The 69481-nt window shown below is 55.0% G+C and overlaps 5 protein-coding genes and 1 pseudogene across 5 annotated transcripts; 3 read left to right on the forward strand and 3 right to left on the reverse strand.

Annotated features, from left to right (window-relative positions):
- Window positions 1-14050: 14050 nt before the first annotated feature.
- On the forward strand, window positions 14051-14422 carry LOC145419133 (histone H2A). Its single transcript, XM_080287373.1, has one exon. The coding sequence runs from the start codon at window positions 14051-14053 to the stop codon at window positions 14420-14422; it is 372 nt and encodes a 123-aa protein (XP_080143499.1).
- A 1877-nt stretch (window positions 14423-16299) lies between these two features.
- LOC145419112 (histone H4) lies at window positions 16300-16611 on the reverse strand. The gene has a single exon (XM_080287355.1). It carries the CDS (start codon window positions 16609-16611, stop codon window positions 16300-16302), a length of 312 nt encoding a protein of 103 aa, XP_080143481.1.
- A 310-nt stretch (window positions 16612-16921) lies between these two features.
- LOC145419195 (uncharacterized) lies at window positions 16922-18361 on the reverse strand. The gene is made up of 2 exons (XM_080287430.1): window positions 17622-18361; window positions 16922-17492 (listed from the first exon to the last, which is right to left on the reverse strand). The coding sequence occupies exons 1-2, from the start codon at window positions 18359-18361 to the stop codon at window positions 16922-16924; spliced, it is 1311 nt and encodes a 436-aa protein (XP_080143556.1).
- A 13008-nt stretch (window positions 18362-31369) lies between these two features.
- On the forward strand, window positions 31370-31782 carry LOC145419196 (histone H3-like; annotated as a pseudogene).
- A 2874-nt stretch (window positions 31783-34656) lies between these two features.
- LOC145389484 (histone H2B) lies at window positions 34657-35028 on the reverse strand. The gene has a single exon (XM_080264776.1). It carries the CDS (start codon window positions 35026-35028, stop codon window positions 34657-34659), a length of 372 nt encoding a protein of 123 aa, XP_080120902.1.
- A 7420-nt stretch (window positions 35029-42448) lies between these two features.
- On the forward strand, window positions 42449-44688 carry LOC145419197 (uncharacterized). The gene is made up of 2 exons (XM_080287431.1): window positions 42449-43954; window positions 44455-44688. The coding sequence occupies exons 1-2, from the start codon at window positions 42449-42451 to the stop codon at window positions 44686-44688; spliced, it is 1740 nt and encodes a 579-aa protein (XP_080143557.1).
- Window positions 44689-69481: the final 24793 nt, after the last annotated feature.

Here is a 69481-nt window from a genome sequence, read left to right on the forward strand (position 1 = left end):
GCAGCCGCACCAGCCGAGGGAGGGGCCTGTCCTTCCATCATGAGGAGTGCCCTGGTCGGTCCATCAGGAGATCGAGGCTCCTCCGCCCATTTATACCCGGCCGACGACCCTCTCTCCGTTACCACCAAGACCGGGGTTGTGCCTCGTTGACCACCAGGACCGGGCCTACCCTCCACGCTTCCACCTGCTGCTGTGGAGAGCTGGAGCGAGTCCGATGGGGGTTGAGGGCAGAGTTCGGGACTTCGACCTGAGCTTCGGCGCCCTACCATCGGCGCCGGTTTGTCTATCAAGCTCTCGTCCCTCTCTGCCCTCTGTTAACATCGAAGCAGCCGGCCGCGAAACACCACCGAGTCGTATGGGGTCATCCACCTGAGCATGCTGGCGCCCTCTCTATCGGCGCCGCCCTGTCTACCGCTCACGCCCCGTTGTCTCCTCCATCATCGGGCTGTTTTTCACCATCGCCTCGTTCTCTTCCTCTGCCGCCCTTGCCCTGTCTGCACGTCGTCGTCCCTGCTATGCTCCATTTTTGGAGCTTTTTTTTTTCGCCTCTTCTGCGACGGGCTCTCTTGTTTGCCCGTTCCCCACCACGTCGTGGGGAGAATATCTACAACAAGGCGGGTGACCACTCCTAGCTCAGACTCTGTCGGGTGAGGAGGTCTGGCCGATTTCTCTCGAGCTCTGAACTCTGGTTCGTTTACTCGTGACGATTTTCGCCTGTTTTCCTCGTTTTTTGCCTGTTTAGGACTTAGTCCCTGGCATAGAGGAAGAATTTTTGCTACTTTCCAGGTTTTTTCTCGGACTTAGTCTCCGATTGCCTGGGTGTGAGTGGGAGTGTGCGTGTGTTTGTGACTGTGTGTGTGGGTGTTTTTTTTTTTTTGCCTGCCGTTAGTGTCCCTCACCGTAGTACGACGCCGAACCCTGAAGGGGTGCCGTTAGGGCACTTCCATGAAGGGGCGCCTTTAGGGCCTGGTTATAGGAGGCGGTGAGGGCGGCTGTTAGATTAGGGAAGACCCGAAAGGGGCAGTGGCGGGGCCTCCCATCGCCCTTTAGAGGGCGGGGAGCATAGGTTGCCCGTCACTGTAGGGACCTGGCCACTTTTGCTGTTTTTTGTTTGTTTGTGCTGTTTGAGTGGTTGTGTGTGTGAGGTGTGTGTGTGTGTGTGTTTTGATTTTTTTTTGGCTGCTGCTGTGAGCAGATGAAGGGATCCAGCATCCCTAGGCCCCAGGGGCATTCCCGCCTCCCGCTTCCTCAGTCGAGGCCCTCCATCCCGTGTCCTGCCACAGGCACGAAGCGGGAACGTCACAGCTCTGACTCGAGTTCCCACTCGTCAGCTCACGAGGTTTCCTGTGCCAACCCCTCTCTACCCAAGTCTGCGGGAGTGGTACCTCGCTCGCGTGGTGCCTTTACCCGTTCTGCTAAGGCAGCCTGCAGACATGAGGCTATGGAGGAGGTTGCACCTGCTCCTCCCTCTCTCTCTTCCACCAAGGGCACTTCAGCTTCCCTACGTGCAGTTGCCAGCCCTAATCCACGGCAAGGCACCCCCGTGAACCGAGCCCTCGGTCCGCAGCCTCGCGCTTCCACCTGCGCACCCTCTCACGAGCCTAGGCCGGCTAGGTCTCCTCGTATTCTCGAGCGGCTGGAGGTCCCGTCGGAGGCTCCTGTTGCGAATCAGATCTCCCCCTCTGCTGAACCTGCTCTGCATGATGATGAGGGTTTCACCCCCGTGGTACGCAAGGGATCGAGGCGTGCTCGCCAGGGAAATGGCCCTTCTCCGGCAGTATGCACTGGGCCTCCCATCAGGGGTCCCTCTGCTGCTCGTCCCTCCGTGACAGCAGCTGTGCGTCCGCCGCCCCGCTCTGCATTCCCAGCTTTCCGTGTGCCGGTACAGGACGGGCATGCGACGAGTTACGACGCCGTCGCTGCACTAGAGCGTCACCTGCCAGGGCTACGCTGCGCCAACCTGATAGGTCGGGATGGAAGCTCGGTGTTGGTGCCAAAGGACGAGGGAGCCTACGACCTCTTAAGAACAGCTCTGCAGGACGAGGCCTGCCCTGTGAAGCTAGTCGAGCTGACGCCCGGCCAACAGTCTACGAAGGCAGTTGTAATGGGTTATCCCTTGCGAATGCCTATGGAGATACTGCTCCAGCATCCTCAGGTCGAAGAGGCAACCCGCTGCCAGAAAGCGCGGACCAGGGAGGAGACTCGACAGGTCATCGTCACCCTGCGGGGTCCTCTGATCCCTGTTATCGACCTGGGGAACTGGGGAGAGTACCACCTCCGCCCCTTCACCCCTGAGCCACTCCGCTGCTACAGATGCCAGCGATACGGGCACCACAGAGCCAATTGCAACCGGCCTGTGATCTGTGGGATGTGCAGTGCCCCACACGACACGGAGAGATGCCTTGCAAAATTCAAGGCCAAGGAGCCAGTCTCCACCCGCTGCCCCAACTGCTCGGGGAAACACCATGTGTGGCACCGCAGCTGTCCAACCAGAATTGCTCTGGTCGATCGTGGCCGAGAATTCCAAGCTGCCTGGGTGAGGGAGAAGCAGGCGAGCAGCAGCAATCCGGCACCTCCGGGCACTTTCATTTGGGGGCAGCAACGTCGTCCAGCAGCGACTGCACCCCCAGTACTAGACGAGAGAGCGTTTCCGCCACTTCAACCTGCTCTCACTCGTCACACGACGACCGCGGAAGTCCATCACCCTCCTCCACCCAAAGTCCAGAAGATAGTCGAGGAGTCTCCTCCACCAATGCCTCACAACACGGACTCTCCTCTCATAGTGTTTACCAGAGAGGAACTGCGAATGCTGGGCGCAGAAATTGCCAGAAGCCTGGCTCAGATGCTGGGGTCGATCCTCGGCAGGCCTCTGGAAACGGCGCCACTTGTACAGGCCGTCAACGTCATGGTCGACCGAGTGGTGGAGGCAAAGGAACACCCTTGCCCTTCTGCCCTGGCACCTCCAGCATCATCTCCCACACAGACAACCATGGAGGAACCGCTACCCAACCAGCCTCATCTGCCTCGCCCTTGCATGTCAGACATGACTCTGGGGCTCACACCAGCCACAGCAGCCATAGAGGAAGAGCGAAGGGCTCTTGGCCTCCAGACAGATCCTCCCCAATGCCAGACACAACTGTCAACCCCAACCCAGACGATGGAGGAGGTTCGTCTATGTCTCTCTCCGGACGGCAGGACGACACCTCCCTCAGAATCCTCCAGTGGAACTGCCTAGGAGCACGGAGCAAGCTCCCGCTCTTGCAGGAGGCGGCTGTGAGGGACCGCCCCCATATCATATTACTGCAGGAGACCCTGCTCCCAGACAGTTCCACATTTCGTCTCACGGGTTACACCACCCATCTCCTCCCGTACGTTCGTGGCGTCACACGGGGATGTGCCGTTCTGGTTCAGGACCGCATTGCGTGCACGGATTGTGAGCCCCCTCCTTTCTGTGGACCTGATGTGGAGGTCCAGGGCGTGGTTCTCCACCTGGCTGAGTCGCCTCTGACGGTATATAACATATACCGGAGCCAGAGGGGCACTCTAGAGTTGGGAGATTTGTTCTCCCAAGCTGCTGGGGGAGCCGTGTATATAGGGGGCGACTTCAATGCCCACCACGCCCTTTTATCTTCGCCTCTTCAGTCCAATGAAGCAGGACGGCACATCTCTTTGGTTCTGGAGGAGATGGGTGGTGTCTCCCTACTCAATGATGTGACAGAACCCACCCATATTGGGGGAGGTCGCCTCGATCTCTCCCTTGTCTCAACACCACTTGCGGGTCTGGCGTCGTGGTCACTCCACCCCCACCTTGCGAGTGATCACTTCGCTCTCAGGGTTAACCTGCCTCTCGCTCCCCTCCCACCACCCCCACCTCCACCACCACGGTGGGACCTACGCAGGGCGAACTGGACTGCCTTCGCTCGTGCTCTCACAACGGCCTTCGAGACATCACCTCATGCCTCGGATCTCGATAGTCAGGCAGATCAGGTAGCACGCATTTTTGCGCAAGCTGCCTCTCTTGCCATCCCCGTGCAGCGACGCTCGGCGAGGTGCTACCGAGACGGCTGGATCTACTGCGACAGGGTCAAGGAATTGAACAGGAGACTCAATGCAGCTCGCAGGCAGTACCGGCGGCGCCGTACATCTCTGCACCATCGGTACTTGGTTACAGTGACACGCCATATGGCTTCAGAGAAACGCCGCCTTAAGGAGGAGACGTGGATCGGATGGTGTCGGACGTTGGATTCTCACTCCACTCTCCGTGAGATGTGGAGAAGAATCAAGTCCATCTCCGATCCACGTCCCCCCCGTCCTCCATCTCATCCTGACCCTGCCGCTGAGGCCAGCCGTCTTGCTCAGCACTTCGCCGACTGCTCTGCCTCGTCTAATCTCCCGCAGTCTGTCAGAGCCCTACAGGAACAGCTGTCCGCCTCTCGCACTGCAGCAATTCAGGCAGCATGTGATAGGCCTGACCCTGCTGACTGTCTCATCACCAGTGGGGAGCTCCATAAAGCGCTGCAGCGCAGAGAGGACACTGCGCCGGGGCTTGACGGCCTCACATACTCTGTCCTAGCAAATGCCGGAGATTATGATAGAGCACGTCTACTTGACCTGCTCAACCTATCGTGGTCTGAGGGGCGTCTTCCGAGGTCGTGGAAGACGGCTGTTATCCACCCGATTCCGAAACCTCGTGATCCTGCCGCCATGCGCCCCATCTCCCTCCTCAGCTGTGTTGCCAAGACGGCTGAGAGGGTTGTGCGGGCTCGCCTTGCTTGGCGGCTGGGACCACTGCACCCAAGGATTTATGCTTTTCACCCTGGCAGGAGTACCACCCACTGCCTCGCATCATTCCTTGGGGAGCTGAGGGGAGGAAAGGGAATGGCCGTCTTCCTCGACCTTGAGAGGGCGTTTGAACTAGCGAACCCAACGGTTATCTTGGCGGCTCTTGCAGCCAGGGGTGTGGGAGGCAGGTTACTATCCTGGATCAAGGATTTTTTCACTGCTCGATCAGCGGGGGTCCGATTTCAGGGGCATCTCTCCCCTTTTTCTCACCATGACAATGGCACCCCTCAGGGAAGTGTCTTAAGCCCGCTCTTATTTAACATCTTGATGGAGGGGCTTTTAACCATTGACTATGGGCCTGGCATAACAATACTGTGCTATGCAGACGACCTAGCCCTCATTTTTACCCGCAGGGACTGTTTTTCGCAGGCATATTCTGCCCTCTCCTGCCTGCATGAAAAATGCAATGAGCTAGGGCTCAAAATAAATCTCACAAAAACCAAATGTCTGCCCTTTGGCCTCCGTCCCCCTGACTTCCCGGTGCTGCTCGGAGGCCACCAGCTCACCGTGGTCACTTCGCACCAGTATCTGGGGGTCTGGTTTGACGGGGGCCTCACCTTTGGCAGCCACGTCCGATATCTGAGGCAGCATGCCTTAACTCGCATGGCTGCCCTCCGATACCTTTCAAGACGGAGTCTGGGGGCATCATATGCAGTCCTCCGCACTTTTTACATCCACGCGATCCGCTCTCTTGTGGACTACGGAGCAATCTGCTTGTCTGGCCTCACACCGCCAATCTCCAGATCGCTGGAAGTCATCCAGAATGATGCTCTACGAATCATGCTGGGTGCTCCAATTTGGACCCGGATCACTAACTTACGGATGGAGAGTGGTTTGCCGTCGCTGGCGCACCGAATAGCACTACGAGTGACGCTTATCACTCACCAGTTAGTGCAGCGCTGACCAGAACTGCCAGTCTCTGCCCTGCTCCTACGACTACTACGACGACCACCTGAGCCGCTCCCCCAACGTGACTGGGCCCGAACCACAGCGGCTCTTATCCACAACCTGTAAGTCGCGCCTTGTCTCTGCCAAGGCCCTGATTCCCCATTTCCTGGGTTTCAACACCCACCGCCATGGAGGCCACCTCCATTCCACATTCTCACTCCAACGGAGGCAAAACCTCGCTCCTCTATCCCTGCCATCCTGCGACAAGAGGGTCTCAGTCAGGTGGCTGCTCTGCACTCCCCGGGCTCGGCCACTTACTTTACAGATGGGTCGGTCCACCCTGATGGCTCTGCTGGGTCCGCTTTCGTCCTTGGAAGGACAGTTGAATCATGGCGCCTCTCCCCTGGTGTATCTGCATTTCAGGCAGAGCTCGCGGCAATTCTGGGTGCGTTGAGACATGCTCACCATCATCATTACCAATGCATCGTTGTTCATACAGACTCCCTTTCTTCTCTGCAGAGGTTGCGCTCATTCTCACTGCAAGACAATATCTTTCTCATAACGGCCATCCATACATTTGCAACCCTCCTTGTCCAGAGAGGAGCCACTATCACTCTTCATTGGCTCCCAGGACATGTGGGGATCACTGGGAATGAAACAGCTGATGTCGCTGCACGCTCCGCCTGCTCTCTGCCAGAGATCACATTCCCACTTCTCCCCGGCCCATCACATGTCCGTGGCACTTTGACTGCAAAAATAGGTAGGCTGTCTCGGGTGGAGCACCAGCTTTGCGTCGCTGAAGGTTAAACATCTGCGACTTGGTATGCCACAGCCACATCATACTCTCCTTTGGTGCCTCCCCCAGGCCTGCCAAACTATCTTTTAGTGCGACTTAGAAGATTACGAATGGGATTCCCATGCTATAAGCAGATTAAAAATGCGGCAACAGATCCGTGTGCTCATTGCTTAGAGAGGTCGGATACGCCTCTCATCCATTACATACTTTACTGCCCTGCCACAGCTCATCTCAGATCTCGTCCCGCAGCTGGCTTTGCCCAGTCGGGCAACGATTATACTGACGCTGCTGGCATTGTGGCCAGAACACCTTTTAAAATTTTACTACAAACAGTTAGGGACTACCCCCCTCCTCGTTAAATACAGCTTGTGCACTACATGTGCACCACTGACGGGCTCACTGTTTGCCCGTGTCTCAGCACTGCTGAGACGAATATCCAAACAACAACAATGGCGGGTGACCACTCGCGCTGCTGCAGTCGTGCTGTGAAGACGTCTCTACCAGCTCTCCAGCTCTTGCCTGCTTCCGTCTCCACGTGGTCCTGTCTTTGGTGTTGTGTTGGAGGCTTGCTTCCTTCTCACCACTGCCCGACACTGGAGCTGTGATCGGCCTTGCCGGTGCTGCTAGAGCGGTGTGCTTGCTCTCTACTGCACAGCGTCTCTCCCTGCCTTTTTTAAGAGCCCTGCTCTTGCTCTAGGGAGTTTTTTTTTTTTTCGGCCTGCCGTTAGTGTCCCTCACCGTAGTACGACGCCGAACCCTGAAGGAGTGCCGCAGGGCATTTCCATGAAGGGGGGCCTTTAGGGCCTGGTTATAGGAGGCGGTGAGGGCGGCATTCTCTGTTAGGGCTAGGGCTAGGAAAGTCCCTCACGGGGCAGTGACGGGTCTTCCCTCGACGTCCTTTAGAGGACGGGGAACCCCCCCCCCCCGTTACTGTAGGGTTTTTTCTAGGCCGTTTTTTTTTTTTTTTTTTTTTCGCCTTATATTTAGTTTACTTCAACTTGCTGTGGCTTTCTGAGGAATCAATTTGCATTGCAAGTTAGTTCTGTGGCTGCCCCAGCATAGTTCTACTAAACTAAATATCACTTTAATATTGTGCTCTTGGCTTCACTTTGCCAAGTCTTATATTTAGTTTACTCTAACTCGTTAGGTTTGTCTGAGGAATTAGTTTGTATGGCAAATTAGTTCCGTGACTCACCTAACCCAGTTTTTCTAAACTAAATAGCATCACAGTCGTGTTCTTATTTAATTTACTTTCTCCTGCGTAGGTCTGTCCAGGTGTTCTGATTTACTTAAATCAGTTCACACTGATAGATTTGCTCAGGTTGAGATTAAATTAAATTCCTATATAACTAATTGCTCCAATTCTGCTCATCTGTTTACTGTTGTGTTTACTTGTTCAGACAACCCAACAGACGAATTGAGTGCATATTGTTATAAATTGATTATCACTTTTGTGTGTGTGTGTGTGTGTGTGTGTGTGTGTGTGTGTGTCTTGAGTTGCCTTGTGTGTGTGTGTGTGTGTGTGTGTGTGTGTGTGTGTCTTGAGTTGCCTTTACGTTTCCTGCACTGCCCGGTGCATATGCCATGAAGGTGGCATGCACCTCCAGGCCCAAGGGGCCAGCCCCCCCCCCCCCGCCCTCGAGGCCACCCCCTACCAAGCCCACTACCGGTGAGAAGCGAGAGCGCAAACTCTCCTCCAGCAGCTCTTCCTCATCCTCCTCCGGGGCCCCCCCCACTGCTCCCCCCGCTCCAAGGCCTAACGGACCTGCAGCACACCCACGGTATGCTGCTCCCACCACGTCCTCGTCCGCACGAGCCAAGATCGCGCGGATTCACGAAACCATGGATGGAATCACGACTGCACCAGCTCCCACCTCTTCAGGCTCCCAGGCTTCTCCCCAAGTAACTCACAGCCCCTCCAGCACTCACAAGCGACCACCTTGCCCCCCCTCTGCAAGGGCACCACAGTCTACTGCCAAGGCCCTGCCGAGTGTTCGAGCACGCGACAGCGCCACAAAGGCCACCACTGCTGCCAGGGAAACTGACCCCACAGGCACCCCGCCTGTCCCTGCTGCCACCACTGCTGTTAACGCTCCTGATGAAGAGGGCTGGACCCTCGTGTCGCGCAAAAAATCACGAGCGACACAGGGAAACGACCAAATCCTGGCCAGCCGCATGACTGCTCCCCAGCAGCCACCACCTGCACCAAGCACCTCAGCTCCTCAGAGGCCCCCTTCGGCGCCACGCCCCTCTGTCTCAGTCCGGCCTCCTCCACCACCCCCTTCCAACTTCCCAGCCTTTCGTGTCCCAGCCCAACCGGGATTCACGACCAGCTACGGCGCGGTCCAAGCCCTGGAAAACCACCTACAGGGACTAGCCGTCACAAACCGCTATGGGCGGGACGACAGCTGCATCCTCATCCCCCGGGACGAGGAGACCTACCTGCGACTGAGGGCATTGGCGGAGGACGAGGCCCCACCCCTGAAGATTGTAGAGATGCAAAGGGGCGAACAGCTCACCAAGGCCACTGTCATGGGCTACCCCAGGCGTATGCCGGTAGGAATCCTCCTACAGCACCCCCTAGTGGAGGAGGCCAAGCGCTGCCAAAATCAGCGCACGCGGGAAGAGACCCTGCAGGTCACAGTCACCCTGAGGGGCCCGCTAATACCTTCCCTCGATCTAGGGAACTGGGGCGAATTCCACCTGCGCCCCTTCACGCCAGAGCCGCTCCGTTGTTACAGGTGCCAAAGATATGGACACCACAGGGCCAACTGCCACCGCCCCCCAGTATGCGGCATTTGCAGCGCCAGCCACGACACCGAGCAGTGCCTGGCAAGGCTGAAAACAAAACAGCCTGTAACTTCACGATGCCCCAACTGCTCAGGATCGCACCATGCCTGGCACCCCAGCTGCCCAGCCAGAACGAGGAGAGTAATGAAAGGCCACGAGCAGCAAGTGGCATGGGTACAAGAGCAGCAGGCCATCAGCCTGACTCCAGCCCCTCCAGGTACCTTCGTTTGGGGCCAACAGCGCCGCCCCACGGAAAAAGTCCCAGCCACCAGCGAGGCAGAATTCCCTCCGCTGCCTACCACGCCGAGCCCACCGCTACGCACCACGACAGCAGTCCCCCCACCATCTGCTCTCACCCAGGTCATCACGACGGCAGAGGTACACTCTCCAGCCTCGCCACCGCAGCACCCAGCAGCCAGGGCCACTCTCAGTCCCTCCCAGGCCCCCATTCAGCAGGAGCCTGTATTCACCCTCGCGGAGCTCAACGGCATTGGGAAACAGATTGTCAAGGCCTTAATCCTAGGGATCAAACAATTGATTGGAATAACGTGCCCCACACACCATATCTCAGCCGCAATAGACGGAATCATCAAGGAGGCCACCGACAAGAAGCGAAGCGGCACACCTCAGCCTGCACCCCCTCCAGAGACCACCAACCCCCCACTGCGCAGGGCGGCACGCCCGAGACGGAGGGGACGGCCTCGACACACCGCTACTGCATCCCAGAGGGCTCAGAACCCTCGTCTCCCACCCCCCCCATCAGAAGATGCGCCGGCACCGGTGGCAGTCGACACGGTGGTCGTGGTCGAGGCCCCGGCTTCCCTCTCGGGCGACAGCCCCCTGCCCCCCATGACCTGCAAGCAAACCCTGCAGACATCCGAATAATACAGTGGAACTGTTTGGGGATCAGACACAAGCTCCCCCTCCTGCAGGAGGCAGTCGCCAGGGGTCAGCCCCACGTCTTCCTCCTGCAGGAGACCTTACTCCCAGACAGTTCCCCCTTTCGGCTACCTGGATACACCTCCCATCTCCTCCCCTATGAACGTGGAGTCACACGAGGATGTGCCATTCTCGTCCGAGATCACGTCCCCCACACTGTTTGTGGCCCCCTGCCCTTTTGTGGACCAGGTGTAGAGGTGCAAGGTGTTGTGCTACACCTCGCATCCTCCTCACTAACTGTGTACAATGTCTACAGAAGCCAGGGGGGCGCTCTTGATGTTGGGGAGGTGTTCTCCCACGCTTCCTCCCGTTCTGTCTTTATCGGGGGCGACTTTAATGCCCATCACGACATTCTTGCATCGCCCCTTCCATCCAATGAGGCAGGACGGCACATCTCTCTCGTTCTCGAGGAGATGGAAGGTGGCTCCTTAATAAACAACATCCAAGAACCCACCCACATTCGGGGAGGACGCCTGGATCTGTCATTCACCTCCTCCCCACTTGCTGGCCCGGCGCAATGGTCGCTCCACCCGCGCCTAGCCAGTGATCACTTTGCCATACAGATCAGGCTACCACTCACACCCCTCCCCCCGCCCCCACCTCCCCCAACGAGATGGGACCTCAGCAAAGCTGACTGGGCTGCCTTTGCCAGGGCCTTATCCACCTTTTTTGAGGCCGCCCCTCCTGTCCTGGACCTCGAGGGTAGAGCGGATCAAGTTGCCAGTGCTTTTGCACAGGCTGCCTCCATATCCATCCCGCAGCAGCCGCGTTCCGAGAGGCGTTACCGAGACGGCTGGATCTACTGCGACAGGGTCAGGGAACTCAACCACAGACTCAACGCAGCGCGAAAGCAATACCGGCGGCGCCGCACATCTCCGCACCGCCGACACCTTGCTGCTGTCACACAACACGTCGTGACAGAAAAACGCCGGCTGAAGGAGGAGGCGTGGATCAGATGGTGTAGGACCTTAGACTCTCACTCCACTCTCAGGGAGATGTGGAGGAGAATCCGGTCGATCTCTGACCCACGTCCCCCCCGTCCTCCCTCTCACCCTGACCCGGCCGCTGAGGCCAGCCGTCTCGCTCAACACTTCGCGGATCGCTCTGCTTCCCACAATCTTCCACAGTCCGTCAGAGACAAGCAGGAGCAGTTGTCTACCTCTCGTCTTGCAGCAATTCAAACTGCCTGCGAAAAGCCCGACCCTGCCGATGTTCCCTTCACCAGGGGGGAACTGCATAAAGCGCTGCAGCACAGAGGAGACACTGCTCCGGGACTCGACGGGCTAACCTACTCTCTGTTATCACATGCTGGAGATTGTGGGAAAGATCGGCTTCTTGATCTGCTCAACCTCTCGTGGTCTGAGGGGCGTCTACCGAGGTCGTGGAAGATGGCTGTCATCCACCCGATTCCGAAGCCTCGCGATCCCACTGCCATGCGCCCCATCTCCCTGCTCAGTTGCATCGCTAAGACAGCTGAGAGGGTTGTGCGGGCTCGTCTTGCTTGGCGGCTGGGACCGCTGCACCCAAGGATTTATGCCTATCATCCAGGCAGGAGTGCCACCCACTGCCTTGCATCATTCCTTGGGGAGCTGAGGGGCGGACGGGGGATGGCCATCTTCCTCGACCTCGAGAAGGCCTTCGAACTGGCAAACCCCACTGTTATCCTGGCAGCTCTCGCGGCCAGGGGAGTAGGGGGCAGACTTATATCCTGGGTCCGGGACTTTTTTAGCGAACGCACTGCATGGGTTCACTTTCAGGGACACCTCTCCCCTTTTCATCCTCATCCCAACGGCACCCCCCAGGGAAGTGTTTTGAGCCCTCTCCTCTTTAACATCTTAATGGAGGGGCTCTTAACTGTTGATTATGGGCCAGGCATCTCTCTCCTCTGCTATGCAGATGATTTGGCCCTGGTCTTCACACGCCGAGATTGCTTCTCCCAGGCGCACTATGCCATGTCTCGACTCCATGCCAAATGCAACGAGCTTGGATTAAAAATCAATCTGGAAAAAACAAAGTGTTTGCCATTCGGCCTCCGCCCTCCAGACTTTCCATTGCTTCTCGGGGGTCACCAGCTCACTGTTGCCACTTCACACCAGTATCTGGGGGTCTGGTTTGACCAGGGCCTAACCTTTGCAAGCCACGTAAGATACTTACGGGAACGTGCTTCCACCCGCCTTGCTGCTCTCCGGTACCTCTCAAAAAAGAGCTTGGGGGCATCGTTTTCTGTCCTCCGCACGTTCTACATTCACTCCATACGATCCCTGGTGGACTACGGAGCAATCTGTATGACTGGTCTCTCCCCACCCATCTCCAAGTCCTTGGAAGTTCTACAGAACAATGCTCTACGTATCATGCTTGGAGCTCCACCTTGGACCCGTCTAGTGAATTTGCGTTTGGAGAGTGGACTGCCATCACTGACGCACCGCATTGCGCTACGCGCAGCAACAATAACACTCCAGCTGGTGCAGCGCCGGCCTGATCTACCCGTCGCAACCCTGCTCAAACGACTTTTGGGCCATCCACCTGAGGCGCTCCCTCAACGTGACTGGGCCCGAACCACAGCTGCCACCATTCACAATTTGGGAGCTGCTCCAAGCTTGTGCCAAGACCCTGATTCTTCTTTCCCTGTCTTTTAAGATCCACCACCTTGGACTCCACTCCCTTTCCATATCATCAGTCCATCAGAGGCCAAACCTCGCTCTTCTATTCCCGCCATGATTCGTCAGGATGGTCTTAGTCGGGTGGCTGCATTAGACTCCCCGGGTTCGGCCACCTACTTTACTGACGGCTCTGTTTCTCCTGACGGCTCTGCTGGATCTGCTTTTGTCGTGGGGAATTTGGTTGAATCATGGCGCCTCTCCCCAGGAGTGTCTGCCTTCCAAACAGAGCTTGCAGCCATTTTGGGTGCATTGCGTCACGCTCATCACCACCATTATAGACGTGTCATTATCCATACGGACTGTCTTTCATCCCTTCAATGACTACGCTCTTTCTCCCTCCATGACAATGTGTTCCTCCTAACAGCAATTTACACGGTTGCAACTCTTCTTGTCCAAAGGGGAGCCACTATCATACTTCACTGGCTCCCAGGTCATGTCGGGATTACTGGCAATGAAAGAGCTGATGACGCGGCACGCGCTGCCTGCACTCATCCAGAGATAACATTCCCCCTCCGCCCCAGCCCCTCATACATTCTTGGAGCACTAAAGGCAACCATAGGCAGACTGTCCCGGGAGGAACACCAACTCTGCATCTCGGGGGGATCTAGCTCTGCAGACTGGTATGCCACTGCTACAGCATACTCTCCCCTCCTTCCTCCTAAGGCCCTGCCTAATTTCTTAGTGGTGAGAATACGGAGATTGCGCCTTGGGTTCCCCTGCTTCAAACATATCTCTGGTATGGAGCCTGATCCATGCCCTCATTGCTTGGCCAGGTCCGATGCGCCTCTCATACATTACCTCCTTCATTGCCCCGCTACATCTCTGCTAAGGTCTTGCACCGATGGTGCCCATGCCCGATCAGGTGATGAATTTAGGGATGCTGCTGGCATCGTTGCCAGGGCACCTTTTAATGTGTTACTAAACATGGTTAAGGATTACCCTCCACCACGTTAATCTCTGAATGAGCACTATATGTGCAACTGTGACGGGCTCTCTGTTTGCCCGTGTCCCAGTTCAACTGGGACGAATATCTCCAAAAAAAAAAAAGGCGGGTGACGCATTAGTCTTCTCCTGAAGGTCTTCCTACTCCTCCAGCGACGACGAAGAAGACGATACTACTGCTACTACTACCACCATGTCCGGACGTGGCAAGGGAGGCAAGGTGAAGGGAAAGTCCAAGTCCCGATCTAGCAGGGCTGGGCTCCAGTTCCCCGTCGGCAGGATCCACCGTCTCCTTCGTAAAGGCAATTACGCCGAGCGTGTGGGTGCTGGTGCCCCCGTCTACTTGGCTGCAGTCATGGAGTACCTAGCAGCTGAAGTGCTTGAGCTGGCTGGCAACGCAGCCCGTGACAACAAGAAGACTCGTATCATTCCCCGTCACCTGCAGTTGGCTATCCGCAATGACGAGGAGCTCAACAAGCTCCTCTCTGGCGTCACCATCGCCCAGGGAGGTGTCCTGCCTAACATCCAGGCTGTGTTGCTCCCCAAGAAGACGGAGAAGAAGTAAACACTTCCAAGAAATCCTTCTTCTTCTTCACCTCCATCGGCTCCTTTAGGAGCCACATTCGTTTCTTGAGAGAGAATAGACTTTGCCCAACATCATCATCATCATCATCATCATCATCTTTGTGTATGGATGAATGTGTTGGTATACTGTAATGTATGTGTCTGTCTGTCTGTATGTATGTGCGTAGAATGTGGTATGTGTTGAATGCTGGCATGTGTCTGTGGCTATATTTACGTTCGGTTGCATGTAAGAAGCTACTGACATCAGTGAAGGTCGATTAATAATAATAATAATAATAATAATAATATTCCCACTACTACATAGCGTCTTGTCCCGTTCCCAACTGCACCTACATAATACTGTACTGTATAATTATGCCTCCTAAATAACTGCCTGGCCTGGTGGATGAATGAAGACATAGGTGATGATGATGGCTGTTCTCCCACCATCGAAGGAATGGACAAAGTCGTTCAGTGACAGAGGATATGGTGATGTATTCCACAGTATATATATATATATATATATATATATATATATATATATATATATATATATATATATGGTGGATTTAACACCCCCAAATAAGAGGAATAATTAAGAAAATACTATTCATTCATTTCTCTCGTCATTAGGAGTAGTATTACAACAACTAGTTCCTATAAAAAAAAGAAAAAAAAAAAAAGCCATCATCATCTATCTATTCATCCATCCATTCATTCATCATCATCATCATCATCAAGATTAATAATAATAATAATCATCATCATCATCATCATCAGCAGCAGCAGCAGCCATCGAACTGCGAGCTCCGGTGTAGGCCTGCTTAGTGAAGCTGTTGGGAGGCGAGTGTCAGCCACCTTGTCGACCACCTCTTCTATATAATGCACTAGCGGTCGTGCAAGTACCAACCGGATCCATTTAAATTTGATTTCAGGCCTCAGCGGTTGTATGGCGGTTGATGCAATGCTTGTACGATGGGTGATTGGTGGGTTTTGGCACTTAGAGAAAACGGCCGTGACAGCGACAAATTCAAGGGATAACTTGTTCATATGCAGACATTCTGTCTGTCTAACACTTAGGCATTCATATCATGCACTGTGTGGGTGGTGCCTCACTGACGTGACTGACTGTGTCTTCTATTCTCTAGGTGCATCCTTCAAGTTTGCTGCTCGTGCATATGAAGGCAGAAATACCTTGGAATAGTGGGATTTGCCTTCACGATTTATGGAGGCGACTCCCGGAGCACGGCAGAGGAGATGCTCTCGCAACAGGATGGAAATTGCCCTGATAGGTATGGAGAAAGCTTTCTGAGGTGGGGGGGGGGGTTTAGATGAGAGGGACAGAGAAAGCAATGGCCCAGCACGATAAGTGATAATGTATGTGTATGCAGACGTCCATAAAAATTAGAAGATGTAGAAGCCAAATTGACAGTTGCCTAACCCCCCCACTTTTTTTTTTTTTTTTTTATAACTGCCAGAGAGAGAGAGAGAGAGAGAGAGAGAGAGAGAGAGAGAGGGAGGGAGGTTTGGTATGGTTCAGGTACGTTAGGGTTGGTTATGTTAGGTGTGGTAAAGAGTTGGTTGGATTGCATTACATGTCTTCATATCCGTTACATCATATATATATATATATATAGATATATATATATATATATATATATATATATATATATATATATATATATATATATATATATATAAATGGGTGCTAGCTAATCTGCTCAACGTCTGCATTTACTTAGACTACTATGCCTTCATTCATTCTCTTTCACAGAAATTAGGTGTGGACCTCTAAAAGAGGTCCGGGGGTTGTTGTTGTTGTTGTGTGCTTTGCCGTGGCCAGGTGGAATAGTGCCATGCAGTTAGGCACGCACCCTCTTAACCGCCGAAGCCGTAAAGGGTGCGCCCTTGTCGCTTCAGGGCGTACACCACGTCCATCGCGGTCACGGTCTTGCGCTTGGCGTGCTCAGTGTAGGTGACAGCATCGCGAATCACGTTCTCGAGGAACACCTTGAGAACACCGCGGGTCTCCTCGTAGATCAGGCCCGAGATACGCTTCACGCCACCACGACGAGCCAGACGACGGATGGCAGGCTTGGTGATGCCCTGGATGTTGTCACGAAGCACCTTGCGGTGTCGCTTGGCGCCTCCCTTGCCCAGACCCTTGCCGCCTTTGCCTCGACCAGTCATGGTGTCTACAGCTGCTGCTCAGACCCAGTAGTAGTAGTAGTAGTAGTAGTGGTGAGTGTCCGCTCCGCTCCCAGCACCAACAGTGATGACGACCCCGCTGGTGGTGGTGGTGGAATATTCGCCTCAGTGCAATACTGAGGCACGGGCAAACGTGTGAGCCCGTTCAGTGACGTGCGGCTGCACTGTCAAGTAAATGAATGAGGAGAACTCTGCAAGTGGGGATGATTAGTTTAAGTGAATTGAGGAGGTGCTGTGGAGGTGCAATACCTGGTCATAAAAAGGTTAGGTGTAGTGCGTAATGCACTGTCCTTTAACGAGGGGGGGGATATTTCTCTACTGTGGTAAGTAAGGTTTGAAGTGGCGTGTTGGCTATAATAGAAGGGGCATCAATTTCATCAATGTGGGTCCAGGTGAAGCCTCTGTTTAGATTTGCTCTGAGAGGGTGTGTGACTGGACACCTTAGGATGTAATGGTGTAGTGGCGAGGGTTCTTGGTCCTGGCAGTGATGACAAGGGCTAGGATTGGTGTTGGCAAGTTGATCATAACAGTGGAATCCAAGCCGCAAGCGACGTAGGCGGACTAGGACGTAATTGGGTGTGTGCGGGAGCAGTGGAAGAGGCACACAACCCGTGGCCCTGCCGTACCATGTGGCAGAGCGGGAGGCTTCCGTAGTGAGGAGTAGGTGTTCTTCTCTAGTCCACTGCCATGTCGCTTTGACGATTGGTGCCAGGATTGTGCGAGGGGAGTCGGGAAGATGAAAGGTGATGTTGGGTAGGCTGCATGCATCTTTAGCAGCCTGATCTGCCCGCTCGTTTCCCTGTAGGCCTACGTGGCCCGGCACCCAGTGTATGAAAATGGTGCCTCCATTATCTTTAATTTTCCTGGCGTACAGGAAAATGGAGGATAGAAGGAAGGGGTTGTTTCCTAGGGTGTGAGAATGGATTGCGCGGATCGCTGAAAGTGAGTCAGAATGCACAGTGATGTTACAGTGTGCATGATGATATGCATGCCTTAATGCTCCCAGAATAGCTGTAAGCTCCGTTTGAAGCACTGATGCGCCCGGTGTGAGTCGCCACGATACCACTTCGTTGCCACAGACGAAGGCAGCACCCGCCGCTTCGTTTGCAGTGACAGAGCCGTCAGTGTAGTAGTCTGTAGACGACCAGCGTTGCAGAGCTTCTACACGGGCTAAGGCTCGCTGCCGAAGGAGAGCAGGGACGCAGTTGCGCACCCTCCCCTCTCCCGGAAAGACGAACCTGAAGGGTGGTGGTGTCCATGGAGGTGGGTCGTGGTACCCTGCGCAAGGCGCATCAGGCTCCCTGCAAATGCTTGCTGCAGTGTTGAGCCTGTGCAGCGCAGCAACAAGTCCGCGGGCCCAGTCATTGCTTGGTGCGAGGTCAGGTGGTCTTGACAGCAGACGCTTTAGCAAGACTGAGACAGCGAGCTCTGGCCTGCGCTGCACAAGCTGTAACACTACAGCAGTTGCACGGAGAGTGACACGTCCGTGTAGTGATGGAAGCTCGCCTTCCAAACGGAGGTTAACTAAGCGTGTCCACATAGGAGCGTGCAGAATGATGCGGAGTGCATTGTTCTGAATCACTTCCAGCGAAGCGCGCACAGGTGGGGCCAAGTTTGGCAGACAAATAGCACTGTAGTCGATAAGCGACCGAATGGCGTGCACATAGAAGGTGCGGAGGACCTTGTAGGAGGCCCCCAGCCCCTTCCTAGAAAGAAATCTGAGTGCTGCCATTCACGAAGCAGCTTTCTCCCGCAGGTATTTGACATGCCTGTTGAACTTTAGTCCCACATCCATCCACACACCCAAATATTTATAGGTGGTTACGCAAGCTAATGAGTGTCGTCCGAGCAGCAAAGGGTGAGGCGAAGGGTTGAGGCCAAAGGGCATATAGCGAGTCTTCGCCATATTAACCTTCAACCCCAGCTCCGACTTACCGTGCAGTCTAAAGAGGGCCTCATTAGCTTGCGCATAGCAATCTCTTCTCGAAAAAACTAGCACTAGGTCGTCCGCATATGACAGGAGCGTGACTCCCTGACCGTAAGTGACACGGAGCAGCCCCTCCATCAGGATGTTAAAAAGAACGGGGCTGATGACACTGCCCTGTGGCGTGCCATTCTCGTGCTTATGCGGCTGGGAGACACTCCCCTGAAAGCGGACGCTAGCAGTTCTTTCAAGGAAGAAATCCTGTATCCATCGCAGGAGCTTACCCCCCACTCCCTTATCAGCGAGAGCACTGAGGATAGCTGAATGGCTGGCCAGCTCAAAGGCTTTCTCTAAATCAATGAAAATCGCCATACCCACTCCGCCCCGAAGTTCTCCGAGAAACGACGCTAAACAGTGGGCAGTACTGCGGCCATGGTGGTAGGCAAATATTCTCGGATGGAGAGGACCCAGGCGCCAGGTGAGTCGCGCCCGCACCACCCTCTCAGCTGTTTTCCCAATACAGCTGAGTAGTGAGATGGGGCGCATGGCGCCTGGGTCGCTCGGCTTCGGGATGGGGTGGATAATGGCGGTTTTCCATGATTTAGGTAACTTACCCTCAGACCATGATAAGTTGAGCAGCTTCAGCAGCCATTGTCTCCCGCAATCTCCTGAGTGTGATAGCATAGAATATGTGAGGCCGTCTAGCCCTGGTGCAGTGTCAGCCCTGCGCCGCAAAGCATCCATCAGCTCAACGTCCGTGATGGGGCAGTCAGCTTCATCATGGCGCTTACAAGCTGCCTGGATTGCCGCAGCGTGAGAGTCTGATAGTTGCACCTGTCGGGCTATGACGTCTCTGGGGAGATTGCGAGAGGCAGCACGGTCCGCGAAATGCTCGGCAAGACGACTGGCCTCTGAGGCAGGGTCAGGGTGAGAGGGCGGGTGGGAGGGGCGGGGGTTGGTGAAGGACCGCAACTTTCTCCACATCTCTCGGAGAGTGGAGTGAGGTCCTAAAGTCCTGCACCATCTCACCAACTCCTCCTCGCGAAGGCGGCGCTTTTCTGCTAAGACATGTTGTGACACAGCCTCTAAGCGTATGCGTTGAGGTGAGCCTCGATGACGCCTGTACTCGCGTCGCGCCGCATTCAGCCGCCGATTCAATTCCCTGACACGGTCGCAGTAAATCCAGCCGTCCCTGTAGCTTTTCGTGGACCGTCGCTTTTGTGGAATGGACTCTGTGGCTGCCTCTTGAAAGGTGGATGTAATAAAGTTGCTCAAGTCATCAAGGTCAGAGGGGGGGTGAGATGAGAAGGTGCGAACTAGGGCCTTACCAAAGGCAGCCCAGTTCGCTTTCTCGACATCCCACCTCAAGGGTGGCGTGGGGGGGGGAGGGGGGTAAGCTCTAGGTCAACAGTGATTGCATAATGGTCACTCATGAGGGTGGGGTGTATGGACCAACGTGCCGCATCCTTTAAAGGATCCGACACGAAAGTGAGGTCAAGACGCCCCCCCCTAACATGAGTGGACCTTGAGGTGTCCGTCAGGAGAGTCACCCCGTCCATTTCCTCCATAACCAGAGATAGGTGTCGTCCTGCTTCATTGGTGGCTTGAGGTGAGTTAAGCAGTGGGTGATGTGCATTCAGGTCACCCCCGATGATGACAGGCCCTCTGGTAGCCTGGGAGAGCAACTCCCCCAGCTCCAGGGCAGCACCAGGCCTGCTATAAATATTGTAGATGGTGAGGGGCGACTCTGACAGGTGAAGGCGCACCCCTTGCACTTCCACATCACTTCCACAGAAAGGAGTATACTCACAATCTGAGGAGGCAATGTGGTTCTGAACCAGGACGGCACAACCTCTGGTTACACCTCGAGTGTATGGAAGGAGATGGGTGGTATAACCCCGCAGACGGAATTTGTGGTTTTCCCCCAGCAGAGTTTCCTGCAGAAGGAACACGTGAGGGGAGTCCCTCGCTGCGGCCTCCTGCAGGAGCGGGAGCTTCCCCATTACTCCCGCGCAGTTCCACTGGAGGAGTCTGAGGGGGCGGGAGACCCCTCGTCCATGGACAGTGCCAGTCGGAGCTGTGTTTCCGGCGATCTCCGAGGCACGCCAGGAGGTTGGGGAGTCTCCCGCGTGCCTAACGGGGAACGTGAGGGATCGCAGCTCCGGTTGTTCACTGTTGCATTGTGGGATGTTCTCGCCCTGTTTTGGCCCCTTTTCCTGCTCCGGCCTGTGCGCTCGTCTTTCTGCTGTGGTGGAATGGGTGTAGTGCGAGATGGTGAAGGTGGAGTGGGCAGACTGGTTGGTGATGGAAGTGTAGTTTGCCGAGTCTGTCTTACTGCAGGAGGACACGAGCCTGATGGCTTTGGAGAGGAAGGTCTCTGTGTTGGAGGTGAGAGGTGTTGCAGCTTGAGTTTTTCTAGTGCATTCTGCATCGCGAAGTCCGCTTTGGGTAGGACTGACCGTGGCAGAATCGGGAAGTGGTCGAGGAGCAGCCGTAGCAACTCCATCAGGAGTGTTTTTCCAATTTGCACCAGCTTGTCGAAGTCGAGAGCTGGCGTGGGTGATGCAGGAGGCTGGGGTGGCAGAGGTGTGGCGGCGGGTTGGGTGTGAGGTGGGGGGGGCGTGGACGTCTGCCCTGACTGTGACAGTCCTGTAGCCTGAGGCGTCACTTTCTCTTTCATTGTTGTGGCAGTGGGGAGAGGTGGAAAAGCGTCTGGTTGAAGAGCTGGAGGTGGAGCGGGAGCGTTCTTCTGTTGGCCCCAGACAAATGTTCCTGGGGGTGCAGGGATGGTGAGAGTGGCTTGTTGTTCTTGCACCCATTTGACCTGACTCTCTCTCCCCTTCTCCACTTTGCTGGTGCGTGCAGGGCAAGTCGGGTGCCAGGCGTGGTGAGAACCTGTGCAATTGGGGCACCTGGCAGTCACCTTCTCCTTTGCTTTTAACTTGTCGAGGCAGATGGTTGTGTCGTGTGCCCCGCTGCACACGCCACATGCATAAGGCCTCGTGCAAGTTGCCCTGTGATGGCCGTACCATTGACAGTGGTAGCATCTCAGGGGCTCTGGGGAGAAGGGGCGCAGCCAGTATTTGCCCCAATTGCCCAGGTCCAGGAAAGGCACAAGGGGGCCCCGCAGGGTCACTCGGACCTGCAGGGTCTCCTCGCGCGTTCTCGTGTGTTGGCAACGCTCTGCTTCCTCGACAAGGGCATGGCTCTTCAAAATGTCGACTGGCATTCTGCGGGGATAACCCATTACTGTGGCCTTTGTCAGCTGGTCTCCACGATTGATCTCTAAAATGCGCACTGCCGCCGCTTCGTCCTCTGCAATGATCTTTAATTGGGCGTATGCCTCCTCTGTGTTCGGCACGAGAACGCAGCTCTCGTCCCTCCCGATTCTGTTGGTGACTGATAGATGCGGGTGTAGTGTTTCCAGTGTTTCGACCGCCTTGTATGAGTGGGTGAATCCTTCCTGCTGAGGAACTCTGAAGGCGGGGAAGGTTGAGGTAGGTGGAGGTGGTGCCGCTACAGTGACTGAGGGGCGCACAAATGGTCTGGGATGAGCTGATGGTGGGCGCCTCGTTGGTGGTTGCTGAGCCGGAGGTGGGTGGACAAAATCCTTGCAGCCCTTGTTCTTCTCACGTCCTCCTCTTCGACGCACCAGGGTGTAGCCATCGTCGTCGATGGTGGTGTTCGTGGCCGCTCCAGGTGTGTTAGAGGGGGGAGTTGCTGCGTCAGAGGTTGTGGTTGTCGTGGCAGGTGAAGGGGCATGGGTGTCGTCACGAGCGCACGAATCCTGCGGTGCTGGTGTGATATCCGTGTCCATGCCCTCGTGACGGCGAGGCATTTTCCTGGGTAAATCCGAGGATGAGGAGGTGGAGGAGGCATTAGGGGTGGGAGGTTTAGGGCGAGCCCCAGTCCCCTGAGCTGGTGCAGTCATGTCATGGTCAGAGGTGTTACTTTCGGGCGAACTGTGCCTCGTTCTCTTCTGATTACCCAGCGTCTTGGTGCAGGAGGTGGTACGGTTAGCTGGGCTCTTAGCTGGGCTCTGAGAGGAGCGTCTGGATAAGCTGGGTCCTCGGGGAGTAGGTGGGGGGGGGGGATTACGGCACTCCATGACGGAGGCCGTCACGCACACATACAGTCACACTCACTTTCACACACACAAGCACACAGGCGCGAGAAGAAGCCTACCTACAGTGGCGGTATCTGTCCCCCCGCTAGCGGAGGCCGTGACAGCCCTACCACTGCCCCGAAGGTCTTTCCTAGCCCTAACAAGTTGTTGGCCCACCCCAGTCGCTTCCTATAACCACCCCTGCTAAGGGGCCCCTTTGTGTACCTGGCCTGCGCCAGGAAACCGCAGGGTTCGGCGTCGTACCACGACTGGGGACACTAAAGGCCGAAAGGAAATATAGTAAGAGGGGGGTGCAACCCACGAAAGGGCGGGTACACACAAGTGTGTGTACCCCGGTACACAGACGTGGGGCGAAAGTGATGAGGCAGCGATGGCAAAAACCTTGAAAAGCAGGTGGTGTGTGCGTGTGGTTGGCACGGGAGTGCCGAATCGCGTGCCCACCAATGAGGGAGCAGATCGGCGAACTCCAATCACGGAGCAGATCAGATGCTCTCCAATGAGTGACCAGATCTGATGCCTTCCAATGGGAAAACTGTATGGTCTTGGAGAGGTAGAAGTCTCTGCTCGGAGATGTGCTCGGTACGGCTGCTGGAAAGGGAATGCGACCCCGCTTGTTGTTGTTGTTGTTTGATATTTACCCACACTTGGTGGGGCACGGGCAAACTAAGAGCCCGTCAGAGAAAAGCCTTTAAAAAAAAAAAAAAAAAAGCAGGATCAATGCCTGAGAGAATTACCGAGGAGGAGGGTAGTCCCGCACAGTGCGCAAAATTCTCTGAAAAGATGCATTGCCAACAACCCTAGCTGCATCAAAGACATCATCCCCAGTACGAGAGAAGCCTCCGCCAGGACCTGCAAGAAGCAGCGCTGTGGCCGGACAGTCTAGTAAGTAATGGGATAAAGGATCGGCGGACCATGCATAGCAATGGGGGCATGGGTCAGGCTCCAAGCCGGCAACCTGGCGGTAGCACAGGAAACCTAAGCAGAGACGCCTAATCCTAACTAGAATAAAGTTGGGTAATCCAGTTGGTATCGGAAGAGGTGAATAAGATGTGGCCGCCGCATACCAGGCAGCCGAGCGTGATCCCTCGGCAATACAGAGTTCATGCTCATCCCTGGTACGCCTGTAGATAGTGGCATACACCTCTGAGAGGACACGGGTGGCACAGGGGCGAAGCGGAAATGTGACAGCAGGGAGGGTGCTAGCCGCACGTGCAGTTGTATCTGCCAGTTCATTCCCCCAAACGCCAACATGTCCAGGGACCCAGTGAAAAATCACTGAGCCACCACGCTGCTGAATGAAAGACGCAACAGTATATATAGCCGTTAGTAGGAAACGGTGAGATGTAAGCGTGAGAGACTCCAGACACTGAAGGGCAGAGAGTGAGTCAGTGTGCAGAACGACTCGCTGATGCTGATGCCGGTAAGCATGACGCAAGGCACCGAGAAGAGCCACCAGCTCCGCCTGGAAGGCTGAGACCCCCGTGGAGAGGCGCCAGGATTCAGTGTATGGTCCAAAAGGAAAAGTCAAAGCAAAAGCCGCCCCCGCTGAGCCATCGGAGGAGACTGAGCCGTCCGTATAATAGACTGCTGAAGCTGTTGAGTTGACAGTAGAGATACTACAAAGACTGACCTGCCGAAGAACTGCCGGAATGGAGTGGCGAGGCTTGGGCACTGAGGGATAGACAACAGTGAAAGGGGGGGGCGACCAGGGGGGAGGGGGCAAGTAACCTGGACAGTCTACCTCAGGATCACTGCACACCTCCGAAGCCACGCCCAAATCCTGTAGTAGGGCCGTAGTGGCACGAGCCCAGTCACGGCGAGTAAGCGGGTCAGGGGGTCGGCCTGCTAAACGCCGCAGTAAAGCCGAGACCGGCAGGTGTGGATGGCGATGCACAAGCCGGAGTGTTTCAGCTGTTGCACGCAATGCAATTCTATGAGCCAGTGAAGGAAAACCACTCTCCAGACGTAGGTTAACCAACCTTGTCCAGCGTGGCGCATGTAGCATGGTGCGGAGTGCCTCATTTTGAAGGACCTCCAAGGACTGAGAGACATGTGGGGCAAGGCTGGTGAGACATATGGCACTATAGTCCACAAGAGAGCGGATAGCGTGGACAAAAAAGGTGCGTAACACGTTATAGGATGCCCCTAGACTGCGACGAGACAGATAACGCAGAGCAGAAGTTCGGGTGGCAGCCCGCTCCCGCAGGTACCTGACGTGCTTGGCGAAAGTGAGGCCAGCATCAAAATAGACGCCCAGGTAGCGGTGGAGCTTGACCAGCTCAATGCTGCAGCCATCAAGCAAGAGAGGACGGTCTGGAGGCGGAGACCGAAAGGTAGGCACTTGGTCTTCCCGAGGTTGACCTTCAGCCCGAGTTCATTACACTTGGTGTGTAGCCGAGAAAGAGCAGCGGGTGCCTGGGTGAAACAGTCCCCCCTCGAAAAGACCAGTGCCAAATCGTCAGCATACACCAGCAGAGTCACGCCGGGACCATAATCCACCGTTAATAGCCCTTCAACAAGGACATTGAAAAGCAAGGGGCTGAGAACACTCCCTTGGGGCGTGCCGTTAAGATGGTGGTAAAACGGTGAGAGCTCCCTTGAAACCTGACCCCTGCCGACCTGTGCAAAAAGAAATCCCCCACCCATGAGAGAAGTCTACTCCCAACTCCCGGGCCGCAAGGGCTGCCTGGATGGCTAGAGGGCTTGCCAGCTCAAAGGCTTTCGAGGTCGAGGAAGACTGCCATCCCCCGTCCACCTCGAAGCTCCCCGAGGAAGGAAGCAAGGCAGTGAGAAGCACTCCTGCCAGGATGGTATGCAAAAGTCCTCGGGTGCAATGGTCCCAGACGCCAGGCAAGGCGGGCACGCACAACCCTTTCTGCTGTCTTAGCCACACAGCTAAGGAGCGAGATAGGGCGCATGGCGTCAGGATCGCGAGGCTTTGGAATCGGGTGGATGATAGCTGTCTTCCACGACCTCGGCAAACGGCCCTCAGACCACGAGAGATTGAACAGACCAAGCAGTCTCTCACTACCACAATCTCCAGCATGAGACAAGAGCGAGTAGACGAGCCCATCCAGGCCAGGTGCAGTGTCGGTTCTATGTCGCAGCGCCTTATGAAGCTCCCTGCTGGTGATGGGAGGATCAGCGGGGTCAGGTCTGGCACAAGCAGCCTGTACAGCAGCGACACGAGAAGCCGACAACTGCTCCTGTAGGGCTCGGACGGGTTGCGGAAGATTGTGGGAAGCAGAACGATCCGCGAAATGCTGAGCAAGACGGCTGGCTTCAGCAGCAGGGTCAGGGTGTGACGGTGGTCGAGGTGGACGTGGATCAGAGATGGACCGGATCCTCCTCCACATCTCACGGAGAGTGGAGTGAGAATCCAAGGTTCGACACCATCTAATCCACGCCCCCTCCTTAAGGCGACGCTTCTCCAACGTCACATGGCGTGTGACAGCAGCCAAGCACCGACGGTGAGGGGATGTACGGCGCCGCCGGTACTGCCTGCGTGCTGCATTGAGCCTGTGATTCAACTCCCTGACCCTATCGCAGTAAATCCAGCCGTCCCGATAGCACCGCGTGGATCGTCGCTGCAGAGGAATAGTGAGAGAGGCAGCATGGGAAAAAGCACGGGCTACCTGATCTGCTCGACTCTCGAGGTCCGGGGCAGGAGGAGATGCCTCAAAGGCCGCAGCTAACACACGGCCAAAAGCCGGCCAGTCAGCCCTGCGGAGATCCCACCTCGGTGGAGGGAGAGGGGGAGGTGGGAGTGGAGGCATTGGTAGTGTAATTTCAACTGCGAAATGATCACTAGTGAGGTGGGGGTGAAGTGACCATGTCGCAGATCCAGCCAGAGGGGACGACACAAAGGATAGGTCGAGACGGCCCCCAGCCACATGAGTAGCGACCTTTGTATCATTTAAGAGAGATATACCATCCATCTCCTCCAGTACCAAAGAGATGTGCCGCCCTGCATCATTGGACGGGAGAGGCGATGAAAGCAAGGCGTGGTGGGCGTTAAAGTCGCCCCCGACATACACAGTGCCCCTGGCAGCCTGGGAGAACAAATCTCCCATCTCCAGGGAGCCCCTGTGACTTCGGTACACGTTGTATACCGTCAGGGACGACGTAGCCAGGTGGAGAACCACGCCCAGAACCTCCACATCAGGTCCACAGAAAGGAGGAGGTTCACAGTCTGTGCACTCAATGTGGTCCTGAACCAGAACGGCACATCCCCGTGTGACGCCACGAACGTACGGGAGGAGATGGGTGGTGTAACCCGTGAGACGAAATGTGGAACTGTCTGGGAGCAGGGTCTCCTGCAGTAATATGATATGGGGGCGGTCCCTCGCAGCTGCCTCCTGCAAGAGCGGGAGCTTGCTCCGTGCTCCTAGGCAGTTCCACTGAAGGAGTCGAAGGGGGGAGCCGTACCGCCGTCCGGAGACAGACAGAGACGGACGTCCTCCAGCAACGGAGGTGAGGCCATGGCTGTCGAGGGTGCCACGACGTGCATTGGTTGTTGCTCTGGAAGGGGGCGAGGCCGACTCTGCTGAGGGGTGGAAGACAGAGCAGCGGCCATCCTGGGCTTGGCTCGCTTGAAAGAGCGAGCCGGCTTGCGGGGGGGAGTCCGTGGTCCCCCTGTTGAGCGAGCCGGACGTCGAGGGGCAGGATGGGTGTTGGGACCATGCTGCTTCCTGGCAATTGCGCGATCGATGATGCGATCGGCTGCGGAGGCGATTGAGGCCGCCTTGAGGGTGATCCCCAGTTTGAGGGACACTGCTTGGGCAACGGCCACTGCAATTTGGGAACCCAGGTCCCGCAGATCCTCCGCCGTGAACGCAAGAACTGGTGGAGCAGCAGCAGTGGGTGGGCTGGGTGTGGAGCCAGGTACTGGTGGCGGAAGCGTCAGGGGCTGACTTGGCGCTACCTTGGGAAGTGGTGGCGAGACAGGCGGCTGTTGGCGGTGAACCTCTGCTGTGGTCTGGACTACAGTAAGAGCCGAGGGCAATGGAGGGAACTCCTGGTCGCTGAGAGGTGGTGGACGGTGACTGGGAGGGCGGCGCTGTTGTCCCCAGAGGAAGGTGCCAGGGGGAGCTGGAGTGGCGCTGGTGGCCTGATTGTCCTTCACAAAAGCAACCTGCCTCTCTCGACCCTGGTTCACTCTTTGAACCCTCGCGGGGCAGCTGCGGTGCCAGGCGTGGTGTCGTCCTGAGCAATTGGGGCACTTGGCCGCAATTGGTTGCTTTGCCTTGAACCGCTGCAGGCACTCGTCCGTATCGTGGGCGCCACTGCACATGCCGCAGATGACGGGGCGGTTGCAGTTGGCACGGTGGTGCCCGTAGCGTTGGCACCGGTAACAGCGCAGCGGTTCTGGCATGAAGGGGCGGAGATGGAAAACTCCCCAATTGCCCAGGTCGAGGGATGGCACGAGAGGCCCTCGCAGAGTCACACAGACCTGCAGCGTTTCCTCCCTGGTGCGCTGGTTTTGACAGCGTTCTGCTGCCTCTACTAGCGCATGCCTCAGAAGGATGTCCACTGGCATGCGCCGAGGATAGCCCATGACCGTCGCCCTTGTAGTCTGGGCGCCCTGCGTGAGCTCCACGAGCTTGACAAATGGGGCCTCCTCCTCTGCCACTGCCTTCAGGCGCAGATAAGACTCCTCCTCGGTAGGGATCAGCACGCAGCTGTCGTCGCGGCCGTAACGATTCATAGCCACTAGGCCCGGCAGGTGTTGCTCTAAGGCGGCTACTGCATTGTAGCTCGTGCTGAACCCCGCCTGGAGGGGAACGCGGAAGGCTGGAAAGGACGAGCGAGGAGGTGGAGGAGGCACGACTGACACTGAGGGGCGACGAGTAGAGGAAGGCTGCCGTGGCGCCAAAGTCCTTGATGCTGGAGGAGCGGTGTTTCCCTGCGGCGCTCGCCGTGGTTTGCGCGCCACAGTTATAAAGCCGTCAGCGTCCTCGGTAGTAGTAGCAGGGGCAGCTCCAGCGGGAGAATGGTCGGCACCAGGTGCCTGTGCAGCACGGGCTCCACTGTGTGGATATGGCATGGCAGTGGTAAGGGCCTGGCGGCGTGGGCAGGCAGCAGTAGGGGCATTAGCAGAGGGCGCGTTGGTAGGGACGGGAAGCGGAGCCGAAGCAGCTTCCTCCATAGCCTCATGGACACGTGCAACCTTAGCTGCACGTGCCAAAGTGGGAAGGGGGGAGGCTGAGGCGACAGCCCTCGCGCGGGGAGCCTGCCCTTTAGGGCGACAAGAAGTGGAGGCGGAGACGTCACCAGACGTTGACGAGTGAGAGCTCGCATCTGAGAGACGCCGCTCTCGCTTCGCGCCTGGTGTAGCAGCAGGGCGAGTCGTCCTCTGCTGGGACTGGGATGAGCGCGGTGGCCCCATAGGCCTAGGGATCTGGGTGCGTCTCATGTCCCTGAGGGACAGTCACACAAACACGCAAAGACGCCACTCACACAGACACCCAAACAGATACACCAACACTCACTCTGAAAAAAAAAAAAAAAAAAAAAAAAAAAAAAAAAAAAAAAAAAAAAAAAAAAAGCCGGCAGTTCCCTACAGTGACGGGCTACCTATGCTCCCCGCCCTCTAAAGGGCGACGTGGGAGGCCCCGCCACTGCCCCTTACGGGTCTTCCCTAATCTATCAGAGCCGCTCTCTGCGCTTCCTATAACCAGGCCCTAATGGCCCCCCCTCATGGAACTGCCCTAACGACAGCCCTTCAGGGTTCGGCTTCGTACCACGCAGAGAGACACTAACGGCAGCCGGAAAAAAAAAAAAAAAAAAAAACACCCACACACTCGCAAACACTCACAAAACACCCATACACTCACACACACAAGCTCGCAAGGCTATCTGTCAGAGACAGAGTCCACCCAGAAACAGAGAAAAAAAAGAGAAAAATCGCCTAAGTAAATTAGGCTAAGTCCTGCAATGGTCAAAAACAGGAAAAACTCCCGAAAAATGCTTCTCAGTAACTGAGGCAGAGTCCAATACTCGAGAGAGACTGGCAAGAGGTCCGCTCACCACGAGAGCTAAGCAGGGAGTGCGACCCCGCTGTTTGTTGTTGTTGTTGTGATATTCGTCCCAGATCAGACTGGGACACGGGCAAATAAGTGAGCCCGTTACAGGTGCGCTAGCATGCGCTGCTCATATTAGCGAGGAGGGGGGTGGCGACTGACCACCCGCAGCAGAAGTTCCATCGGCAAACGGGCAACAATGGCAGAGGCATCACGGACATCATCCCCAGATGGCACAAAAGCACCTCCCAAATGCGAGCGGAAGATGTCAGTGACAGGACACCTTAGTATATAATGAAGGAGGGGCTCCGTCTCCCTCTCTAAGCAATGTTCACACGAGTCAGGTTCCACCCCAGTGATCTGCTTATAACATAAAAAGCCAAGCCGCAAGCGCCTGAGCCTCACAAGCAAAAAATTCGGCAGACCTGGGGGCTGCAGCTGGGAGTATGATGTAGCAGCGGCATACCACGTGGCAGAACGGGAGCCCTCTGATACCACTAGCCTATGCTCTTCCAATGACAACTGCCAGATTGTAGCAGCGAAAGACTTGACAATCTGAGCCCGGCCTCTGCCGAATGGGAACGTGACAGCAGGAAGGGAACACGCAGAGCGTGCAGCCTCATCCGCCAACTCGTTCCCGTGGATGCCAACATGCCCCGGGAGCCAGTGCAGGACAACAGATGCACCCCTGCAGACCAGGAGAGAGGCGAAGGTGTAAATCGCCGACAGCAAAAAAGACATTATCCTTGAGGGAGAAGGAGCGGAGACCCATGATGGCAGAGAGCGAGTCCGAATGGACGACCACACGGCGATATTGATGGTGGTGTGCATGCCGCAAAGCCCCCAGTATAGCCGCCAGCTCTGCCTGGAACACAGAGGCCCCCTGTGAAAGCCGCCAAGGCTCCACCGTGTCCCCAAAAATGAAGGCCGCCCCTGCAGCACCATCAGCCGCCACAGAACCATCGGTGTAGTACACAGCCGATCCCGGAGATCCCAGAGCCGCAACCCGGTGGAGACCATCCTGACGGAGGAGGGCAGGGATGGTGCCACGGGGCTTGGCACGTGCTGGACAAATCAACTGGAATGGGGGAGGCTCCCATGGGGGCGGATACTCAAACCCAGCAAAGGGTGCATCAGGGACCTGGCAGATGGAGTCAGCAGCCCCCATGTCATGCAACATAGCAACCGTTGCTCGAGCCCAGTCTCGCCGAGGGGCCGGGTCAGGAGGACGTGACAAGAGCCTCAGGAGGAGAGCAGAGACAGGGAGAGTGGGTCTGCGGTGTACCAGCTGCAGAGTAGTTGCTGCAGCACGGAGCATAATTCTACCCCGCGACCCCGCTCGCCAACCACCCTTATATAACCCAGTCTCGGTCGTGCAAGTACGAACCTTATCCATCTAACCTTGATTTCAGGCCTAGGCCTCACCCCAGCTCCCAGGAGGCCAATCCTAGAGAGGTGTCGTAGCCAGGTCACGCCACAGGGCATGCCAAATTTTGCAAGCAAACCAGGAATTGCATCGAAAAAGCATGAACAGTAAATCACCGCCATGTACATCACACCCCGACCACTCACACGCCGCCAGTCCTGAGACAGGCAACATAAAAGGCCGCTGCCAGGCGCGGTGCGCCAACACTCTCACTCTTCTCGCTCCCTCAGTCACGCTCAGCCATGGCTCGTACCAAGCAGACTGCACGTAAGTCCACTGGGGGCAAGGCCCCTCGCAAGCAGCTGGCCACCAAGGCCGCTCGCAAGTCCGCCCCTGCCACCGGCGGCGTCAAGAAACCCCATCGTTACAGGCCTGGCACTGTGGCCCTGCGTGAGATCCGTCGCTACCAGAAGAGCACTGAGCTGCTTATAAGGAAGCTGCCATTCCACCTGAACTCGTCCGTGAGATTGCCCAGGACTTCAAGACTGACCTGCGCTTCCAGTCCTCTGCCGTCATGGCTCTGCAGGAGGCGTCTGAGGCCTATTTGGTCGGTCTCTTTGAGGACACCAACCTGTGTGCCATCCACGCCAAGCGTGTAACAATCATGCCTAAGGACATCCAGCTGGCCCGCCGCATCCGTGGCGAGCGCGCCTAAGGCGAGAGACCCCTCACCTCGATCGAAAGAAATCTCGGCCCTTTTCAGGGCCAAAACCCTTTTTCAAAGAGAGATGATGACAGACCCTCAGTTTAGGTTTCCATATATCAGCTCTTGCTTTTCCGCAGCGAAGCATGCTCACACACACACACACACACACACACACAGACAAATGAACTCCATTACTTACCTACATGCATTCATTCAATTTTTTTTTTTTTTTAATCACTCATTTACTTTTTTTTTTTTTTTTTTTTGAAGGGGGGGGGAATACTTGCCTATTCGTTTGTTTCTTTTATTGATCTGTTGGTCACGTCGCAGTTTTTGTTTTCGTTATTTGCCTGTTTCTTTTACTTACTCATTGATTCACTCACGCCCTCATAAAGGTACACAGGTTCGCACAACGAGAAAGTCATTCCCGCTGCATATTAGATGCTCTCTATATCCGTCATGAACGCACGGTGAATCCTTCAGTTACTATGCTGGAAAAAAAAAAAAAAAAAAAAAAAAGGTTAACCTGAACCCATCGATTTTCGCCTGCTGCAGTTGTGCTCGTGTATGTATGTTTCTACTGTACCTATGTATTTGTGTGTCTTTGTGAGCATGTATGTCTGTGTGTACGGACGTATGAGGACACACACACACACACACACACACACACACACAAACGGACGAATGAACTGTACTTATATAATTACATACATACATGCATTCATTCATTCATCCTTGTTTCAATCATTCATTTCCTTTTTTTTTTTTTTCCGGGGGGGGGGGCACTTGCCTATTCGTTTATTTCTTTTGTTGATCTGTTGTTAACGTCGCAGTTTTTGTTGTCGTTATTTTCCTGTTTCATTTACTTCCTGATCGATTCAGTCACGCCCTCATAAACGTACACAGATTTGAACAAGGAGAAAGGCATTCCCGCTGCATATTAGGAGAGTCCCCGTTATGAAGGTTTGACAGTGGCCACGAACGCACGGTAAATCCTTCAGTTAATATACTGAGAAAGAGAGAGAGAGAGAGAGAGAGAGAAAGTGAACCTGAACCCATCGATTTTTACCTGCAGTTGAGCGTGTGTATGTATGTATGTAGGTTGTATGTTTATACTGTACGTATGTGTGTGTCTCTGTGAGCATGTATGTCTGTGTGTATGGACGTATGAGGGCTTGTGTGTATGTGAGCATGACAGTGTGTACGTACATGTGTAGGTCACTGCGTATACAGTATAAATGTATTTGTGCACATGTGTTGGTGTATGTACGTACAGATTGTAGACTGACATGAATATGCATGATACGATGTCATGCCTGTATTTACTGTACGCCTGTTGAGTGAGTTTGGTTGGTACGGTCGGCCTAAGAAGTGCCGGCGGAGTATCCAGAAGTTTTCGGTCAGCGATAGTGTCCATACTCTTCCTTATATCTGAACGAGGTGAAACCTAATACGTAAAATTGTTAAAAAAAAAAAATAAAAAAAAATAAATCCATGACCAGTTATCTGTATATTTCCAAATTATTGTAGGAAGCAGTTGGTTAGTTACGATAATAGGAATTCGTAAACGGAACTAATTGATATTTCACAATTGTCGCTCAGGGAGAGTCGGGAATAATTATGTTGTGGAGTTCAAATCTAGCATGGTAACAGGCAGTGATTTTTGGGTAGCGTAAGACTGAACAAAAGGGAGCTTCAATGAACGTGGGAAATGATTAATTATTAGTTATAAAATAATTTTCCCTGACAATAGTAGGGAATAATTTCAAGTCATTTAGTTCCGTTTCCAATGTCTCCATGGACGACGACAGAAAGAGGGAAGGAGGCGTAAGCCAGTAAGCTATTTTAAATGTTTCGATCAACACGCACGAAAGGAGATAACATTCACTCAAGGACATGCAGTTATTACAGTGCCTTTGGCCAGTTTCCCATGAAGAACAATCTCCGGATTATTTCATATAAGACAGAGGGCTATCGGTGGTGGGAAAAAAAAAAAAAAAAAAAAAAAAACCTACCGTACATCAGAGTCGCAGCTCCTTGGAGAATGCTACCTTCTGTCAGTGTCTGATATCCTCAGTGGATAATCGATTCGCAAGAGTAATAAAATGCAGAGGTTCATAAACAAATCATTGAGTTCAAAACTTCCAACTAAGCATTTTCTGTTGAGCAGGAGATCAGAGTTTATTAAAACACACACACACACACACACACACACACACACACACACACAGTGACCGGGAGTTATAGGCGTACTGGCCACCGCGCGCGAAGTTAATACATTTCACATTCATTCAAATCGGGAAAGATAACTAAGTGTTACCATCTAATATATCACTGCCTCCTGTTATTCATTTTACATCATTAATTGCGCGATATAATATATACGTTATTTGGCATGACGTGATGAAGGCATTGAATGTTTACCTTATATTCACTGTTTTCATAGAACGTATGGGAGTGGAGAGTGACCGAAGCAATCTGACTCTGTGCCGTCACTTCTTGGGACGACGGTGCGTTGTTGTTGTTGTTGTTGGTTCTCCAGATGAACCCGAAGGCGCGCACGCCCATATTTACTCTTTTATTTTGACTCTATTGTTTTAACCCCCAACCCTAGTTCAAAACATTTCGATTGTGCCCATCCCAAACCACCGTTGCGGAAAAGAAAGACATGAAGGGAAAAAAGGAAGAAAGAAAGACATGAAGGGAAAAAAAAAAGAAAGAGAGAGAGAGAGAAAGAGAGAGAGAGAGAGAGAGAGAGAAAAAGGTCGATAAACCAGAGTTCCTGAGAGGATAAATTGTAAGTCTGTCTTTCCCCTTTTTATCGAAAATCTTGTGGCTCCGATTGGAGCCGGAAATGTTGAAATGGCCAAGAGTGTAACCTCTCTACTTTGAGGAGGTGTACTTGGTGACAGCCTTGGTGCCTTCAGACACGGCGTGCTTGGCCAGCTCGCCAGGGAGGAGCAGCCTGACGGCCGTCTGGATCTCCCGGCTGGTGATGGTTGAACGCTTGTTGTAGTGTGCCAGGCGTGAAGCCTCTGCAGCAATGCGCTCGAAGATGTCATTCACGAAAGAGTTCATGATAGACATCGCCTTGGAGGAGACGCCGGTGTCAGGGTGGACCTGCTTGAGCACTTTGTAGATGTAGATGCTGTAGCTCTCCTTCCTCCTACGCTTCTTCTTCTTGTCTCCCTTGGCAATGGCCTTCTGGGCCTTGCCAGCCTTCTTAGCAGCCTTTCCGGAGGTCTTGGGTGGCATGGCGTCGCTGACGAGTCAGACGGTACTACTATGTGCACGGTGCGGCAGCGAGCGAGAGACTGAGTCGACATGGGGGACGCAATACAATACAATACAATGACGTATAGAAAAGGGGGGGAAAGGAAGGAAGGTAAAGAATGATTGTGTATATGTGTGATGAGTGTAATGCAACCAGGACGACGACAACACGTGGTGGCAGGAACTAGGCCTTAGTTTTATCTCCCGGCCTTACTGAGAGATCAGGTTCCTGGTTGCATTGTGTAATGTGCATGTTTTTTTTTTTTTTTTTTTTTTTTTTTTATAATAGTAGGAGAGGAAGAATTTAGACTAAGAGAAAGAGTGTCGGGGCTTAACCCAACGTGCGTGTGTTTGGTGTTGGGGAGGGGGGGTGGGGTCTCGCACGTGCACAGTGTTGTTACTTAAGGGAGGGAGGAGTGAGTCGCTACGGCTTTCTCTGCCAAGCATTGGCTTATTGGCTGCCTCTCAGGTTCATCTGATTTCCGGCTCCAGGAGCCTGGGTAGGATAATAGGATAGGGGTGTTGGGTAAGGTGTTGTAGCCCTAGGGGGCTTGGGTAGGGGGATAAGGAAAGGGGAGGGGTGGAGGAAGGGGAGTATGGGGGGTCAAGGTTTGAGGCGGGGGTGCTGGATATGAGGATGGCGTGTGAATGCGTGGCTGCCGTGATTTGATAGTGGGTGTAGGGGTGGTTTAAGTTTAATGAGTTGCTGGGTGTGAATTAATAATTAATGAAAGGGTCAATAATAAATAAATTAGTGTTAATTAAGTGAAGAATGGGGTTGGTGGAGGTCTTGCGTCAGGGTGGAAAAGGTTGGCTAGAGGTCGTGTGGGGGGTGTGATCCGGGTGAAAAAGTCGATGAAGTCAGTGTGAACGTCGGTGAGTTTGGTGATTTGTTTTTGTTGTAGGTGGTGAAGGTAAGTGTTGATGGGTGGAATGTTGGCGCGTTCATGAGAGTGTATGTTGGTGATAAAATCATCCCACCGTATGCTCAGTGCCCAACGTATGGCTTTATTTTGAACTTTCTGTAAATTTAGAATGTTGCTTTTGGCCGAAAGAGATAGACTTAACGGTGAATACGTGAGCAGTGGTCTGATCAGTGCTTTATACAAATGAAATTTAGTTGATGGTGTTGCACTACGGAACCGGTATATTTGTGTGAGTGCAGTGCCAGCCACGCCTGCCTTGCCTCGTATGTGATGATGAAATTTGAAGTTTTTATCGTATGTAAGACCAAGTACGGTGCAAGTATTCCTAATGGGAATGGGAACGCGATCGGGATCACGCGAATTTAGAAAAAGTTGGCGGGGGTTGGCTGATTTAATACGAAAATATGTTACTGTGCATTTCAAGGGATTCGCTTGAATCCGCCACTTCTGCTCCCATCGTGCAATTCGATCTAGCTCTACGCTCGCTTTGTTCGTAATTCCGTCAACTGTCGTTCATCGTACAAGTTGAGTAATGTCGTCTGCGTACTGAATGGTGAGTGAATCGTCATGTAGTGGGGTGGGGATGTCATTTGTGTAGAGTGTGTAGAGGGTGGGTGCAAGGACGGAGCCCTGAGGTACACCTGCGTGAAGCTGGAAAAAGTCTGAGTAATTATTTTTAAATTTAATGCGCATTGTGCGGTTGTCTAGAAAATTGCAAAGTAGTTTTTTAATGAGTGAAGGAAAGTTGAATTGTTCGCAGATTTTGTACTTCAGGCCTGCGTGCCAAACAGAGTCAAATGCACGTTTGACGTCACGAGTAATAAGGGCTGTCTTGTATGCATTGCGGATGTTTTGGTTGATATGTAAGTAATTGGTGATGATGTTTAGGGCGTCCTGTGTGGATCGTCTAGGTCTGAAACCAAACTGTCTGGGGGAAAGAAGGTTTTCGTCTTCTAAGTATTGCCGTAATCTAATGTTGATGATTCGTTCGAAAGTTTTTCCTAACACTTCTAGTAAACTAATGGGCCTGAAGTTTAAAGGGTCTGTTGTTGTCTTGTCTTTTTTAGGGATTAGAGTAGCTGTCGCGGTCTTAAACGAGTCCGGAAAGTAGCCGGATGCCAAGGCAGCGTTGTATAAGTGTGTAAGTGCATTTATGAATGTGTCTGGGAGGTGTTTGAGTATGTGATGTCCGATGCCTGTGGCACCCGGCGCCTTCTTTGGAGTTCTAGCGAGCATAGACTTGACTTCTTCGACTAGTATGGGAGCAGTGAGGGGGTTATGTATGTCTAGATTATTTATGTGTATGTTTGCGTCTGGTGTGATATGTTCGTGGATAGTGTGGTGTTGTTCTATATGTCTTATGTGACGTGTTGCGGCAGGATGAGGAGGGTTAGGGTGGTATACTTGTTGCCATGCGTTTTTAAATGTGTTTGTGATTTCCCTGGGATCTGTGATTTCTCTGTTGTTAGCAATTAATTTTCTTACTGTAGGTAAGTTACAGCCCTTGAGTCGGCGAATGTGTTTCCAGAATTCCCAGGGTTTAGTTTTCCTGTGTTGTTGTGCAGTTTGTATGAGGCGTCGCCAGTGTGCATTGTGGTCGGATTCAAGGCTATTGATTACATGTGTCCGAAGGTGTGATAGGTCGAACCGTACTTGGCCTAAGTTGTTTTTGTTTAGTTCAAACCGACGACGGTAACACACTAGGAGTCGTTGTGTTCGTATGGATGGTATGAATGTGTGTATAGGTATGTGTGTGGTTGTGGGTATGGTAATGTTGGCAGTGTTAAGTATGCACGTGTGTAGATATTTACATTGTTCTTCTATGTCAGTGTGGTGTTTTCCCTCATAGTCAGTGGTGTATTCTTGTTCTGAAAGGGTTTGTGTAAAGGCATCCCAGTCTGCATGTAGGTAGTCATAGTGTGGTGTACTGGGGATCAGGATCGGGTTGGTGGAGATGGACATTATGATGGGGATGTGATCAGACCCAGACATGGGGCCGGGGGTGATGTGGTGATGAAAAATGTTAAATGATCTGTTGGTGAAGATGAGATCTGGCTTACCTGATCCCCTAGGTGTAAATGTTGTGAGAAAATCAGGTCCTAGGAAATTTAATCTTTTGTGTTGGTATATGTTGAACATTTGTCTTCCATGATTGTTGGTTGTGCTGTGTTGGAATGTCCCGTGTTGTGCATTTAGATCTGAAATGAATAGTGTTGGTGCAGTGTTGTTGAAGAGTCTGTTTATGTCTGTGAAGGGGATGCCAGTGTTGGGTCTGGTGTATGTGGTGGAGACTATGAGGGGGCCAAGAGTAGTGTGTGTTTTAACTGCAAGGAAATGTCTGTGTGTCCATGTTGTGATGAAGTCGTGTTTAATTGTGCCTTTAATCATGATAGCAACTCCGTCGTGTGGACCCTCGTCGGTTTGAAGTGTAGTGTAGCCATAGTGTTTGATTTTTCTGGTGTTGTTGGTGCAAGTGCTGTTGAGTAATATTATGTCTGGGTCGTGTTCGTGAATGAGTTGAGTAAGTAGGTGCCTGTTTGCGTAATAGTGTCTAATGTTAAACTGGATGATTTTAAGCATGATGGTGATCGTGTTGAACTGAATCTGAATGGGCTATGTATGTGGTATTTGTGGGTGAGGCAGGGGAGAAGGATGGGGTTCTCTTTTTGGGAAGGGGGGCACTGCGTTTTCTGGAGCGTGATTGATGTGTGTGAACTGAAGGGGGGAGGGAGGAGGGGGATTCGGGAGAGTCAGCCGCCTTGCGTTTGCAAGAGACACTGCGATCTCGATCGCAGGTGAGGGGGGTGGTTGGGGTAGGTGGAGGGGGCATGGGGTTAGGTTGGTTGGGGGTTGTGCTGGTGGAGGGAGATGGGGTTGGGGGCTGGGTGGTTTGGTTAGGATGACGTGAATCAGCAGGAGGGGAGGGATGGTGAGGGGGGGAAGATGGGAGTTGTTTTGAGGATGCAGGAGTGGGATGAGGTTTAGGGTGAGTGGGTGTGGTGGGTGGGTTGGAAGTGCAGGGAGATGACGAATGAGAGGTGGAGGGGATGGGAGGGGGTGAGGTAGGAGGGACTGAGGTGTTGCCAGTTTGCTGTGAAGGGGGGGTGAAGATGTGGGGCGATTTCTTGGCTGTGTGCCATGAAGGGGGGATGACAATGGTGGACATATTGTTGGCGGCTAGAGCATCATTGATAAGAGATGCAAAGGGCACATCAGAGTACAGAGCTTGGGCTAGGGCGGACATGACAACTGCGGTAACATTGGGGGGGAAGGGTGAAATGGAAGATGGATTGGGAGGGGTGGTGTTGGGGGGTGTTGGATGAGTGGTGGATGCTTGGGTTGGGGGCTGTGAGTTCTGAGTGGCTTGGGCATATGACATGGTGGATGAAGTTTGTTGGGGTGCTGTGTATGATTGAGGCGTGTTGATATGCTATGCAGGCTGGCTGTTAGCCCGTAAGTCCTTTAGCAGATTTTTTCTAATAGGACAGTTTCCGGCGATTGCAATGTGTCCTTCGCCACAATTGATACATTTAGTAGTAGTGCTAGTGCAGTTTGTATGAAAATGACCTTGGGCAGAGCACTTTGAGCATATTTGAGTTTTTTTGCATGATTTAGTTGGATGCCCATATTGGTAACATTTAAAGCATTGAGCAAGATCAAACCACTGTTCGAGTCTAAGGTTGCTGGGTGGGATGATTGTATTGAACGCTTTGACACCGTGTGAATGAAGTTTCTGTACCTCTTGAGGTGAAGCACAGAGAATCTTGATGTTATTTGAATTGTCAAAGCGAACAATGTGGGTGGCGTGAATGTCGTTTTTCAGGGACAGTTCAGTCATGAGGTCATCATCGGTGTGTCTGAGAACATATTTGGTAACATTACGGGCAATTATTGTACAGGCAGCTTTTAGCTCAGGAGTTGAGATCAGTTCATATCCAGCCTGGGAGTATTTGGGCAGGTTACTGGGGGAGAGGTATGAATCTAGATGTGTCTGAGAGGCCAAGGTGATCTTAATGATTTTATCTTTTGCACTAGAAAAAAAAGGTTAACAAAGGGAGTTTCAGTGATGCAAAAAAAAAAAGGTCTGACCAGGGTCTGAAGGCAGGGAGGGGAGGGTACATTTAAACTTAACTGAGAAAGCCATCATTAATCAAGGGGGAGGGAGGGGGAGAGTGTAGCACATGACGTTAATAAAAGAGGGGGAAGAAACCAATCACCACACTTTTGCACAGATCCCGGGGTGCAATGGGTGTGCAGGATGAGGTGTTGGCGCCGTTACCCTGATCACTAAACTTGTTGTGCGAGCAGGGTGGTTCCAGATTGTTAGGACCGAAGTCCTAACCAATCTATCACCAGCAAGATGGGAAGGAAGTAGGAGAACAAAAGGCCGAGTCTCTCAGGTGCACGGCTATATCTCCTGGACCCCCGACTACTGTTATGGCCGTGGCCCCAACAAGGTAGTGGGGGGGTCCCGGAAGTATCTCCGAATTCACAAAAGAGCAGGGGTTAGTAATAAAAGAGAAATTAGAAGAAGACAGGAAAAGAGGTAGGAGGAATGATGAGTAGATTTTATTATGAGTGATGAATGGGTGAAGTTTATGAAATGAGGTGATAAGTGGGCGGGTAGCACATGCCGACAAAGTCGTTAGCAGCTGATAAGGCAGGGAGTCACAGAGTGAGAGCTGAGCGAGCGAGCGGTCGAGACACGCGTGCTTCTGGCTGGGCGTCGTCACCAAGTGATGATGAACTATACGCGCTGGCTGAAATCCTTATATGTGATTGCTGCCAGATCGCAGCCCGGCTTCTGCCTCCTTCCCATTCGCGGGTGGGATGGGGCCGGATCGGGAAGACGGGTATTTAAGGGAAGGTCGCGGGCGGGTGACCATTCCACTCTGCTTGGCCTGGCCAGTCGCCACCATGCCCGAGCTAAGCGAGACCACTTCGATTACAGCTTCGTCTGCTCACGCCCGCGACCCGTTGAGGGGGGCGCCTAGCAGCAGAGCAGAGATGCCAGGAGCCACTACCATCCAGGGAACCGTGAATTGGTTCAACGTGAGAGCGTGTTACGGATTCATCAAGCGCCTGGATACTGGTGCTGATGTTTTCGTTCACGTCTCGGCGATCGTTGCACCAAATCCACGGCATTCCCAGCGCTCACTTGGCGATGGGGAGACAGTGGAGTTTCGTGTGGTTCAGGCTGCCAAGGGTCCCGAAGCCAAGGATGTCTCTGGGCCGGGGGGCGTTGCTGTGCAGGGCTCTGCCTATGCACGGCGGCGCCCCACGTCCCTGAGGCGTCGGCCGAGGGGTCCTGGGAGTGCTGATCACACAAACACACTTGTTGCGATGTGTATCGCGACTGCCGAAGCTTTCAGTGGGGGTGACAAGGCGGTTTTGGCTGTTCTCCTCCCTCAAATCTTTGAGGAGAACGGCCTTCCACGCCTTGCCATTCCCCGAAGCTTTGCTCGTGATACACGTCTCCCCCCTCGTCAGAAGCGTCAGGCTCGAAGGCCAGCAGCCAGCACCACCCCGCACGACACCGCGGAAACGGCTGTCCCTAGATGCCCCTCTTAACAGAGCGACTGGCGCCGTCACGACTGCACCTCAGTTCACCGATCCGGAACCGTCCCAGGCCATGGAGCTCGACCATTCACCCCAGGAGACTGTCGTGGAGGTCCACCTTCCTTCGTTGGGAGCTGGGGAGGCGCGGCCATCTTCTCCCGTCCCTTCTGTACATCCGGATGTGGCAGAACCGCCCTCCTTGTCTTCTCCATCTGCTCCTGATGTTGTGGAGGCACCTCCCCCATCCTCACCACAGTCTCGTTCTGTTGCTCTGTCTTCTCCCCTTCCACCCAGGGAGAAGAAAAAGAAGAACAAGAAGAGCAAGGCTAAACCTGATCCTCCAACCATTGCCAGGCGGATCGAGACCCTGCTTCCACCTTTCGATAACGCCAGCCTCGATTCCTGCACGGATACGTACCTCGAGGAGCTTCTGTGCGACCTCACAACACCTGTCAATGATCACGATGCACTGCCGTCCATCTACCTGCAGCTGCACGACGATCTACGAGAGGCGTACATTTCCAACTCCCTCTCACCATCTCAAGAGGAACGTATCCGTGCAGGTGTTGCCTGTGATCCACCTCGTGCTGCCTTGGTGAATTATATCGTCACCAGACTCCTATCCTAACTGTCTCCATCTGTGCCTTCTATTGCCTTGCCCTTGCCATGTCTGCTGTCTCTTCTGAGACTTGTTGCCTGTCTCCCAGCTTTTATTTATTTTTTTTTTTTATTTTTTTATTTTTTATTTTTTTTTTTTTTTTTTTTTTTTTTTATTATTTTTTTTTTTTGTGTGTGTGCCATTATCTGTTTTTCTTTTGCCCATCTCTGACGGGCTCTTTGTTTGCCCGTTCCCCACCTTTGCTGTGGGGAGAATATCTCACAAAACAAAACACAAAACAGGCGGGTGACGTATCCTTATGGAGGGGCTCCTTACTGAGGACTATGGGCGCGGTGTTACCCTCCTGTGCTATGCCGATGATCTGGCCCTCGTCATAGCCAGGAGGGATTGTTACGACCATGCCAACGTGGCGCTTGCACGGCTATATGGTAAGTGTGCGGAGCTGGGCCTCAAAATTAACTACGCCAAAACCAAATGCATGCCTTTTGGCCTTAGGCCTCCCAGCTTTCCCCTTCTGATTGGTGGCCACCAGCTGTCTCTCGTGGCAGTACACACATATCTTGGGGTGCGACTAGACAGCACCCTTACATTCGAGAGCCACGTCAGGTACTTGCGCGAGCGGGCAAAGACACGTCTGTCTGCTCTTCGCTCCCTCTCAAAGAAGAGTTTGGGGGCCTCTTTTTATGTGCTGCGCACGTTCTACGTCCACGCTATCAGGTCTTTGGTGGACTATACTGCCATCTGCATGACGGGTCTTGCCCCAAGTGTTTCTCAGTCTCTGGAGGTCGTGCAGAATGAGGCTCTGCGCATCATTCTGCATGCACCCCCTTGGACCAGACTGGTGAACCTGCGAGTGGAGGGCGGTTTCCCTTCGTTGAAAGGCCGAATTATGCTCCGGGCTGCAGCGACCTCTCTGCAACTTGTGCACCGCAGGCCGGATCTCCCAGTCTCTTATCTACTAAAGCGGCTTCTGTCACGCCCTCCTGACCCGGCCCCTGGGCGGGACTGGGCCCGTGCCACGGTTGCTATGCTACATAGTATGGGTGCTACTGCCGATATATGCCAGGTCCCTGACTCGCCCTTCTATGGGTTCGAGGAACCACCACCTTGGGAGCCTCCCCTTTTCCGGTGTGTTTATCCAGCAGGTGGAAAGCCTCGCAATACCATCCCAGCACTCCTCCGTCAGGATAGTCTCCGCCAGGTAGCTGCGCTAGGGTCTGCGGGGTCAGCAGTTTATTATACTGATGGCTCTGTGGCAGCTGATGGCACTGCTGGAGCGGCTTTTGTTTTTGGTGACATGGTGGAGTCTTGGCGAGTGTCCCAGGGGGCGTCTCCCTTCCAGGCAGAGCTCGCAGCTATTCTGGGAGCTTTACGGCATGCACACAACCGCCGGTATTGCCGTGTGGTTATTCATACAGACTCGCTCTCATCTATTGTACGCCTTCGCTCCTTCTCCCTCAAAGACAACATTTTTTTGTTATCCTCCATATACACTGTAGCTTCTCTCCTCGTCCGTGGGGGAGCCACGATCATCCTTCACTGGCTTCCAGGTCATGTTGGCATCTTGGGGAATGAGATGGCAGATGAGGCTGCGCGCTCTGCCTGTACTCTCCCTACTGTCACGTTCCCACTCTGCAAAAGTCAGGCTCAAATCATTAGATCTTTCGCTGTGACTATTGGACATCAATCAGTGGAGGAACATAGGCTATGTGTGGCTGAAGGCTCACGCTCCGCCACTTGGTATGCCAGTGCCACTTTTTATTCACCATTGCAGCCCCCTCTGGGCTTACCGAATCGTCTGCTAGTGAGGCTGCGGCGTTTACGTTTGGGATATTTATGCTATAACCAGATAAAAGGAGTGGCCCCAGACACTTGTGAACACTGCTTAGAGAGGTCGGAGGAGCCTCTACTGCACTATCTATTGTATTGCCCTGTGACTTCTGCTCTCAGGTCTCTCCCTAGTGGGGCATACGTCCCATCCGAAGATGAGGCGAGGGATGCCGCTGGCATAGTTGCCCGTGCTCCTTTTTCACAATTACTTCGGGTAGTCAGTCGCTACCCTCCGTCACGATAATATAGCTGCGCATGCATAGCGCAACTGTGACGGGCTCACATGTTTGCCCGTGTCCCAGTACGTCCTGGGACGAATATCACACAAACAACAAACAAACAACAGGTGGGTGACGACTCTGCTGCCTGCCTCCACACTGACAACATCTCCTGCTCCTGTCTTGTTTCAACAAGGGTAACAGCTCTCCGGTTCGCCGTTGATCGAGCTGCTCTGCCCTTCTTGTCTCTCGACAGTGTTTTGAGGTGTTGTTGCTGTCGTTGCTTGCCGCCTTCATCCTGACCACGCCTTGGTCTCCAGCCACTGTTGTGTACCGGGGTGCTCACGCTTGTGCGCGCTCGCCCTTCAGTGGTTTCTTTTTGCCTCTTACTGTATTTCCCTTCTGGCTCTTAGTGTTCCCCTGGTACGTGGTACGAAGCCGAACCCCGCGGTTTCCAGACGCAGGCCTGGTACACAAGGGGGCCCCGTAGTCGGGGTGGTTATAGGAAGCTGCAGGGGTGAGCCAAAACTTTGTTTAGGGCTAGGGTTAGGCAAGACCTTCGGGGCTGTGGTAAGGGCTGCCGCGTCCTCCGCTAGCAGAGGGGCAGATTCCTGCCACAGTAGGTAGGCTTCTTCCTGCGTTTCTGTGTGCCTGTTCTGTGTGTTTGTGTGAGTGTTAGTGTGGGTGTTTGTGCCTGTGTGTGATGACAGGCAAGTCGAGGTCTAGGCCCCCAGGGCCTTCGAGGATTCCTATGCCATCTAGGATCCAGCTGCCTTGTTCATATGCTCGCGTCCCCTATGCTGGAGGTAGGGTTGAGACGGTTCCTGCGGTCTTGAGTGGGAGCATGGCTGTGGCCACCCATCCAGCTGCTGCTAGAGGCCAGAATCTTTTCACTACTGGGAGGAAAAGGGAGCGTCGTGGATCAGGGGATAGCTCGACTGTGTCTGCTGGTGGTTGTGCTGATCCGGAACGTCCAGTTTCTTGCTGCTCTGCTTCCTCTACAGCACCAAGGAAGATAGCTCGCCGTCATGAGGGGATGGATGACATTGTGCCTGCTCCAAACCCTGACACTGCTACTTCTGTTGATGCTGTTTCCACCGCTGCTGCTACTCCTGCTGTTAAAAATAGCTCTGCAGATGATGAAGGGTTTACCCTTGTGTCTCGCAGAGCTAAGCGTGCAACCCTGACCAAGCCTGCGGCCCAGGGTTTTTCTCTGCCAGCTCTAAAGCAACCTCCTCCTCCACCTCGCCCTTCAGTGTCTGTGGCAGCCCCTCCTCCACCCCGCTCCTCTTTTCCAGCTTTCAGGGTTCCACTGCAATCGGGTTACGACACCAGCTACGATGCCGTGGCGGCCCTGGAGAGCCAGCTGCCGGGTCTTGCAGCGAGAAATCGCTTTGGCAGGGACGAAAGTTGTGTCCTCATTCCTTCCACGGAGGAGGCTTATCAGCAGCTCAAGGCCGTAGCAGAGGACGAGGCGGCAACAGTGAAGGTGACAGAACTCACACGGGGTGGACAGGTGACGAAGGCTGTAGTGATGGGATACCCTCGTCGGTTCCCATTAGACATCCTTCGAAGGCACGACCTAGTAGAGGAGGCTACCAGGTGCCAGCACCAGAGGACGCGGGAGGAAACCTTACAGGTGTGTGTCACCCTCCGTGGCCCCCTCGTCCCCTCTCTCGATCTTGGGAACTGGGGAGTGTACTGGCTACGCCCGTACACTCCAGAGCAACTGAGGTGCTACCGCTGCCAGAGGTTCGGACACCATCGTGCAAGCTGCAGCAGGCCTGCAGTGTGCGGGATCTGCAGCGGCTCCCACGACACGGAGCAGTGCTTGGCAAAATTCCGAGCAAAGGAGCCGGTCACTTCCCGCTGTCCCAACTGTGCAGGAGCACACCACGCCTGGCATCCCAGTTGCCCAGCGAGGGTGAAGAGGGTGAACCAGGGCAGAGAAAAGCAGGTCTCTTGGGTGCAGGAACAGCAGTCCTTGGTCTCAACGCCGGCCCCCCCAGGCACTTTTGTTTGGGGTCAACAACGCCGCCCCCAGGCACAGACTCCTCCTGTCTTAGATACGACTGCTTTTCCTCCCCTGCCAACTCCCGTACAGACTATCGAGACAGTGGCGGAGGTTCACAGGCCCATGGCCTCAATGGATCCATCACCCCTGCCGCCCCCTCCTTCCCAAGAGGATCCAGTGCTCGCGCCAGTAACGCAAACCCCTCCTCCGCAGGCACATCAAACTCAAGCAGCCCCACTCTTCACACTGGACGAGCTGCGCACCCTGGGGACTCAATTGGCTCTGGCCATAGCAGAAACCGTGGCTCAGACTCTGGGGGTCCAGCTAAACACAGATCCTATAGTGGCAGTAGTGGACCGTACCCTGAATCAAGCAATCGAGGCCAAACGACAGCTCGTTGTTCCTCCTGCCTCAGCCAAGCGGCCTCGATCACCGAGGAAGCCCAAGTCGTCCCCCAGAGGGGCTGCTTCGAAGGTAGCCAAGATCAAGGCTCGGCCACCCCGCACCCTAGCGGCCGGCTCTCCTCATCTTCCATCGGCCCCCTTGGTACCTCCTTTGATGCCAGTGGGTCAGGAGTCAGAGGAGGTTCGCCTCTGTCTGTCTCCGGACCCCAGGACGGTGCCTACCTCAGGGTCCTCCAGTGGAACTGCGCAGGAGCAATAAGTAAGCTCCCCCTCCTGCAAGAGGTGGCCAACAGGGATCAACCACATGTTATTCTCCTGCAGGAAACCTTGTTGACTGAGAGCTCCCGGTTTCGTTTGGCAGGATACACCTCCTATCTCCTCCCTCGTGAACGCGGTGTAGCTCAGGGTTGTGCCGTTCTGGTTAGGGACCACATCGGTTCTGCAGTCTGTGAGCCTCCCTACTGTGGGATTGGTGTTGAGGTCCAGGGCGTGATCCTACAATTGGCGGGGTCACCCCTCACTGTATTTAATGTATATCGTGGCCGAGATGCCTCTCTGGAGTTGGGGGACTTGTTCTCCCAGGCTACCAGGGGCCCTGTGTTCATTGGAGGTGACTTCAATGCTCACCACGATATGTTTTCCTCGCCTCTCAAGACCAACGAGGCTGGTCGGCACATCTCTGTAGTTCTGGAGGAGATGGGAGGTGTCTCCCTGCTGAATGACATCGATGAGGCTACTCATATTAGAGGAGGTCGACTAGACCTCGCCTTCGTTTCCACCCCTCTCGCAGGTTCGGCAACGTGGTCACTCCATCCCCACCTCATGAGTGACCACTATGCTGTTGTGGTTGATCTACCTTTGGCTCCCCTTCCTCCACCCGGGTCGCCTCCTCAGAGGTGGGATATTAGCAGGGCGGACTGGGCAGCCTTTGATAGGGCTCTCACTCTTGCCTTCTCATCTGCCCCTGCATCAGACCTCGAGGATCGAGCAGAGCAAGTTGCTCATGCTTTTAGGCAAGCAGCATCTCTTGCTATCCCGTTGCAGCAGCGCTTTGCGGGGTGCTACCGGGACGGCTGGTTCTATTGTGATAGGGTCAGGGAGTTGAATCGGAGGCTCAATGCAGCTCGCAGACAGTACCGGCGGCGCCGCACTTCGCCGTGCCGCCGGTGCTTGTCTGCCGTGTCTCGCCATGTCCTCGCGGAGAAGCGCCGCCTTAGGGAGGAGGCGTGGATTAGGTGGTGTCGTACCCTTGATTCTCACTCCACACTCCGTGAGATGTGGAGGAGAATCAGGTCCATCTCCGATCCACGTCCCTCCCGTCCACCTTCACACCCTGATCCTGTCGCAGAGGCCAGCCACCTGGCTCAGCACTTTGCAGACCGCTCTGCCTCCTGCAATCTCCCGCGGTCCATCTTGGCCATTCAGGAGCAGCTGTCCGCCTCTCGTGTTGAGGCTATTCAGGCGGCCTGTGACCGTCCTGATCCAGCTGATTGCCCCATCACTAGTGGGGAGCTGCTGGCAGCTTTGCAGCGTAGATCGGACACTGCTCCAGGCCTTGATGGGCTGACTTATTCCATCCTGTCGCATGCGGGAGATTGTGGTACAGAACGGCTTCTTGCTCTGCTCAACCTCTCGTGGTCTGCGGGGCGTCTGCCGAGGTCGTGGAAGACTGCTGTCATCCACCCCATCCCGAAGCCTAACAATCCTGGTGCCATGCGCCCCATCTCGCTGCTCAGCTGTATTGCCAAGACGGCTGAGCGGGTTGTGCGGGCGCGTCTGGCATGGAGGTTAGGTCCGCTTCACCAGAGGATATTTGCCTATCATCCAGGCAGAAGTGCCTCTCACTGCCTTGCATCTCTCCTCGGTGAACTTCGGGGTGGAGTGGGGATGGTGGTCTTCCTTGACCTTGAGAAAGCTTTTGAGTTGGCGAGCCCTAAAGTCATACTTCAGGCTCTTGCAGACAAGGGAGTGGGTGGCAAGCTCTTGTCATGGCTTGTGGACTTTTTTAATGAACGTGCTGCGGGGGTCCGCTTCCAGGGGCAGCTCTCCTCCTTTCATACCCACCTAAATGGCACCCCCCAGGGGAGTGTCTTGAGCCCTCTCCTTTTCAATATCCTTATGGAGGGGCTCCTTACTGAGGACTATGGGCGCGGTGTTACCCTCCTGTGCTATGCCGATGATCTGGCCCTCGTCATAGCCAGGAGGGATTGTTACGACCATGCCAACGTGGCGCTTGCACGGCTATATGGTAAGTGTGCGGAGCTAGGCCTCAAAATTAACTACGCCAAAACCAAATGCATGCCTTTTGGCCTTAGGCCTCCCAGCTTTCCCCTTCTGATTGGTGGCCACCAGCTGTCTCTCGTGGCAGTACACACATATCTTGGGGTGCGACTAGACAGCAACCTTACATTCGAGAGCCACGTCAGGTACTTGCGCGAGCGGGCAAAGACACGTCTGTCTGCTCTTCGCTCCCTCTCAAAGAATAGTTTGGGGGCCTCTTTTTATGTGCTGCGCACGTTCTACGTCCACGCTATCAGGTCTTTGGTGGACTATAGTGCCATCTGCCTGACGGGTCTTGCCCCAAGTGTTTCTCAGTCTCTGGAGGTCGTGCAGAATGAGGCTCTGCGCATCATTCTGCATGCACCCCCTTGGACCAGACTGGTGAACCTGCGAGTGGAGGGCGGTTTCCCTTCGTTGAAAGGCCGAATTATGCTCCGGGCTGCAGCGACCTCTCTGCAACTTGTGCACCGCAGGCCGGATCTCCCAGTCTCTTATCTACTAAAGCGGCTTCTGTCACGCCCTCCTGACCCGGCCCCTGGACGGGACTGGGCCCGTGCCACGGTTGCTATGCTACATAGTATGGGTGCTACTGCCGATATATGCCAGGTCCCTGACTCGCCCTTCTATGGGTTCGAGGAACCACCACCTTGGGAGCCTCCCCTTTTCCGGTGTTTTTATCCAGCAGGTGGAAAGCCTCGCAATACCATCCCAGCACTCCTCCGTCAGGATAGTCTCCGCCGGGTAGCTGCGCTAGGGTCTGCGGAGTCAGCAGTTTATTATACTGATGGCTCTGTGGCAGCTGATGGCACTGCTGGAGCGGCCATTGTTTTTGGTGACATGGTGGAGTCTTGGCGAGTGTCCCAGGGGGCGTCTCCCTTCCAGGCAGAGCTCGCAGCTATTCTGGGAGCTTTACGGCATGCACACAACCGCCGGTATTGCCGTGTGGTTATTCATACAGACTCGCTCTCATCTATTGTACGCCTTCGCTCCTTCTCCCTCAAAGACAACATTTTTTTGTTATCCTCCATATACACTGTAGCTTCTCTCCTCGTCCGTGGGGGAGCCACGATCATCCTTCACTGGCTTCCAGGTCATGTTGGCATCTTGGGGAATGAGATGGCAGATGAGGCTGCGCGCTCTGCCTGTACTCTCCCTACTGTCACGTTCCCACTCTGCAAAAGTCAGGCTCAAATCATTAGATCTTTCGCTGTGACTATTGGACATCAATCAGTGGAGGAACATAGGCTATGTGTGGCTGAAGGCTCACGCTCCGCCACTTGGTATGCCAGTGCCACTTCTTATTCACCATTGCAGCCCCCTCTGGGCTTACCGAATCGTCTGCTAGTGAGGCTGCGGCGTTTACGTTTGGGATATTTATGCTATAACCAGATAAAAGGAGTGGCCCCAGACACTTGTGAACACTGCTTAGAGAGGTCGGAGGAGCCTCTACTGCACTATCTATTGAATTGCCCTGTGACTTCTGCTCTCAGGTCTCTCCCTAGTGGGGCATACGTCCCATCCGAAGATGAGGTGAGGGATGCCACTGGCATAGTTGCCCGTGCTCCTTTTTCACAATTACTTCGGGTAGTCAGTCGCTACCCTCCGCCACGATAATATAGATGCGCATGCATAGCGCAACTGTGACGGGCTCACATGTTTGCCCGTGTCCCAGTACGTCCTGGGACGAATATCCCAACACAAAACAACACGGCGGGTGACCGGGACTCTCTGCTGCCTGCCTCCACACTGACAACATCTCCTTCTCCTGTCTTGTTTCAACAAGGGTAACAGCTCTCCGGTTCGCCGTTGATCGAGCTGCTCTGCCCTTCTTGTCTCTTGACAGTGCTTTGAGGTGTTGTTGCTGTCGTTGCTTGCCGCCTTCATCCTGACCACGCCTTGGTCTCCAGCCACTGTTGTGTACCGGGGTGCTCACGCTTGTGCGCGCTCGCCCTTCAGTGGTTTCTTTTTGCCTCTTACTGTATTTCCTTTCTGGCTCTTAGTGTTCCCCTGGTACGTGGTACGAAGCCGAACCCCGCGGTTTCCAGGCGCAGGCCTGGTACACAAGGGGGCCCCGTAGTCGGGGTGGTTATAGGACGCTGCAGGGGTGAGCCAACACTTTGGTTAGGGCTAGGGTTAGGCAAGACCTTCGGGGCTGTGGTAAGGGCTGCCGCGTCCTCCGCTAGCGGAGGGGCAGATTCCTGCCACAGTAGGTAGGCTTCTTCCTGCGTTTCTGTGTGCCTGTTCTGTGTGTTTGTGTGAGTGTCAGTGTGGGTGTTTGTGCCTGTGTGTGATGACAGGCAAGTCGAGGCCTAGGCCCTCGGGGCCTTCGAGGATTCCTATGGCATCCAGGATCCAGCTGCCTGCTTCATCAGCTCACGTTCCCTATGCTGGAGGTAGGGTTGAGACCGTTCCTGGGGTCTTGGGTGGGAGCATGGCTGCGGTCACCCATTCAGCTGCTGTCTCGGCCCAGGGTGTTTTAACCTCGGTCACCCATCCAGCTGCGAACGTAGGCAAGAATCTTTTCACTACTGGGAGGAAAAGGGAGCGTCGTGGATCAGGGGATAGCTCGACTGTGTCTGCTGGCGGTTGTGCTGATCCAGGACGTCCTGATTCTTGCTCTGCTTCCTCTACTGCACCAAGGAAGATAGCTCGCCGCCATGAGGGGATGGAGGACATTGTGCCTGCTCCAAACCCCGACACTGCTACATCTCATGATGATGATGTTACACCTGCTGCTCCTACTCCTGTTAATGCAAATGGCTCTACAGATGATGAGGGGTTTACCCTTGTGACTCACAGGGCTAAGCGTACAAACCGGACCCAGCCTGCAGCCCAGGGTTTTTCTCGGCCTGGTCTGAAGCAACCTCCTCCTCCACCTCGCCCTTCAGTGTCTGTGGCAGCCCCTCCTCCACCCCGCTCCTCCTTCCCAGCTTTCAGGGTTCCACTGCAATCGGGCTACGAAACCAGCTACGATGCAGTGGCGGCCCTGGAGAGCCAGCTGCCGGGTCTTGTAGCGAGGAATCGTTTTGGCAGGGACGAAAGTTGTGTCCTCATTCCTTCCACGGAGGAGGCTTACCAGCAGCTCAAGGCTGTAGCAGAGGACGAGGCGGCAGCGGTGAAGGTGACAGAGCTGACACGGGGTGGACAGGTGACGAAGGCTGTAGTGATGGGATACCCTCGTCGTTTCCCATTAGACATCCTCCGAAGGCACGACTTGGTAGAGGAGGCTACCAGGTGCCAGCACCAGAGGACGCGGGAGGAAACCCTACAGGTGTGTGTCACCCTCCGCGGCCCCCTCGTCCCCTCTCTCGACCTTGGGAACTGGGAGTGTACTGGCTGCGCCCGTACACTCCAGAGCCACTGAGGTGCTACCGCTGCCAGAGGTTCGGACACCATCGTGCAAGCTGCAACAGGCCTGTAGTGTGCGGGATCTGCAGCGGCTCCCACGACACGGAGCAGTGCCTGGCGAAATTCCGAGCAAAGGAGCCGGTCACCTCCCGCTGTCCCAACTGTGCAGGAGCACACCACGCCTGGCATCCCACTTGCCCAGCGAGGGTGAAGAGGGTGAACCAGGGCAGAGAAAGGCAGGTCTCTTGGGTGCAGGAACAGCAGTCCTTGGTATCAACGCCGGCTCCCCCAGGAACTTTTGTTTGGGGTCAACAACGCCGCCCCCAGGCACAGACTCCTCCTGTCTTAGACACGACTGCTTTTCCTCCCCTGCCAACTCCCGCACAGACTGTCGAGACAGTGGCGGAAGTTCACAGACCCATGGCCTCAGTGGACCTATCACCCCTGCCGCCCCCTCCTTCCCAAGAGGATCCAGTGCTCGTGCCAGAATCCCAAACCCCTCCTCCGCAGGCACATCCAACTCAGGCAGCCCCACTCTTCACACTGGACGAGCTGCGCACCCTGGGGACACAACTGGCTCTGGCCATAGCAGAAACCGTGGCTCAGACTCTGGGGGTCCAGCTGAACACAGATCCTATAGTGGCTGTAGTGGACCGTACGCTGAATCAGGCAGTCAAGGCAAAGACAGCTTGTTGCTCCTCCTGCCTCAGCCAAGCGGCCTCGCTCACCGAGGAAGCCCAGGTCGTCCCACAAAGCGGCTTCTTCGAAGGTAGCCAAGACCAAGGCTCGGCCACCCCGCACCCCAGTGGCCGGATCTCCTCACCTTCCATCGGCCCCCTTGGTACCTCCATTGACTCCAGTGGGTCAGGAGTCAGAGGAGGTTCGCCTCCGTCTGTCTCCGGACACCGGGACGGTACCTACCTCAGGGTCCTACAGTGGAACTGCGCAGGAGCAATAAGTAAGCTTCCCTCCTGCAAGAGGTGGCCAACAGGGATCAACCACACATTATTCTCCTGCAGGAAACCTTGTTGACTGAGAGCTCCCGGTTTCATTTGGCGGGATACACCTCCTATCTCCTCCCCCGTGAACGTGGTGTAGCTCAGGGTTGTGCCGTTCTGGTTAGGGACCACATTGGTTCTGCAGTCTGTGAGCCTCCCTACTGTGGGATTGGTGTTGAGGTCCAGGGCGTGATCCTACAATTGGCGGGGTCACCCCTCACTGTGTTCAATGTATATCGTGGCCGAGATGCCTCTCTGGAGTTGGGGGACTTGTTCTCCCAGGCTACCAGGGGGCCTGTGTTCATTGGAGGCGACTTCAATGCACACCACGATATGTTTTCCTCGCCTCTCAAGACCAACGAGGCTGGTCGGCACATCTCTGTGGTTATGAAGGAGATGGGAGGTGTCTCCTTGCTGAATGATATCAATGAGGCTACTCATATTAGGGGAGGTCGACTAGACCTCACCTTTGTTTCCACCCCTCTCGCAGGCTCGGCAACGTGGTCACTCCATCCCCACCTCATGAGTGACCACTATGCTGTTGTGGTTGATTTACCTTTGGCTCCCCTTCCTCCACCCGGGTCACCTCAGAGGTGGGATATTAGCAGGGCGGACTGGGCAGCCTTTGACAGGGCTCTCACTCTTGCCTTCTCATCTGCCCCTGCATCAGACCTCGAGAGTCGGGCGGAGCAAGTTGCTGATGCTTTTAGGCAAGCAGCATCTCTTGCTATCCCGATACAGCAGCGCTTTGCGGGGTGCTACCGGGATGGCTGGTTCTATTGTGACAGGGTCAGGGAGTTGAATCGGAGGCTGAATGCAGCTCGCAGACAGTACCGGCGGCGCCGCACTTCGCCGTGCCGCCGGTGCCTGTCTGCCGTGTCTCGCCATGTCCTCGCGGAGAAGCGCCGCCTTAGGGAGGAGGCGTGGATTAGGTGGTGTCGTACCCTTGATTCTCACTCCACACTCCGTGAGATGTGGAGGAGAATCAGGTCCATCTCCGATCCACGTCCCTCCCGTCCACCTTCACACCCTGACCCTGTCGCAGAGGCCAGCCGCCTGGCTCAGCACTTTGCAGACCGCTCTGCCTCCTGCAATCTCCCGCGGTCCATCTTGGCCATACAGGAGCAGCTGTCCGCCTCTCGTGTTGAGGCTATTCAGGCGGCCTGTGACCGTCCTGATCCAGCTGATTGCCCCATCACTAGTGGGGAGCTGCTGGCAGCTTTGCAACATAGAGCGGACACTGCTCCAGGCCTTGATGGGCTGACTTATTCCATCCTGTCGCATGCGAGTGATTGTGGTAAAGAGCGGCTTCTTGCTCTGCTCAACCTCTCGTGGTCTGAGGGGCGTCTGCCGAGGTCGTGGAAGACTGCTGTCATCCACCCCATCCCGAAGCCTAACAATCCTGGTGCCATGCGCCCCATCTCGCTGCTCAGCTGTATTGCCAAGACGGCTGAGCGGGTTGTGCGAGGCGCGTCTGGCATGGAGGTTAGGTCCGCTTCACCAGAGGATATTTGCCTATCATCCAGGCAGAAGTGCCTCTCACTGCCTTGCATCTCTCCTCGGTGAACTTCGGGGTGGAGTGGGGATGGTGGTCTTCCTTGACCTTGAGAAAGCTTTTGAGTTGGCGAGCCCTAAAGTCATACTTCAGGCTCTTGCAGACAAGGGAGTGGGTGGCAAGCTCTTGTCATGGCTTGTGGACTTTTTTAATGAACGTGCTGCGGGGGTCCGCTTCCAGGGGCAGCTCTCCTCCTTTCATACCCACCTAAATGGCACCCCCAGGGAGTGTCTTGAGCCCTCTCCTTTTCAATATCCTTATGGAGGGGCTCCTTACTGAGGACTATGGGCGGTGTTACCCTCCTGTGCTATGCCGATGATCTGGCCCTCGTCATAGCCAGGAGGGATTGTTACGACCATGCCAACGTGGCGCTTGCACGGCTATATGGTAAGTGTGCGGAGCTAGGCCTCAAAATTAACTACGCCAAAACCAAATGCATGCCTTTTGGCCTTAGGCCTCCCAGCTTTCCCCTTCTGATTGGTGGCCACCAGCTGTCTCTCGTGGCAGTACACACATATCTTGGGGTGCGACTAGACAGCAACCTTACATTCGAGAGCCACGTCAGGTACTTGCGCGAGCGGGCAAAGACACGTCTGTCTGCTCTTCGCTCCCTCTCAAAGAATAGTTTGGGGGCCTCTTTTATATGTGCTGCGCACGTTCTACGTCCACGCTATCAGGTCTTTGGTGGACTATAGTGCCATCTGCCTGACGGGTCTTGCCCCAAGTGTTTCTCAGTCTCTGGAGGTCGTGCAGAATGAGGCTCTGCGCATCATTCTGCATGCACCCCCTTGGACCAGACTGGTGAACCTGCGAGTGGAGGGCGGTTTCCCTTCGTTGAAAGGCCGAATTATGCTCCGGGCTGCAGCGACCTCTCTGCAACTTGTGCACCGCAGGCCGGATCTCCCAGTCTCTTATCTACTAAAGCGGCTTCTGTCACGCCCTCCTGACCCGGCCCCTGGACGGGACTGGGCCCGTGCCACGGTTGCTATGCTACATAGTATGGGTGCTACTGCCGATATATGCCAGGTCCCTGACTCGCCCTTCTATGGGTTCGAGGAACCACCACCTTGGGAGCCTCCCCTTTTCCGGTGTTTTTATCCAGCAGGTGGAAAGCCTCGCAATACCATCCCAGCACTCCTCCGTCAGGATAGTCTCCGCCGGGTAGCTGCGCTAGGGTCTGCGGAGTCAGCAGTTTATTATACTGATGGCTCTGTGGCAGCTGATGGCACTGCTGGAGCGGCCATTGTTTTTGGTGACATGGTGGAGTCTTGGCGAGTGTCCCAGGGGGCGTCTCCCTTCCAGGCAGAGCTCGCAGCTATTCTGGGAGCTTTACGGCATGCACACAACCGCCGGTATTGCCGTGTGGTTATTCATACAGACTCGCTCTCATCTATTGTACGCCTTCGCTCCTTCTCCCTCAAAGACAACATTTTTTTGTTATCCTCCATATACACTGTAGCTTCTCTCCTCGTCCGTGGGGGAGCCACGATCATCCTTCACTGGCTTCCAGGTCATGTTGGCATCTTGGGGAATGAGATGGCAGATGAGGCTGCGCGCTCTGCCTGTACTCTCCCTACTGTCACGTTCCCACTCTGCAAAAGTCAGGCTCAAATCATTAGATCTTTCGCTGTGACTATTGGACATCAATCAGTGGAGGAACATAGGCTATGTGTGGCTGAAGGCTCACGCTCCGCCACTTGGTATGCCAGTGCCACTTCTTATTCACCATTGCAGCCCCCTCTGGGCTTACCGAATCGTCTGCTAGTGAGGCTGCGGCGTTTACGTTTGGGATATTTATGCTATAACCAGATAAAAGGAGTGGCCCCAGACACTTGTGAACACTGCTTAGAGAGGTCGGAGGAGCCTCTACTGCACTATCTATTGAATTGCCCTGTGACTTCTGCTCTCAGGTCTCTCCCTAGTGGGGCATACGTCCCATCCGAAGATGAGGTGAGGGATGCCACTGGCATAGTTGCCCGTGCTCCTTTTTCACAATTACTTCGGGTAGTCAGTCGCTACCCTCCGCCACGATAATATAGATGCGCATGCATAGCGCAACTGTGACGGGCTCACATGTTTGCCCGTGTCCCAGTACGTCCTGGGACGAATATCCCAACACAAAACAACACGGCGGGTGACCGGGACTCTCTGCTGCCTGCCTCCACACTGACAACATCTCCTTCTCCTGTCTTGTTTCAACAAGGGTAACAGCTCTCCGGTTCGCCGTTGATCGAGCTGCTCTGCCCTTCTTGTCTCTTGACAGTGCTTTGAGGTGTTGTTGCTGTCGTTGCTTGCCGCCTTCATCCTGACCACGCCTTGGTCTCCAGCCACTGTTGTGTACCGGGGTGCTCACGCTTGTGCGCGCTCGCCCTTCAGTGGTTTCTTTTTGCCTCTTACTGTATTTCCTTTCTGGCTCTTAGTGTTCCCCTGGTACGTGGTACGAAGCCGAACCCCGCGGTTTCCAGGCGCAGGCCTGGTACACAAGGGGGCCCCGTAGTCGGGGTGGTTATAGGACGCTGCAGGGGTGAGCCAACACTTTGGTTAGGGCTAGGGTTAGGCAAGACCTTCGGGGCTGTGGTAAGGGCTGCCGCGTCCTCCGCTAGCGGAGGGGCAGATTCCTGCCACAGTAGGTAGGCTTCTTCCTGCGTTTCTGTGTGCCTGTTCTGTGTGTTTGTGTGAGTGTCAGTGTGGGTGTTTGTGCCTGTGTGTGATGACAGGCAAGTCGAGGCCTAGGCCCTCGGGGCCTTCGAGGATTCCTATGGCATCCAGGATCCAGCTGCCTGCTTCATCAGCTCACGTTCCCTATGCTGGAGGTAGGGTTGAGACCGTTCCTGGGGTCTTGGGTGGGAGCATGGCTGCGGTCACCCATTCAGCTGCTGTCTCGGCCCAGGGTGTTTTAACCTCGGTCACCCATCCAGCTGCGAACGTAGGCAAGAATCTTTTCACTACTGGGAGGAAAAGGGAGCGTCGTGGATCAGGGGATAGCTCGACTGTGTCTGCTGGCGGTTGTGCTGATCCAGGACGTCCTGATTCTTGCTCTGCTTCCTCTACTGCACCAAGGAAGATAGCTCGCCGCCATGAGGGGATGGAGGACATTGTGCCTGCTCCAAACCCCGACACTGCTACATCTCATGATGATGATGTTACACCTGCTGCTCCTACTCCTGTTAATGCAAATGGCTCTACAGATGATGAGGGGTTTACCCTTGTGACTCACAGGGCTAAGCGTACAAACCGGACCCAGCCTGCAGCCCAGGGTTTTTCTCGGCCTGGTCTGAAGCAACCTCCTCCTCCACCTCGCCCTTCAGTGTCTGTGGCAGCCCCTCCTCCACCCCGCTCCTCCTTCCCAGCTTTCAGGGTTCCACTGCAATCGGGCTACGAAACCAGCTACGATGCAGTGGCGGCCCTGGAGAGCCAGCTGCCGGGTCTTGTAGCGAGGAATCGTTTTGGCAGGGACGAAAGTTGTGTCCTCATTCCTTCCACGGAGGAGGCTTACCAGCAGCTCAAGGCTGTAGCAGAGGACGAGGCGGCAGCGGTGAAGGTGACAGAGCTGACACGGGGTGGACAGGTGACGAAGGCTGTAGTGATGGGATACCCTCGTCGTTTCCCATTAGACATCCTCCGAAGGCACGACTTGGTAGAGGAGGCTACCAGGTGCCAGCACCAGAGGACGCGGGAGGAAACCCTACAGGTGTGTGTCACCCTCCGCGGCCCCCTCGTCCCCTCTCTCGACCTTGGGAACTGGGGAGTGTACTGGCTGCGCCCGTACACTCCAGAGCCACTGAGGTGCTACCGCTGCCAGAGGTTCGGACACCATCGTGCAAGCTGCAACAGGCCTGTAGTGTGCGGGATCTGCAGCGGCTCCCACGACACGGAGCAGTGCCTGGCGAAATTCCGAGCAAAGGAGCCGGTCACCTCCCGCTGTCCCAACTGTGCAGGAGCACACCACGCCTGGCATCCCACTTGCCCAGCGAGGGTGAAGAGGGTGAACCAGGGCAGAGAAAGGCAGGTCTCTTGGGTGCAGGAACAGCAGTCCTTGGTATCAACGCCGGCTCCCCCAGGAACTTTTGTTTGGGGTCAACAACGCCGCCCCCAGGCACAGACTCCTCCTGTCTTAGACACGACTGCTTTTCCTCCCCTGCCAACTCCCGCACAGACTGTCGAGACAGTGGCGGAAGTTCACAGACCCATGGCCTCAGTGGACCTATCACCCCTGCCGCCCCCTCCTTCCCAAGAGGATCCAGTGCTCGTGCCAGAATCCCAAACCCCTCCTCCGCAGGCACATCCAACTCAGGCAGCCCCACTCTTCACACTGGACGAGCTGCGCACCCTGGGGACACAACTGGCTCTGGCCATAGCAGAAACCGTGGCTCAGACTCTGGGGGTCCAGCTGAACACAGATCCTATAGTGGCTGTAGTGGACCGTACGCTGAATCAGGCAGTCAAGGCAAAAGACAGCTTGTTGCTCCTCCTGCCTCAGCCAAGCGGCCTCGCTCACCGAGGAAGCCCAGGTCGTCCCACAAAGCGGCTTCTTCGAAGGTAGCCAAGACCAAGGCTCGGCCACCCCGCACCCCAGTGGCCGGATCTCCTCACCTTCCATCGGCCCCCTTGGTACCTCCATTGACTCCAGTGGGTCAGGAGTCAGAGGAGGTTCGCCTCCGTCTGTCTCCGGACACCGGGACGGTACCTACCTCAGGGTCCTACAGTGGAACTGCACAGGAGCAATAAGTAAGCTTCCCCTCCTGCAAGAGGTGGCCAACAGGGATCAACCACACATTATTCTCCTGCAGGAAACCTTGTTGACTGAGAGCTCCCGGTTTCATTTGGCGGGATACACCTCCTATCTCCTCCCCCGTGAACGTGGTGTAGCTCAGGGTTGTGCCGTTCTGGTTAGGGACCACATTGGTTCTGCAGTCTGTGAGCCTCCCTACTGTGGGATTGGTGTTGAGGTCCAGGGCGTGATCCTACAATTGGCGGGGTCACCCCTCACTGTGTTCAATGTATATCGTGGCCGAGATGCCTCTCTGGAGTTGGGGGACTTGTTCTCCCAGGCTACCAGGGGGCCTGTGTTCATTGGAGGCGACTTCAATGCACACCACGATATGTTTTCCTCGCCTCTCAAGACCAACGAGGCTGGTCGGCACATCTCTGTGGTTATGAAGGAGATGGGAGGTGTCTCCTTGCTGAATGATATCAATGAGGCTACTCATATTAGGGAGGTCGACTAGACCTCACCTTTGTTTCCACCCCTCTCGCAGGCTCGGCAACGTGGTCACTCCATCCCCACCTCATGAGTGACCACTATGCTGTTGTGGTTGATTTACCTTTGGCTCCCCTTCCTCCACCCGGGTCACCTCAGAGGTGGGATATTAGCAGGGCGGACTGGGCAGCCTTTGACAGGGCTCTCACTCTTGCCTTCTCATCTGCCCCTGCATCAGACCTCGAGAGTCGGGCGGAGCAAGTTGCTGATGCTTTTAGGCAAGCAGCATCTCTTGCTATCCCGATACAGCAGCGCTTTGCGGGGTGCTACCGGGATGGCTGGTTCTATTGTGACAGGGTCAGGGAGTTGAATCGGAGGCTGAATGCAGCTCGCAGACAGTACCGGCGGCGCCGCACTTCGCCGTGCCGCCGGTGCCTGTCTGCCGTGTCTCGCCATGTCCTCGCGGAGAAGCGCCGCCTTAGGGAGGAGGCGTGGATTAGGTGGTGTCGTACCCTTGATTCTCACTCCACACTCCGTGAGATGTGGAGGAGAATCAGGTCCATCTCCGATCCACGTCCCTCCCGTCCACCTTCACACCCTGACCCTGTCGCAGAGGCCAGCCGCCTGGCTCAGCACTTTGCAGACCGCTCTGCCTCCTGCAATCTCCCGCGGTCCATCTTGGCCATACAGGAGCAGCTGTCCGCCTCTCGTGTTGAGGCTATTCAGGCGGCCTGTGACCGTCCTGATCCAGCTGATTGCCCCATCACTAGTGGGGAGCTGCTGGCAGCTTTGCAACATAGAGCGGACACTGCTCCAGGCCTTGATGGGCTGACTTATTCCATCCTGTCGCATGCGAGTGATTGTGGTAAAGAGCGGCTTCTTGCTCTGCTCAACCTCTCGTGGTCTGAGGGGCGTCTGCCGAGGTCGTGGAAGACTGCTGTCATCCACCCCATCCCGAAGCCTAACAATCCTGGTGCCATGCGCCCCATCTCGCTGCTCAGCTGTATTGCCAAGACGGCTGAACGGGTTGTGCGGGCGCGTCTGGCATGGAGGTTAGGTCCGCTTCACCAGAGGATATTTGCCTATCATCCAGGCAGAAGTGCCTCTCACTGCCTTGCATCTCTCCTCGGTGAACTTCGGGGTGGAGTGGGGATGGCGGTCTTCCTTGACCTAGAGAAAGCTTTTGAGTTGGCGAGCCCCAAAGTCATCCTTCAGGCTCTTGCAGACAAGGGAGTGGGTGGCAAGCTCTTGTCATGGCTTGCGGACTTTTTTCATGAGCGTGCTGCGGGGGTCCGCTTCCAGGGGCAGCTCTCCTCCTTTCATACCCACCTAAACGGCACCCCCCAGGGGAGTGTCTTGAGCCCTCTCCTTTTCAATATCCTCATGGAGGGGCTACTTACTGAGGACTATGGGCGCGGCGTTACCCTCCTGTGCTATGCCGATGATCTGGCCCTCGTCATAGCCAGGAGGGATTGTTACACACATGCCAACATTGCACTTGCACGGCTCTATAGTAAATGTGCGGAGCTGGGCCTAAAAATAAACTTTGGTAAAACCAAATGCATGCCCTTTGGCCTTAGGCCTCCCTGCTTTCCTCTTCTGCTTGGTGGCCACCAGCTGTCTCTCGTGGCAGTGCACACGTATCTTGGAGTGCGACTGGACAGCAACCTCACTTTCGAGAGCCACGTCAGGTACTTGCGCGAGCGGGCAAAGACACGTCTGTCTGCTCTTCGCTCCCTCTCAAAGAAGAGTTTGGGGGCCTCTTTTTATGTGCTGCGCACGTTCTACGTCCACGCTATAAGGTCTTTCGTGGACTATAGTGCCATCTGCCTGACGGGTCTTGCCCCAAGTGTTTCTCAGTCTCTGGAGGTCGTGCAGAATGAGGCTCTGCGCATCATTCTGCATGCACCTCCTTGGACCAGACTGGTGAATCTGCGAGTGGAGGGCGGTTTCCCATCGTTGAAAGGCCGAATTATGCTCCGGGCTGTAGCAACCTCTCTGCAACTTGTGCACCGCAGGCCACATCTCCCAGTCTCTTATCTCCTAAAGCGGCTTCTGTCACGCCCTCCTGACCCGGCCCCCGGGCGGGACTGGGCCCGTGCCACGGTTGCTATGCTACATAGTATTGGTGCTGCTGACGATATATGCCAGGTCCCTGACTCGCCCTTCAATGGGTTCGAGGAACCACCACCTTGGGAGCCTCCCCTTTTCCGGTGTGTTTACCCAGCAGGTGGAAAGCATCGAAATACCATCCCAGCACTCCTCCGTCAGGATAGTCTCCGCCGGGTAGCTGCTCTGGGGTCTGCGGGGTCAGCAGTTTATTATACTGATGGCTCAGTGGCAGCTGATGGCACTGCTGGAGCGGCCTTTGTTTTTGGCGACATGGTGGAGTCTTGGCGGGTGTCCCAGGGGGCGTCTCCCTTCCAGGCAGAGCTCGCTGCTATTCTGGGAGCTTTACGGCATGCAAACAACCGCCGATATTGCCGTGTGGTTATTCATACAGACTCGCTCTCATCTATTGTGCGCCTTCGCTCCTTCTCCCTCAAAGACAACATCTTTTTGTTATTCTCTATATACACCGTAGCTTCTCTCCTCGTCCGTGGGGGAGCCACGATCATCCTTCACTGGCTTCCAGGTCATGTTGGCATCTTGGGGAATGAGATGGCAGATGAGGCTGCGCGCTCTGCCTGTACTCTTCCTGCTGTCACGTTTCCACTCTGCAAAAGTCAGGCTCAAATCATTAGATCTTTCGCTGTGACTATTGGACATCAATCAGTGGAGGAACATAGGCTATGTGTGGCTGAAGGCTCACGCTCTGCCACTTGGTATGCCAGTGCCACTTCTTATTCGCCTTTGCAGCCCCCTATGGGCTTACCGAATCGTCTGCTAGTGAGGCTGCGGCGTTTACGTTTGGGATACTTATGCTATAAACAGATAAAGGGAGTGGCCCCAGACCCTTGTGAACACTGCTTAGAGAGGTCGGAGGAGCCTCTACTGCACTATCTATTGAACTGCCCTGTGACATCTGCTCTCAGGTCTCTCCCTCGTGGGGCATACGTCCCATCAGAAGATGAGGTGAGGGATGCCGCTGGCATAGTTGCTCGTGCTCCTATTTCTCTATTACTTCGGGTAGTAAGTCGCTACCCTCCGCCACGTTAATGTAGATGCGCATGCATAGCGCAACTGTGACGGGCTCACATGTTTGCCCGTGTCCCAGTACGTCCTGGGACGAATAACCCAACACAACACAACACGGCGGGTGACCGGGACTCTCTGCTGCCTGCCTCCACACTGACAACATCTCCTGCTCCTGTCTTGTTTCAACAAGGGTAACAGCTCTCCGGTTCGCCGTTGATCGAGCTGCTCTGCCCTTCTTGTCTCTTGACAGTGCTTTGAGCTGTCGTTGCTTGCCGCCTTCATCCTGACCACGCCTTGGTCTCCAGCCACTGTTGTGTACCGGGGTGCTCACGCTTGTGCGCGCTCGCCCTTCAGTGGTTTCTTTTTGCCTCTTACTGTATTTCCTTTGTGGCTCTTAGTGTTCCCCTGGTACGTGGTACGAAGCCGAACCCCGCAGTTTCCAGGCGCAGGCCTGGTACACAAGGGGGCCCCGTAGTCGGGGTGGTTATAGGAAGCTGCAGGGGTGAGCCAACACTTTGGTTAGGGCTAGGGTTAGGCAAGACCTTCGGGGCTGTGGTAAGGGCTGCCGCGTCCTCCGCTAGCAGAGGGGCAGATTCCTGCCACAGTAGGTAGGCTTCTTCCTGCGTTTCTGTGTGCCTGTTCTGTGTGTTTGTGTGAGTGTCAGTGTGGGTGTTTGTGCCTGTGTGTGATGACAGGCAAGTCGAGGCCTAGGCCCTCGGGGCCTTCGAGGATTCCTATGCCATCCAGGATCCAGCTGCCTGCTTCATCAGCTCACGTTCCCTATGCTGGAGGTAGGGTTGAGACGGTTCCTGGGGTCTTGGGTGGGAGCATGGCTGCGGTCACCCATTCAGCTGCTGTCTCGGCCCAGGGTGTTTTAACCTCGGTCACCCATCCAGCTGCGAACGTAGGCAAGAATCTTTTCACTACTGGGAGGAAAAGGGAGCGTCGTGGATCAGGGGATAGCTCGACTGTGTCTGCTGGCGGTTGTGCTGATCCAGGACGTCCTGATTCTTGCTCTGCTTCCTCTACTGCACCAAGGAAGATAGCTCGCCGCCATGAGGGGATGGAGGACATTGTGCCTGCTCCAAACCCCGACACTGCTACATCTCATGATGATGATGTTACACCTGCTGCTCCTACTCCTGTTAATGCAAATGGCTCTACAGATGATGAGGGGTTTACCCTTGTGACTCACAGGGCTAAGCGTACAAACCGGACCCAGCCTGCAGCCCAGGGTTTTCTCGGCCTGGTCTGAAGCAACCTCCTCCTCCACCTCGCCCTTCAGTGTCTGTGGCAGCCCCTCCTCCACCCCGCTCCTCCTTCCCAGCTTTCAGGGTTCCACTGCAATCGGGCTACGAAACCAGCTACGATGCAGTGGCGGCCCTGGAGAGCCAGCTGCCGGGTCTTGTAGCGAGGAATCGTTTTGGCAGGGACGAAAGTTGTGTCCTCATTCCTTCCACGGAGGAGGCTTACCAGCAGCTCAAGGCTGTAGCAGAGGACGAGGCGGCAACGGTGAAGGTGACGGAGCTGACACGGGGTGGACAGGTGACGAAGGCTGTAGTGATGGGATACCCTCGTCGTTTCCCATTAGACATCCTCCGAAGGCACGACTTGGTAGAGGAGGCTACCAGGTGCCAGCACCAGAGGACGCGGGAGGAAACCCTACAGGTGTGTGTCACCCTCCGCGGCCCCCTCGTCCCCTCTCTCGACCTTGGGAACTGGGGAGTGTACTGGCTGCGCCCGTACACTCCAGAGCCACTGAGGTGCTACCGCTGCCAGAGGTTCGGACACCATCGTGCAAGCTGCAACAGGCCTGTAGTGTGCGGGATCTGCAGCGGCTCCCACGACACGGAGCAGTGCCTGGCGAAATTCCGAGCAAAGGAGCCGGTCACCTCCCGCTGTCCCAACTGTGCAGGAGCACACCACGCCTGGCATCCCACTTGCCCAGCGAGGGTGAAGAGGGTGAACCAGGGCAGAGAAAGGCAGGTCTCTTGGGTGCAGGAACAGCAGTCCTTGGTATCAACGCCGGCTCCCCCAGGAACTTTTGTTTGGGGTCAACAACGCCGCCCCCAGGCACAGACTCCTCCTGTCTTAGACACGACTGCTTTTCCTCCCCTGCCAACTCCCGCACAGACTGTCGAGACAGTGGCGGAAGTTCACAGACCCATGGCCTCAGTGGACCTATCACCCCTGCCGCCCCCTCCTTCCCAAGAGGATCCAGTGCTCGCGCCAGAATCCCAAACCCCTCCTCCGCAGGCACATCCAACTCAGGCAGCCCCACTCTTCACACTGGACGAGCTGCGCACCCTGGGGACACAACTGGCTCTGGCCATAGCAGAAACCGTGGCTCAGACTCTGGGGGTCCAGCTGAACACAGATCCTATAGTGGCTGTAGTGGACCGTACGCTGAATCAGGCAGTCAAGGCAAAAAGACAGCTTGTTGCTCCTCCTGCCTCAGCCAAGCGGCCTCGCTCACCGAGGAAGCCCAGGTCGTCCCACAAAGCGGCTTCTTCGAAGGTAGCCAAGACCAAGGCTCGGCCACCCCGCACCCCAGTGGCCGGATCTCCTCACCTTCCATCGGCCCCCTTGGTACCTCCATTGACTCCAGTGGGTCAGGAGTCAGAGGAGGTTCGCCTCCGTCTGTCTCCGGACACCGGGACGGTACCTACCTCAGGGTCCTACAGTGGAACTGCACAGGAGCAATAAGTAAGCTTCCCCTCCTGCAAGAGGTGGCCAACAGGGATCAACCACACATTATTCTCCTGCAGGAAACCTTGTTGACTGAGAGCTCCCGGTTTCATTTGGCGGGATACACCTCCTATCTCCTCCCCCGTGAACGTGGTGTAGCTCAGGGTTGTGCCGTTCTGGTTAGGGACCACATTGGTTCTGCAGTCTGTGAGCCTCCCTACTGTGGGATTGGTGTTGAGGTCCAGGGCGTGATCCTACAATTGGCGGGGTCACCCCTCACTGTGTTCAATGTATATCGTGGCCGAGATGCCTCTCTGGAGTTGGGGGACTTGTTCTCCCAGGCTACCAGGGGGCCTGTGTTCATTGGAGGCGACTTCAATGCACACCACGATATGTTTTCCTCGCCTCTCAAGACCAACGAGGCTGGTCGGCACATCTCTGTGGTTATGAAGGAGATGGGAGGTGTCTCCTTGCTGAATGATATCAATGAGGCTACTCATATTAGGGGAGGTCGACTAGACCTCACCTTTGTTTCCACCCCTCTCGCAGGCTCGGCAACGTGGTCACTCCATCCCCACCTCATGAGTGACCACTATGCTGTTGTGGTTGATTTACCTTTGGCTCCCCTTCCTCCACCCGGGTCACCTCAGAGGTGGGATATTAGCAGGGCGGACTGGGCAGCCTTTGACAGGGCTCTCACTCTTGCCTTCTCATCTGCCCCTGCATCAGACCTCGAGAGTCGGGCGGAGCAAGTTGCTGATGCTTTTAGGCAAGCAGCATCTCTTGCTATCCCGATACAGCAGCGCTTTGCGGGGTGCTACCGGGATGGCTGGTTCTATTGTGACAGGGTCAGGGAGTTGAATCGGAGGCTGAATGCAGCTCGCAGACAGTACCGGCGGCGCCGCACTTCGCCGAGCCGCCGGTGCCTGTCTGCCGTGTCTCGCCATGTCCTCGCGGAGAAAGCGCCGCCTTAGGGAGGAGGCGTGGATTAGGTGGTGTCGTACCCTTGATTCTCACTCCACACTCCGTGAGATGTGGAGGAGAATCAGGTCCATCTCCGATCCACGTCCCTCCCGTCCACCTTCACACCCTGACCCTGTCGCAGAGGCCAGCCGCCTGGCTCAGCACTTTGCAGACCGCTCTGCCTCCTGCAATCTCCCGCGGTCCATCTTGGCCATACAGGAGCAGCTGTCCGCCTCTCGTGTTGAGGCTATTCAGGCGGCCTGTGACCGTCCTGATCCAGCTGATTGCCCCATCACTAGTGGGGAGCTGCTGGCAGCTTTGCAACATAGAGCGGACACTGCTCCAGGCCTTGATGGGCTGACTTATTCCATCCTGTCGCATGCGAGTGATTGTGGTAAAGAGCGGCTTCTTGCTCTGCTCAACCTCTCGTGGTCTGAGGGGCGTCTGCCGAGGTCGTGGAAGACTGCTGTCATCCACCCCATCCCGAAGCCTAACAATCCTGGTGCCATGCGCCCCATCTCGCTGCTCAGCTGTATTGCCAAGACGGCTGAACGGGTTGTGCGGGCGCGTCTGGCATGGAGGTTAGGTCCGCTTCACCAGAGGATATTTGCCTATCATCCAGGCAGAAGTGCCTCTCACTGCCTTGCATCTCTCCTCGGTGAACTTCGGGGTGGAGTGGGGATGGCGGTCTTCCTTGACCTAGAGAAAGCTTTTGAGTTGGCGAGCCCCAAAGTCATCCTTCAGGCTCTTGCAGACAAGGGAGTGGGTGGCAAGCTCTTGTCATGGCTTGCGGACTTTTTTCATGAGCGTGCTGCGGGGGTCCGCTTCCAGGGGCAGCTCTCCTCCTTTCATACCCACCTAAACGGCACCCCCCAGGGGAGTGTCTTGAGCCCTCTCCTTTTCAATATCCTCATGGAGGGGCTACTTACTGAGGACTATGGGCGCGGCGTTACCCTCCTGTGCTATGCCGATGATCTGGCCCTCGTCATAGCCAGGAGGGATTGTTACACACATGCCAACATTGCACTTGCACGGCTATATAGTAAATGTGCGGAGCTGGGCCTAAAAATAAACTTTGGTAAAACCAAATGCATGCCCTTTGGCCTTAGGCCTCCCTGCTTTCCTCTTCTGCTTGGTGGCCACCAGCTGTCTCTCGTGGCAGTGCACACGTATCTTGGAGTGCGACTGGACAGCAACCTCACTTTCGAGAGCCACGTCAGGTACTTGCGCGAGCGGGCAAAGACACGTCTGTCTGCTCTTCGCTCCCTCTCAAAGAAGAGTTTGGGGGCCTCTTTTTATGTGCTGCGCACGTTCTACGTCCACGCTATAAGGTCTTTCGTGGACTATAGTGCCATCTGCCTGACGGGTCTTGCCCCAAGTGTTTCTCAGTCTCTGGAGGTCGTGCAGAATGAGGCTCTGCGCATCATTCTGCATGCACCTCCTTGGACCAGACTGGTGAATCTGCGAGTGGAGGGCGGTTTCCCATCGTTGAAAGGCCGAATTATGCTCCGGGCTGTAGCAACCTCTCTGCAACTTGTGCACCGCAGGCCACATCTCCCAGTCTCTTATCTTCTAAAGCGGCTTCTGTCACGCCCTCCTGACCCGGCCCCCGGGCGGGACTGGGCCCGTGCCACGGTTGCTATGCTACATAGTATTGGTGCTGCTGACGATATATGCCAGGTCCCTGACTCGCCCTTCAATGGGTTCGAGGAACCACCACCTTGGGAGCCTCCCCTTTTCCGGTGTGTTTACCCAGCAGGTGGAAAGCCTCGAAATACCATCCCAGCACTCCTCCGTCAGGATAGTCTCCGCCGGGTAGCTGCTCTGGGGTCTGCGGGGTCAGCAGTTTATTATACTGATGGCTCAGTGGCAGCTGATGGCACTGCTGGAGCGGCCTTTGTTTTTGGCGACATGGTGGAGTCTTGGCGGGTGTCCCAGGGGGCGTCTCCCTTCCAGGCAGAGCTCGCTGCTATTCTGGGAGCTTTACGGCATGCAAACAACCGCCGATATTGCCGTGTGGTTATTCATACAGACTCGCTCTCATCTATTGTGCGCCTTCGCTCCTTCTCCCTCAAAGACAACATCTTTTTGTTATCCTCTATATACACCGTAGCTTCTCTCCTCGTCCGTGGGGGAGCCACGATCATCCTTCACTGGCTTCCAGGTCATGTTGGCATCTTGGGGAATGAGATGGCAGATGAGGCTGCGCGCTCTGCCTGTACTCTTCCTGCTGTCACGTTTCCACTCTGCAAAAGTCAGGCTCAAATCATTAGATCTTTCGCTGTGACTATTGGACATCAATCAGTGGAGGAACATAGGCTATGTGTGGCTGAAGGCTCACGCTCTGCCACTTGGTATGCCAGTGCCACTTCTTATTCGCCTTTGCAGCCCCCTATGGGCTTACCGAATCGTCTGCTAGTGAGGCTGCGGCGTTTACGTTTGGGATACTTATGCTATAAACAGATAAAGGGAGTGGCCCCAGACCCTTGTGAACACTGCTTAGAGAGGTCGGAGGAGCCTCTACTGCACTATCTATTGAACTGCCCTGTGACATCTGCTCTCAGGTCTCTCCCTCGTGGGGCATACGTCCCATCAGAAGATGAGGTGAGGGATGCCGCTGGCATAGTTGCCCGTGCTCCTATTTCTCTATTACTTCGGGTAGTAAGTCGCTACCCTCCGCCACGTTAATGTAGAT

The sequence above is a fragment of the Coenobita brevimanus genome, chromosome 117 (assembly GCF_032717465.1).
Source record: "Coenobita brevimanus isolate Jiangsu-jjx chromosome 117, ASM3271746v2, whole genome shotgun sequence".
NCBI lineage: Eukaryota > Metazoa > Arthropoda > Malacostraca > Decapoda > Coenobitidae > Coenobita > Coenobita brevimanus.

Bases quoted from the DNA above. Each gene is read 5' to 3' on its own strand.
- LOC145419112 (XM_080287355.1), bottom strand. From the start codon at position 16,611: ATGACTGGTCGAGGCAAAGGCGGCAAGGGTCTGGGCAAGGGAGGCGCC.
- LOC145389484 (XM_080264776.1), bottom strand. From the start codon at position 35,028: ATGCCACCCAAGACCTCCGGAAAGGCTGCTAAGAAGGCTGGCAAGGCC.
- LOC145419133 (XM_080287373.1), top strand. From the start codon at position 14,051: ATGTCCGGACGTGGCAAGGGAGGCAAGGTGAAGGGAAAGTCCAAGTCC.
- LOC145419195 (XM_080287430.1), bottom strand. From the start codon at position 18,361: ATGGCAGCACTCAGATTTCTTTCTAGGAAGGGGCTGGGGGCCTCCTAC. The intron at 17,493-17,621 runs GCATGCATATCA...CCTGTACGCCAG, and splicing joins GCTATTCTGGGAGCATTAAG to GAAAATTAAAGATAATGGAG.
- LOC145419197 (XM_080287431.1), top strand. From the start codon at position 42,449: ATGGAGGGGCTCCTTACTGAGGACTATGGGCGCGGTGTTACCCTCCTG. The intron at 43,955-44,454 runs GTGAGGCTGCGG...GTCTCTCGACAG, and splicing joins GCTTACCGAATCGTCTGCTA to TGTTTTGAGGTGTTGTTGCT.